Here is a 72,089-nt window from a genome sequence, read left to right as displayed (position 1 = left end):
AATTTTCAGTCAAATTACAGAAATGACAAGCTCTCAAGTCCTTTACTTAATGATGTCTAGTTTTGATAGATATTCAACTTCTTAACTAGATTTCTGGGTACCCATAAAAAACCTGTGTGGTACTTGGCTTTTACTAGGTTATAAAAATGTTATCCTGTGAATGTTACCTCTCAGGACTAGGGTAAAACAGCAGTTACAGAGCCATTTAAAAAACTTATTACTGAGATATACCGTGCATACAAGAAAGGTATAATGTGAATTAAGTATCTTGATCATAAATACGCAATTGAGTATTTTACATATGTACACCCCCATGTAATCACCATCCAGATTAAGATAGAGAACATTTGGGCACTTCAGAACATTCTCTGATGCCCCTTTCTAATAAATCACCTCTTCCACCCACCTGCAGAGGACAGGTATTTCGACTTCTATTACTATCGATTGTTTTGTCTATTGTTAAACTTCATATAATGGTGGGAAAAGCCCTTAGGTTCACTTCATTGTCACCACTTCTTTGACCGTCTGGTCAAAGCCCCTCTTCTTAGCCACTACAGACAGGGTCACCAGCTCAATTCCTGACATAAAATACATGTTGCCTGACTGCTGTATGCAACTTCACAATTTTACTTCAGTGAATTAAACGCCCTTCAAGAATATCCAACCTCTTTGATCAGGGGCCAAAAGAGTTAGGGAATAAATGGTGAATCCAGGGAAATCGATCTCATCGAAAACAGATGAACCAGATTCAGAGGAAAAGCCCCATAATTATGTAAAGGAATTAAGTGATTCCCAAAGATTTTTTTTTAAAAAGGTGTAATAGGAATCTACTCCCTTCTGAACAATAAACCAAGTAAATGCCTAATTCATTTCATTTACAGGACTACCCGGAAATGCAAACAACAACCTGCTATTCAGCATAACGTCACTAGATGGGACTCTTGAGTCAATCATCCTTTGCTCGCTTTCTTTATCTCAGGTTTTCTTTATTTGAATCAGTTTTACCACAGTCTGAATACACAAATAATGCAAGTTTAGAGTTTCGACATTTCACGTTTTTTTGCTGAACTTTTTGGGGATGGTAATTTGCAGTAACATGGATTTAGTTTTAAATGTGTTAGCTTAATTAATTTTTCATCCGGGGTCTCAGGGAGGTGGAAGCGCCCCTGACTTGCAGGCTGCGAGCTGTTAATCTGGAGTTTATTTCTGGCAGAAGCTACAGTGTTTATTCACGTTCCCCCACAGGGTGTGGCGGGTTGTGGAGACTGTCATTATACTTTACAACTGATTAAAAGGGGCGATCCTCACTGGACAATTCTCTGCGGTGGCCAACAAGTGAACCCAACTGTTTTATTTCCATAGAATAAGCAGTTTCAATCTCTTTATTTAAAAAACCGTAGCAGTGAAAGCTACTGCATTTTGTCCTTTATTATGAATGAAATTCCAGAGTGAGTTTTATATTTAAATACAATTTGACCTTATAGAGAAATCGAGAAATAGGAAGTAAAAACCTTTGCTTTATTTTATTTATTTATTTATTTTGTCGTCAGTCAATGCCATTCAGGAATAACATCCTCAGTTTGCTGAAAACAGTGACCGGAGCAGCTTGTCTTCGTGTGTAAGTTTTCAAGCCAACTCAGGAGCTGGGCAGTTTTGCCTGTGACGTGTTGTCTTTCTATTTAGGGACAATGTGACCATTTCGCTTTGGCTGCTACCTGAAATGAGTTTGAGTGTCTCGGCTCACTCAATAAGAAACACACAAAAGTCCATACAATAAAACATGCAATTTGGGATTTTTGCCAGTCTCTGCTCAGAAGGTGCCCAGAAATATATTTCTGAAAATTAAATTCCGGTTCCATGTAGAGACGCTCATACTTGCAGATGGGTTCAGTTGGAGGGGAAGGAAGGAAGAGAGAGAGGAAAACCGTAAACTGTGAGGAATCGTGACGGAGATGACGCTGGGACGGAGGCTGAATGAAGGTCCTGCATAGGAACTTGACCTCTTAGCGCCTTTACCTGTCCCTGCCACAGCTCCTACCCACAGAGCAGCCAGGGAGGCGAATGCCCCCGGCGTGTGGCAGTGCACTGACTCTGAGCAGTTTGTCCGTCTCTGCCATTTTCACCAGAGAAACAGGCTCCAGGGCTTGTGACTAAAAAAGGGCTTTGTCATTTGGGTCTAACTCTGAACCAATTTTCATAAGCATGGGATATTAACCAAGAAGTGTCTCAAATTTCAGACTCGAAACAGTCATTTCATCATGGAAGAATTTGTTTTGCTTGTGTTTTTTCTAACTTTTTCTTAAACAGAAGTAAACCATGTTTGTTAGAAAAATTCTAGTAAACATGGGTACTTCAAGAGAAAAAAATTAAAAACCATTTGTAATCATACCACCTAGTTATAAACTCTGTTAACACCTTTCTGTGTATCCTTCAATCAAAGGTCTGTGGGTATAAACATACATAATTTTTTTTTAACAAAAATAGGAGTCATTTTGTACATACTGTTTTATGACTTCTGTTTTCACAAAATTCTATATCATATATTTCCACGTTACTAAGCATTTATATATAAACTCACATTTAATGACTGCCATGTAGTCTATTAAAAGCAATCCCTTATTGTTGAAAAGTAGCTTTCCCCTCCCAATTTTAATGATAGTACAAATGAAACTATAATTAACATTCAAGGGTGATTTTTACTATATATTCTAATCTTCAAATATATCCAATTTGGAAGTACTTGAGTACTGAGGATTCCTTCCAGTATGAGAAACAATGCCTTTTGCAGGAACAGGAGCAATATAAATCAACATTTATAAGAATACAAATTTTTCTCCTCCTCGTGTTAAAACCGTTCCCATATATATTTACCTGAATTATGTGTATATATGTGTATATAAATATATATTTTACATATATTTTATATATATAATATATAAAATACTCTCAAGTGATACACCACTTTAAATGTAATGGAAAATAGTTACTTTAATCCTTGAAGTCGATTCTTACGTGGGTAAATGAAAAGAAAATATCCTGGGAATAAAAGATGCATGAAAAATGTTTTAAAGTCTTTATTGGGCTTGAAATGATGAGAGTTTACATACTTAATCATAAGGGGATGTTTTTAGTCACAGAAATGATCATTAGTACTGCACTAGAGTTAAGTAATCTTTATAGCAATATAAAAATGCCATTTCACCCTTAGATCTTACTGAGATTTTGTGTCTCTTTTATGCTCTTTGGCATTACAACACTCAGTAATTGAATGCTACTTAATAATGAGGATGGGTAATGAAACCATCTAAGCTAATGTGTCCATGAAAATTTCTGAAGCACAAACCCCAAATATCACCACAGTATACTGAGTTCGCCCAAAGCTAGGAAAAAGAGAAATTAAGTGCTATCATTGTGGTGTTTAAAAATTACCCCTACTTTTAAAATTAATAGCCTTTGTTCTTTTTCATCTTCTTCTTTTATTTTTTTTAATGATGTTTTAAGAGGCAAATTCTGTATTTCAGCCTTGGCTCACGTTTTCTTCGGTTGCTTTGGTAGGGGTAGTCATAAATTTTAACCATCCTTCCTAAATTATAAGAATGTCTGTGGTGAGTTTTTTGATAAACAGATGGCTCATATTTGATCTATTTTGACAAAGAGGCAATAATAAAGACAATTAACGATTTCTATTTGCTCACATGAGAATATAGGTCAACGGTTGTTAACGGCACAGCCTCTGGAATCAGGGACTTTGTTTCTGGGGGCTGCAGTTTACTGGCTGTATAACCTTGGGGTGATCTGTTCCCCCTTAGAGGGAGTTTCACTTGAAAAATGAGGATAAAAATGTTGTGAGGATTAAATGAGGAAATGCAAGGTGTGTACCACTGTGCCTATCACAGAAAAGAATTTCAATAAATTGTTAACTATCGTTTTAAAAATTGACTAACCACAGTTGTGTGTTTAGTGCCAGTGAAATGATACTTTATTTTGCCTCCCAAACAAAATGCCTATGGATTAAGTGTAGTGCAGATATTTCAGACTATTTCATCAGAATTAATTGTGTCATCGTCTAACTAAAAATCCCGTAAGAACTTAGTTCAGAGACATTTACATTTTTAGAAACAAAAGCATACAACTTTGGTCTAGATGTTTTGACTTTGATCAGTTCAGTAAAATGACCCTTCAATTGAGATACATGTCTTCTTATCACAAATGTCTTCTAATAATGGCTTTTAGCAAATGTAACTTATTGAACATAGAAAAAGCTGCCTAAAGTATCATTTAATGAAGCACCTTTAAATTTAAAAAAGCAAGACTATCTCTTGTGCCTTCAAAATGGAACTTAATTGGTTCCAAACATGAACTGTTGGATTTTGATCTCCTTCCACACATACAAAAACATCTTTGATTTTGACTAGAAGCCTCGGTTTAAAATTTAACTGAAGGTAATTGATTTGTAAAATTTCAAAAGCAACTCTTTAATCTTTTACTAAACTATTAATAAGTTAATAACCTTATTTCATTGAATTTGCTCTTTTATTATATAAGTCCAGTTCCTTGAGTAGGCCCTTGTTCATTCAAAAATATGCTCTTATTTTTTGAAATGTCGATCTTGCCGTGTAAGAAAAATGAATTTTTAGCATCTTTTCTTAGTCACGGTTTTCCACTAAAATTTACCTTTAAGTAAAAGTGAAATGGGGGGAGGGCAAGAAAGGGTAAGCATAAAAAGATTTCTTAACTTTATACCCATATAGGCGCAGAATTTTAGCAAATCTCGTTTTAAAGTAAGTAGATTCCAATTTTCTTTAATCTTTCCTAACAAGAGATACAGTTGAATAGAAGATCATCTGATTCCTTTGTCTACACATTTAAAAAACAGCATTCTTTTTATGACTATCACATAGAAAATAATATAAATCATATCTGCCCTATAATAAATAGACTTCTCTATTTGATTTTGTACAGGAGAGAGCTTATACAAACTTTTTCTGTGTCTACACTTTACTTATCAAAATTTCCTCAAAGTTGGTCATATATCATTTACCAAAAAATTGACACCATCTGTTTTAAGCTTGAGATGATTGTCTCTTTACTTTAAGAAATGAATATTTTGGAAATTTAGTTATGTCTGTTCAGTACCTCTCAATTGTTAGAAAACTGGTATATTTAAATGCTCTGATGATGGAAAAAATGTAAATTAATTGTCTTCCATTTGAGATCGATAAGCTAACTGATTTAAAAGGAAAAGCAAAAACAGATGAAGCCTTAATAATGTGTTTGATTCTCTCAAAGACGGTGCCTGTCTGAGTCTGACGCATAAATGAGAATAGCTAGGTTTTGTAATTCACAAGAACTGGCTCTTCTGTCAGCTTTTAAAGACAGATCTGTGTAGTGGCTATAGGTAGCTCTAGCCTCACAGGCCTGTTATAGGATGGTCAGCAAAGATTCCTTAGCACAAATATTAAAATTTGAACCTAGATTTTTTTAAAAAGTGTATTTTCTTTATAAAGCTCAAATCTTTGGATATCAAACCTTCCAAGCATTCATATTTTTTGATAGTTATTTGTGACCCAAGGACAGTTGAGAGGATGAGGTACATAGTGTCTTGTTCATTCGTGTCTGATCTAACTTCATGAGAATGTAAGGTATGTGACAGCAAGTCTTTATTTTATTCACTATTGTATCCTTATTACCTAGGGGATTTGGCACATAGTAGGACCTCAATAAATATTTGTGGAATGTTGATATCAATTGAAAAAAAAAAAGAATGTGATTAGAGAGGAAAAATGTACAGCAACGGAGAAGCAATGCCAATTTTGAACCATAGCAGGCAAGGGAATCCCAGTTTTTCCAGCCCTGAAAGCTTGGAGGTGGGAGTGAATGATGGCTCCACGTAGAGATCGTGCAGACAGTGTCAGCTGTCTAGTTCTCTCTCAAGTCGCTTCAAGGCCTGAAGTGTCTGCCTACTTCCCAGCTTCTCTGTTTCTCAGTTTCTCCTGGGGTTCTTTCGTCTCCCAGTTGCCCTCTGCTTGTGTTGACAGGAAGCCTGGGCTTTGTGGATAATGAGCAGAACAGTGAAGTGGTTGAAAAGTTGGGCATGGGCTTCAGACATCTCTGGGCAACAGTCTAGGATTCAGCACCTCGATATATCTGATCCTGAGCAAGCTACTTCACCTAACTGTCCTCATTTTCCTCATCTGTGTCTTCGGACTGATAATAATTATGCCTATCTTCTTGGGTTGCTGAAGGATTAATAAGAAGATGCCTGATGTGAGTATCACATGATAAGACATTGTGTGGATGGCTCACTGCTTTCAAGAAGTGTAACTGCATGCAGAGGGATCATGCATGTAAGCACTTAGCACAGGACTAGCTTGTGAGAAGCCTTTGACAGTATATAAGCTTCTATTTCCATGCGAGTTTTTTTTATTGTTATCAGTGTTGAGAAACAAATCATGAGAAGGGAACACAGGACATGGAAAGTGGAACGACTCTTACCCTAACAAAAGTGGGGTAGTTTTGTACACAGGCCTGCAATCTCCCCGGGTGGAGGTGAGTCAGGCATGTGTCACACTAACATCCAAGTGACCTGCATGCAAGGAACCCTTTCCAATCTGGGCAAAACAATTCTTTTGATATATTATCATAGTCATATTAGTTTTGCTGATGCAAAAGACATATCTTTCCAGAGTTTGTTTCTCCTCTGAAGTTGATTTTAAATGCCCAAATGGTGTTTGCCATCATGTAATAGTTTTGGGTCTTTTAGGCAACTGCTTAGTAGGCTGTTTATGTTTTCTATGTTATGAAAATATGCTTCTATAAGAGGCTGCGGTGTCTCATGTGTGGTCTTGTGATTCAAGTGGCCAGCTTCACCATGGGCGCAGTTAAGCAGTTAATCTTTCAAGAGAAAGAAAGGGAAACAATTTGACAGGCTTTTCCTACTTAACTATCAATAATCCATTTGAAGAAAAATAGAACTCTTCATTAAAATAACTAAGCATAAACATAGGCCAAGGCTACTAATTTTCCTGTATAGAATATGCAATTAGACCAAGATAATAAAGAAAACAAGCACCTAATTACAATTTGATGCCTTTATCATTAACCTTCAACTGTTATGAATGTTAATTCTTTCCCTTGCTTCCCTTTATAACTTTAAACAAAGATAGAAACATTTAGGCAATTCCTTTTCACACGTCTTCCTTGACAACCCCTTGGTCTCCCCAGGGAGTTAAAATATTCATATTTTCCTAAGAAGCTAATGCTCTCTCCTGCCTCTTTGCTCTCCCATCTTTGCATATACTGTTCCTTCAGTAAAGAAAGCTCTTCCTTATTAAGATTTGCTTAGAACAATATCTCTCCCGTGAGGTATTCTTCCAGGCAGGGAGCTCTTTAATAAAGAGTTTTTTTTTTTAAATCATGTTGTCATTCTAATTATGTGTTTACCCATGTGTCTCCCCACCCAGCAAGACTCAATTTTTTCAGGGACCAGGCCTTGGGGTTCTTTTTTTAAAATAATGTAATAGTTTTGAGATATAATTCACATACTACGCGAATCACTCATTAAAGTGTACAAATCAGTGTTTTAATAATATTCACAGAGTTGTACAACCAGCACTACCATTTTAGAAATTCTCATCACCCCAAGAAGAAACCCCGTATTCGTTAGCAGGTGCTTTTTTCTTTATCCCACCTCAGCCCTAGAGAACCACTAATCTACTTTCAGTCTCTATAGATTTGCCTATTCTGGACATTTTATGTAAACATTTGTTTTTAAACTACACTGCACATAATTAAAGCAAAGAAAATTTATCAAATGCCAGATTCAAAAATACATCTCTAAATATTTTGTCTTAACACAGAAGCCTACTGAAGTCATATTAACTATAGTAAAATGAAAATACTAAAACGTCATAGGTTAAGCTTAACAAAGAATACTTTACCTGCTGTGTTAGTGAATCACTACCAGCTACAATATACCAGGAGGCAAAGTTACTTGGCTCCTTTCATATATTTTAGGACACAGTTCTGTTCAATTTGAATAAAATTCTGGAAAAAAAAAAGCCGCCTCTTAGTATTATGTGCAAGCCACTTGCCTTTTCTTGTCATAACTGAATGCTGAAATAAATCTTTTTAATACAATGAACTATTAAAATTATTTCTTTCCTGAATGATGGCTGAAACAGATGTATTTTAATCTACAGGGCATAGAAAATGAAATTTACATGTCACTGAGGTCTTTCTGGTTAATAAATGTTTTAAATAGAAAGAAAGCACTAAGCTAAATAAATAGGAAACTACGCTGCTTTGCATAGGATTAAAAAAGTAAAATTAGAGGACTTATTCTCCACCAAAGAATTGATTTATTAGGTGAAGTTATTTTATACTATCAAATATCATTCTTTTAGAATGTCATGAAAATGCTGCCTTGCTGTTCTTAAAAAACGAAAAACTGCAACATGTAGTTCAAAATATTGCATCTAACTTGCTTGTTGCGCCTGGTATATAGGTATCAACCTGACGGTATTCACTAATATTGTCACATTTTTTTTCTTCTTTTTTTTGTGCTAGTGAGCTAAAACAAACGAGTGTCATTCGTAGCTTGGCTCTATATTTTACAAAACATTTTTTTATTCTAAATATCACAAGGTCTACCTAAATTTTGTTTATTATGGCCAAAAAATGTCCATAATTAAAAAAATGAAGAAATTATAACTGTTCTTTAAAAGGCTCGACATTTTTTTCCCCTTAAAAAAACAAAAGAAAACAAAAACACTTCCTAGGTGCTTTGAACTGTCGTCACACTAGGTAAAGGTAAAAATGGCTGAGTTTTCCTAAATTTCTTGCCTGCAAAACCTTCAGATGACTTTCGTGGACAGACGGTCTAAACGCGCGGCGCCTCTAACCCACCTCCCCACCCTGTTCATTTTCTCGCCTTTGATGAGAGGTTTCCTTGGTGGAATCGACCCTGGGAAAATAAAATTGCAGCTCGAATAACCTGAATTGTACCCCGAACACCACGATGCCTTGAAAACTACTCTTTTCATTGTAGTAAATAGGCTGAAAATACAGAAATTCTATTCCAAACTCACCTCTCCACAGTTAAAAATGGTGGTAAAAGTCTTTTTTTTGTTTGTTTTTGTTTTTGTTTTTGTTTTTTTAAAATGCTTATAGGAAAGGCTCAGGTGCTATCCTAGCCTGATTAAAATGGGTCACGAGTCCCCCTCCTCCTTTTGAATTGCAGCAAGACAGACTCTGATATGATGCACAGATTTTTTTTTTTTTTAACAACAAACAGTTTTAGAATTATAATTTAGAGTGTATTGGTTGTATCACCAAAAGACAGGGTGGTTGTGCAATTGTAAGGGAGTATTGTATTGTTGCTGGTCTGAGTAAATCTAAATCTTTTCAAGCTTTGGTTGAGTGGGTTAATTCCAGGACCTGAATTACAAGTGCAATTTGAATTACATTGCAAATGCCGAACTTCCTTCACTTTCGTGAAGTGCTTTCTTTTCCCCTTCTCAGACTTATGAATTCTAGCTATTTTGATGTTTTTCAAATGTTGAAATATTTCAGTTAGCTGTAAAAAATAGCGGTTCCAACTAGAAATGAAGAAAAAGATTTTTCTTTTTTGCCTCTTTGTTTATAATTCCTTTTTTTGTGTGTGTGTATGTGTGTGTGTGTGTGTGTGTGTGTGTGTGTGTGTGTGTGTGTGTGATTTGCCTCTATTTTGTGAAATCTCCACTTTTAACATCAATTTAAGCCTTTAAAAGTGTAGTAACTCCTGAACCATTCTGGGTGGTATAGCATTAACCTTTCAATAATACAATAAATATTTTGTAGAAAGACTGCTACAAACATTCAATACTGTCTGTGGCTTCGGGTTGAGTGTGTGTGTGTGGTGAAACAAATGAATAGGTTAGAAATTAATATATGATACAAACTGGGATTTATGATTTGGGGGTTTCCCAAGTATGAACAAATATTGATAAATATAGTCTCTCAGAAACCCTATGAGGTGAATTCATAAGATGACCCTGATGTTATGGTCGGAGGACAAAGATGTTAAGTGGATTGTTCAGAGCTTGAATTCCCGTCTCCCAGCCTGATTCTAACCACAGGTTCCCTATTCTGAGGATGTGAAAGTTCTGCAATGAGAAAACAACAGGCATGGGGTGGGATTCCAGGGGCTCCGCTGCTAGAAGAAAATGCTAGGCATTTCAATAGTTATAAGTGGTGGGACGCGAAATGCCTGGTAATTATTGAAGAACATACCAATTTATCTGTAGCATAAAGTCTAAGATCAAGCCACTCAGGCATGACACTATAGTTTTCAGACTGTGGAGGTATTTATCTCACAGTCTTCATAAAAGAAGTCTGATTGAATAATTGTTGTCAGACTACAAGAAATACAGGTTCATATTGAGAGTTCAAAAGCTTGACAGGTTTTTAAAGAGAACCTGCTAAATGGGGATGGATACTAACACTGTAGAAAACTGAAGTAATCAAGAGGTTTCAGCAAAGAAATAGAAATGAGTAATCAATCTCGAACATTGTACGCTGTGGTTGACAGTGTTTTGGGGGAGACTTTGTTCATTTGTGTTTGCACTTTCCCTCTGGTTTTAAAGTCTCCATCCATTAGAGCATCTTTCCTGCATGGGACCTGGGTAAAGTGGTGTCTCATTCATGGAGGCCCCAAAATGACACCAGGAGATCTTGGGTCTTGCACAAGACATAAGACCCCTACCTGTCCTCACTCAGGAGATTATCTACTCCTGCAGAATTTTATGCCTTGCACATTTATTACTCTTCTTTAATTTCTCTTGTTTTTACCACATCACAAATTAACTAAGGCAGATTTATCCAATCAAAACTTACACAACTAATGAAATGTTTTGTCGTACCACTGAACATTTATAGGAGATGCCAGCTAAATTTGAAAGTAAAGAATGAAATATATTATTTTCAGCTTTCAAAAAAATTTAAACAAAACATTACGCTTTCCTCCAAAAGTGGAAGAGAAAATGGCCCTGGAGAAAACTATACTAAAAATGTGGTTTCAGATTAGGAAAAAACATAATCATGGAATTTCAATTTTTAAAAATCATTTGATGTTTTCCCTCCTAAGTCTGTATTTTATTACAATTCTCCCTTTGTGGATGAAATTTTTAATCTATGAATAATTGACTTATTATACATAAGTAATAGCAACTATAATTTCACATATATTTATTATTATGCATTTCTATATGTCTATAACCAAGAATATCTCAATGTACCATCCAGTTAATCCAAGCAAAGTGAAAATTTTTTCAATTGAAAAAAAACTTCAGGAAATCTCCAAACATGTATTTGTCTCACCTATTAAGGAAAACATATTCTAAATTTGGAATCCTATATTGATTGATGGACAACACAATAACTTTTGTTCCTCTTCTGTTTTCTTTCTATTTTGAGAAAATAGCATTATGAGGATAAGAATGATGCAATATTCAGGCAGTAACTTTTAAAACAAAGTCAGGGGTTGTAAAATTTAACATTCTCATAACAGCATTAACTTACTTGGGTTGTACATATAGTACATTAAGGGATCACATTTTTCTGTCTTCTGTATAATTGGAAATATTCTATATGTACAATTTGAGTGAGTTAATGTTTCTAGGAGAACCTTAACTTTTGCATTTCTCGACTTTTTTATGTTTGAATTTGTAGCTTTAACATTTGCATTAACATAGTTATTTGCATTTCATTACAGCTGAAGTTAGCTTATTCCAGGACTGAAGGCATAAGTGAATGTTTACTTGAAGATCTGTTTAAATAAAAATATTCAACCTTTTCTTGGTTTACATACATATGGTTAGAAGATACACTAAATTTAAGATTGTGATTTTTTTTTTTTTTTTTTGGTTCTAACTTAACCCTAACAATTTTTGTGCATGGTGAGTGCCCAAGAATTGGGTAACAATCGAATAGGCGAGTAAATGAACAACTGCAACAAAAGTTTATTAGCAATATGGAAAAAAGAAAAAGTGGCATAAGATCAGCGGACTGTTTGGATTAAAAACAACTCCCAGGAAACTTGTCCCAGAAAGGGAAGAATGTCTCAGCCTTTTATAATATTCTGCTGTTGGGTTTTGCTGTTCTAAATGTTCCTATTGTATTGTTTTAAATATTTCTGAGATGAGAGGAAAAATAATTCTTCAATTTTGCATATATAGAAACCAATTTCCTAAAAGATTGTATGATTATCTCAGAAAAAAAGAGAGGAGGACATGCTATACTGCAAAAAATTGATTTTTGGAAACGTATGAAGATATGGATGTAAAATGATAGAGGTGAGGAAGAAAAAAAATCACTGTTTTATGTATGAAGAAAATTTAGCATAGAAATCCTTTTCTCAGACTATAGACTCCGTATGGGCAGGAACTGCCTTATTTTTATGTCTTAGTGTCTAACCCATACTAGAGACACGTTAAATCCTTTTCCAAATAACATAATTAATAGAGAAAATATCTATTTACATTACTCTATGTACTTCAGATAATATTAACCCAAAGTTATTATTTTCAGTGGCACGACTACTACTTAGAGACCAAATACTTTGTCTTGTCTTAGATTATGCTTCTTTATTTACAAAATGTTTTTAGGCATTTGTGAACATTATATATCAAAAATGTTTTTAAAGTGTTTAAATATCTGTAATATGGATTTTTCTCTTAACAGAAAATCGGTTTGTTAAAACCTCAGAAGGTACAAAACCTTTAACAAAAGATTGAGTTTAAGAAATCTTTATTAGAGATAAATATGGACACTAGGAAGATTAAAGTTTGATGGGGAAAAGGGAAGTGTAGAAGGAAAAAAGGAAGTGTGGAAAGAATCCAAGAGAATAAAAAGCAGTAAAGCACATTTATGTATTCATTCAATAAATATGCTTTGAGCACCTATTATGTGCCAGATGCCTGAATGCTGGGTATTCAGCAATGAAAGACAATAATGTCACACACACACACACACACACACACACACACAAGTCTCTGCTTTCATGGAATTAATATATCACCTGGTAGGAAAGACAGTTAAAAAAAAAGAAATACATAATTAAGATGATTTCACATAGTTAAATACTACAGGTAGAATAAAACAGAGCAGAAGGGAGCTATTTTAAATTAAGTACTCAGAGGAAGGATGGATATTTTTGATTTGATGATCAGGGAACCTCTCTCCAAGGAGGTGATACTTGAAGTATGACACCTGTGTCAAATGATAAACTAAAACAATTTAGTAACAAGTTTGAAAACAACCTAGGGATGGGGGGAGTACAGTGCCTCAGAAGCAGCGGGGTGCTTTTCGCTGAGGGATTTTGGATATGAGTGAGTTTATAGAACATTGGAAGAGGCAACTTGGACCAGGGCAGCGTTGGCCAGGAGCTGGGGGATTTTCTTATAAGGCCAGCAGGTCCTATTTGCCAGGTTAGGTAAGTTAGCTAAAGCTGAGTTGTAATTATTGTTTGGTTTCCTTGACAGTGAGCAGTTTCCTGTAAGTGCCCACTGATTTAGGCTTAGGTTGCATTGTGGGCTGGGCTACTGGGGCAGCCTCCATCTTCTAGGTCCCCATATACAAATTAACTTTATCACCAGACAGGTGGAAGAAGGCAGCCATGTGACATTTGGAAGAAGAGTTTTCTAGACCAAGTCAAGCCAGAATTGGTACGCTGGAGGACCGTAAATGGGGTCAGGGTGCCTGGACTTTAGTGAGAAGGAGAAAAACGCTGGTGGGAGCCTGATGATGCTCCCTCAGTGGTAGGAAGGAATTCAGATTTTACCTTAAGTGCCCTAGGGACCACTGGAATGAAAGACCTGGATCAGGTCTATTCATCTATCCATCTATTTATTCATGTATTCGTTTTCCTTTTTAAAATAGACTTCATTTTTTTAGCGCTCTTTAGGTTCACAGCAGGAATGAGTGGAAAGTCCTGAGAGTTCCTCCGTACCTCTGTCCCCGACTCTCCCACAGGGCTTCCCCCATTATCATCATCGCCCACCAGAGTGCTACATCTACTACAGTCGATGAACCTACACTGATGCATCATTATCACTCAAACTCCACAATTTACTTTAGAGTTCACTCTTGGTGTGGTACGTTCTATGAGTTCTGACATATGTATGATGACCTGTGTCTACCATCATAGTATCACACCGAGTAATTTCACTGCCTACAATCCTATGTGCTTTGCCTATTTATCCCTCCCTCTCCACTAATCTCGGGCAACAACTGATCTTTTTACTATCTTCCTAATTTTGTCTTTTCCAGAACGTCCTATAGTTGGAATCATACAGTACGTAGCCTTAGATTGGCTTTTTTTTTTTTTCTGTTAGTAATATGCATTTAAGTTTCCTCTATGTCTTTTCGTGGCTTGATAGCTCACTTCTTTTTATCACTCCATGATATCTCATTGTCTGGATGACCTACAGTTTACCCTATGATAATTTGTTTTTTCATTCAACCAAATACATGCCAACTAGTGTATTTGTCACTGAGAATGTTGTGATTAGCTAAAAGAATTTAGCTTGTAGAACTCAAGGTCTAGTGAGGAAGATAGATATTAAGTAAGTAATAAAAAAAGTGAATATAAAATTATAAGCAGATGGGGACAACTTTTGATATGTATGTGTAAAAAAGATGCCTTAAGGTCCAGGAAAGGCTTTTTTTACAAAATGATGCTGATGTGAAGTGAGGTCTGAAGAGTAAAGTGAAAAGAAAGGCAGTGAGAGAGAGAAGAGCATTCCAGACAGAGGAAGCCTGGCCCGCTGAAGGCGCAGAGAGAAGGTCAGTGCGGAGGCTGAGGAGTGGGCAGGGGCCCACCTGAGTGGGGCCCTGAGGGCCAGGGGAAGGTCAGTTTCATCTTAGGGGTGTTGAGAAGGCCCTGATAGTTTCAAAGCAAAATTGGATCGTGGGTGGTGGGCATGAGGGCAGAAGGCATTGGGCAGAGGAGGAGATCAGAGAGGAGATTTCTCAGTGGTCCTCGTAGCAGCGGTGACTCAAACAAGGTTGGCAGGAGTGGAGATAGAGAAAGAAGTAAACAGATTGGAGAGATTGACTGGGACAAGAGGGGAGGGAGCAGGAGGAATGAAAGAGGTCTCCTGGGTTTCTGGCTAGAACAACAAGATGGATCGAGACAGGGAGCCCTAGACGAGGACCAGAGTTGACTGTAAAATAATTTAGTCATCTTTTCCCATATTAAAAAAATATATATATATATCATTGGGCTGCCACTGGCTTATACTGATTTTAGAACTGCAGAGGAGACATCCTTGCTCAAACCGTAAAGAGGAAAACTGTCTACTGGGGATAGTGCTTAACAAGAACAGTAAATTACAGAATTAGATGCAGAATTCTTTTTCTTATTTGGGAACTCAGTAACTGAGCAAAAGTTAGGCTCATGTAAATACTGATAGAGTTTTACTTGTTTTAAGAATCAGCAAAACTTGTGAGAATAGTTTATCGAATTTTCCTATAACTTTTAAAATAGGCGATAGCTTATAATCAAATAAAAATTATACCTATGGAACAGTGTAACGTAATTTATTATTTGCATGAATTATTTTTTATAATACTAAAAATATCCTCATTAAAAAAATACTCTGTTATCTCCAGTGTGATGCTGGTAAATGTCTAATGTCTGGCTCTTGGGGGAAAGTGGGAAGCTGTGTTTGTGGCTTTTGTGTTTTCTTTTCTGTGGTGTAAATTTTCCCATCACAATCAATTCAGGTTACCAGGGTGATGTTACTAAATGTGAAGTTAAAAAGAGACATGCACAGTCCTCTCCTGCATCCATTTGAGCCAGCTCTGGCACACCACTGACTCTCTCTTTAATGAATAAGAAACGTAGGACCTGGAAAGTAAATAACTCACTCAAATTAACAGACAGTAAGTGGCAGAGTGAAAATTCACACTCTGGCAGAGACCTTGAAGCTTGGGTGTTTAAATACTATGCTGTATACCCCAAGAGCTGAATCATAATGTTGAAAGGTTGATGTGAACCTAGAGCTCATACAAATTCAACCTTTTTTAACAGGAGAAAACTGAGTCCAAAAAGTTTTTATTGACTTGTACATGGCTAAAAGGCTGTTGATTGACAAAGTTGGAGCTATAACCCAATTCTCTGGTTACTGCCCTATACTATGTTATAGCTACTTGGATTTTGCAAACCACCTCTACAGAATGTTTAAATAATCTAACTTTTATAGAGAAAAACTAGAGTGGAGGCTCTTTTCCCTTATACATATTTGGAGTGAAAAATCTCATCATCTGGCAATGTAATTCAACAACATCTCACTGCTTGGAAGCAGTTAATTCATCATGTACAGAATTTCTAAAGAATAGTCATAGCTGCTGTCATTTGTTTAGTACACGTTGTCTATTTCACACAACCTATTTCACATAAACTATAAAGACCTAAGTGTGCTTCCAGCATATGTACCCTAATGTGTGTGTGTGTCTGTGTGGGTAAGTGTAAAGCAACAAAACACTCATTGTGTAACTCATTGTGTAACTAGCTCCATAACTAGGAATTGAGCCAGGTTTGGCAACTACAAAAGCCCGCACTTGAAGAAGCTGATCCTCTGCAATTCCAGCTCATTTTAACACCAAGCAAATGACACAATTTACCTTTAATCTCAAATTTAGCAGTTAAAAAGAGAAGGAGATGATGACAATGAATTATGGATCGAATGTAAGCATGGCAATAAAAACTGCAGAACTAATAGTGAAATCTCAAAACGCAATTTAGCCAAGTTACCAGCCCTCTCCAGATAAATAAAAAAAAATGTTAGTCATCTCACAGAAGCATTGTTAAGGAAAATTAGTGAGGCATTGCTATGTACAACTGTTAATTCTAGAGAAATTCTGAATTTCAAGGAGACTCCAATTCTTAAAGCAATTGAAGATGAAGAATTTTATCATAAGAAGATATGGAGTGTGATAAGAATTATTTACCTAATTTTTTGACCAAAAGTTTTAAGATACAAAGCAAAACTATGCTGCATGTGGAGAAAGTATGCCCTATGTGGCGAAACATTTATTTCCTTGACAAATAATGAGGAAAAGCTTCCATATGTTGTTAAAATATTTTATTTCTTCATCTTGTTCTTTAAATGAAATCATAAGCTATTAGGAATGGAAAAAAATAAGAAATCAATCTAAGAGTTATATGTGAAAATTACTAAAAAAAAAGTGACTTTCATTAAGGTGAGTGGTTCATTACATATCTTGGATTTAGATTTGGCCTATCGATGTTTCTATAACACAGTAGGTAGACCTGTGGTCTTAGAGATGAAATAATAAATGTGTTATTATTCTCTGTTTTTAGAATGTGCTCAGATTGGGCCTATGGAAATATGGTATCCAAATTAACATGAGATTGAAGATAAAAACGAAGATCTTAAGTATGTGCTTGAATGTTGTGAATGTTACTAGGGAGAATCCTTGACCTTTTTTGGAGCTGGCACTTTAAGCCTGGGGAAAAAATTGTTGCATTTTTGACAGTCATGTGAAGATTGCATTGGGGACCATAGATGTGAGACCCTTTCTCTGTCAGAACTTAGAATTAAACCCACATCAAAAGCATTGCAAGAAGTGGAAGATCAGTGAGACACACTCAGTAAAAGACTCTTAATGAGCAGATAGACTGCTGCATAGCCTCTGTGATGTGTGTCAACTTAGTCTTGACACAACCAATTCCCAATTCTCTGTGCAAGATAGAGTAAGGGTAACAATGATAATTGAAACCCGCAGATAATCCGCGGGTTCCATTTTAACCCTCAATTGTAACTGACTGCCTTGCAAGCCTTTTTGCTGACCAGGAAGGAGTTGCACCTCCTGTTCGTGCTGCAAAAGTGTTGAAAGTGTTGGGGAACCATGAAACAGACAGACGAGAATGTATCATTCAAGGCCTCAGCAGGAAATAGCAGATACCCTCAGAAGGTAATTAAAAAGAGTTTAATGAAGGAACCATTTTCGAAGGTGTGGACAGGGTCATAGGAAGACAAATGGCTGAGGAAACATCTTGAGGTTAGCAAGGACCAGGAGCTGCTCCCACCCCTAAGGAAGAGGAGCAAAAGGACAGCGCTGTGAGTAGAACCAGGAAGACCTGAGGGCTGTGGTCCTCTGCTCAGGAAGGGGCCACTGGCAACCAGAGTTCTCTTTACCTTACTGGCAAAGGTGTTTTTCTAGGAGATTCCTAGAATTTGCATAAATATACAGGAGAACGAGTGCCTATCTTTTCCCATTCCTGTCCACTGTCCATGACAGGCTTTACCCTGTCCTGTCCTCAAGCCCGACCTTACCAACACTAGGAAAACGTTAACACTTTTGGCCCAATTCTTAAAGGCTAGAATAAGTTTTATGTACACTATCTGAATCTAAAATGCTTAAGTGAGCCCCTGAGTGTCCATGGCTTTCTTGACTCCAGAGGTAGGGTCTCTCTGCAGGTGACAAATCGGGTTGAGGACAGGTAGGTGTTCATGGCCCTACCCTGTTACTTTCCCTAGGCCTTGCCAGACTCTGTCTTCTGAGCCGGGTCTGGTCCATGACCCCACCAACTTTCCTGCTGCTTTTCTGGGCTTCAGCTGTTGTGCTCTGCCCACCATAGTGAGCCTCATATAAGCAACTTCTTTTTCTCCAGCTCCCTGCTCCCAATCTGCCATGTTGTTCCAGCCCATGGAACGTCTGGACTTCTGTCTCTAAGCAGAGAGCTTGGCTCCCTGCTGAGACGGATGTGCATGGAGAGACTAAACAGAAACATACTCACCTCTCCGTTGTAAGGGTTTCTGCCAGCTGGCCTCTTACATTCGTCCCTTAGTTGCTGGGTTAGATGTTTTATACTGCCACCTGCCTCCACGACGTCTGAGTTTGCTAAAACCCTACTAACTCTGCTGAGGTCAGTCCTATATCAGGGTCAGTGATGGTAGCTTCCTAGCCTATCTGATCCCAGTGTCCTTCCTACTGTCCCATGTTGCTAAAATCCCCACTCACGTAATGTATGTCAGATTGCCTCAGATAAATGAATTCTCTGTATTCCAATAATTGATTATATTCCAGAAAGATATGATGTTGAAATTTTAATCAAATAAGAGACACACTGGAGGGCTAGGACTTTATTATTTGCTCTGAAAATGTCATATAAGTTTAAGAAACTTTAAAGTCCTCTTTGGTTATTTCATTAGGAGAAAGTAATCTCATTTAACTGGCACTTTTACATCTACATTCATGCTTTTAAAACACTGAAGTGAGTGTTCTACAGCTATGTAAAGAAACACATTATCAAAGCATTAGGAAATGATTAAACTGACATTTTCTTAAGAAAACGAAAGGAGCAGGAAAAAGCTATTCTAAAAGGACTGAGTGCTACACACTCCAGATATTATCTTCAGTGCTTACTCAGGGATCTTTAAAGAAGCTTATTACCAAGTACCCTAAGAAGACAAGTGTGGATGTGTACAGATCAGAGGAATGCAAGTTAATGCACCTGCCAGATTTTACTATCGTACAAAGTATGTCAATCAGTACTCAGACCTTGCATTTAAAAATGTGTTCTTTCAGGTTTCCTCTGTGCTATATCATTCCTAACTCAATTCTCCAAGTCAGTAACCATTCTGTGTTGCCAAATGTCAGAAGTGGCACATATACCCTCTTCCCCTACTGCACACACACACACACACACACTCACACACACACACTCACACACACATACACACGGCTCTTGAGGTTATTAACAATCTTTGCTAGACATAGGAAATTTTTTGAAACAAGAAAAAGTGAGTCTTAACTATTGCAACTGTTGAAAGACACTTATTTGGCTAGCATTTATTAAGCATTTGCTGTATGCTGGACATCCCTTTTGTGATTTCATGCATGCTATCTCAGGCAATCAACATGCAAGTCCAAATTGGTGGGGATTCATAGTCTTCTATGGAAAAAGAAAAAAAAAATATGTATGCTAAACTGACTTTATTAGGAGAACATTTCCAGCAGTTAGGCTAGCCCTCAAAGTAAGGAACAAGATTAGGAGGTCAGGGATGGCGAATGGTGATCTTGCCAAGGATTTTGGAAAATAATGCCAGATACTTGCTTTTTTAATATACGTGGGAAGAAGAGTGATCAGGATTGGCAGGTATTCATTATATGTTGTCATGAGTACTTTTCAAGTTTGTTTACTGACTTCGCAACAACAGTTGACACAGGTGACCACACTCTTCTTCAAATGCTGTGTTTCCTTGGCTTCCCGACATCTTACAGATTTTCCCCTCCCTTTCTGGCTATTCTTCTCAAGGTCACTTGCAGTCTGCTATTCCTCTTCCCTTCCTTTGAATGTCGTTGTTCCTGAGGGTTCTGCCCATGGAACCCTTTTCATTTTTTTATACTCTCTCTGGAAGATCTTCTCTATCTCTTGGCCTGTACGACACCAAATCTTTTCCGGAGCTTCAGACTCATACAGTGCACATATATACTACCTTCTTCGGCTAAACATTCCAGACTCAACACATTCAAAACCCAGCTCATCCATCTCACTCCCTTATAGACAACCTGTTTTGGTATTTGCTGTTTCAGGAAAAACCATCTCTACCTATTTATGGGCCCTAGCCATGCTGGACCTCATTTTTACTTCTTTTCCATCCTTATTCTTCACATTCTCTAATCCAGTGTCAACCACCAAATCCAGTTACAGGTTAAACTATAGTACTTTTTACATTCAACTTCTTTTTTTCTTTCTTTCTTTCTTTCTTCTTTTCATTCGTCTGTCTGTCTGTTCTTTCTTTTCTTTTTCTTTTCTTTTTCTCTTTCTTTCTTCTTCTTTCTTTTCTTTCTTTTTCTTTCTTTCTTTCTTTCTTTCTTTCTTTTCTTTCTTTCTTTCATCTCCACTGCCATCACCCACACTCTGATAAATAAACAATAGGTTAGATAATGAGAAACTAGAAAATTTAAGCAAGCACTAGGCTGAGAATTTGGGCCCTAGATTCTCATTTCCCCATGGTTAATATCTAGCCAGAAGGATCAGAGTTGTGTTGTGCCTTATTCATCTCTTTTTTGTAGAGTCAGCACTAGTAGATGTTTCATAAATGCTTGTTGAATGAAGGACCAATATCACAGATAATTAATTAATGCAAAATTTTTATGACATTAAAAAAATTTTGTCTCTGGAAATAAAGACATAGTAGGTAAAGGTAGGATAAAATTATATAAGTCGATAATGCGGTGTACTGGAGTATATGGAATCTGCAGCCTCTTCTAAGATCTCTAAGGGGAGAAGTGTAATGTGATAATTAAGGCAGATCCAGGGGCTAAATCCAGGCTCTTTTTCTTTACAGCTATGGACTGTGTGCAGCATTAATATAATCATGCGGTAATTCTGCGTGAAGGGATCGGAGCCCATTTGTTTTCATTTTTACTTCCTACACTGATGCTAGTTTTGTGTCTTTGGTCTGGTTTCCCAGAAGCAAACTCTGAGATGAGGATTAATGTATAAGTGATTGATTAGGAAAATGCTCCTAGGAAACCTGCAGGCTGATAGAGGAGGTAGGACAGGGAAGGGAGCGGGGCCACATGAAGGTGTGAGTTTTTAGCTAAGTCCAGTAGGTTTCACTTGATGCCATGAAGACATTCTGGAGTAGAGATTTTGCTTTTAAATTGTCCCAATCTGATGAAAGGGATCTGGGCTTTCCTACTTTTGCACAAATTAGCCACTGCCTAAGGGGGGCTTGAGACCCATCCTCAGTGTTTGTGGATAAAACAGCTCTAATAGTCAAGGTGCTCCTCTGAAGAAACATGGCAAGTGTGGGCGCTCGTAAGTAGGAGCACTAAAGTCAGGGCAGAGCCCATGGGAATAGATAAAATATGGGAAGAAATCTGAATCCAGTAAGAGCACAGACAGGATTTCCTTCAGTCAGCCTTCTTTAGATACTACCGGCCCTTCTAGTATCGACTGTTTTGATTAAAATCGGAATTGCTACCTACTCTGAGTGAAGAAAACATGATTGCGATGGCTGGCAATTGCTGTCTTGAGAGTCCACACTTGTTTGTTTTATCTTGGGATGGTGTGTGATTAGGGGTGGTTCTTCTTTTTGGTTGGAATGGCCCCCATCCTCACGATAAGTAACTTGTGCTTCTGGAAGAAGGCCAGAGGAGACTGCTGAAGCCTTATTCATTTTTGAGGCAAAATATGTGTGTTTCAACAGTAATCTGCTGCAGACATTGTTTCACTTGAATTGCTTAACTCCAAACGGAATGTCCTTTTGCGATAGAGGAGAGGGGAGATTGTGCTTGGGTACTACATAATGTGTCCAAGGTCACACAGGGAGGTCCTTCTGATTCTTGCTGTGAGTAGGGACTTAGGACAGTGTTTGTGGCCTCAGTCATAAGAGCCTTGTCCAATATTCCATTCTGTGGGAAGCAACAATGAATGTTAATGCAAAAAGCAATGAGCCAAGAGTCTGGAGACTTGGATCTGCTCTGGTTCTTCTCACTCCTACCTGTGTGAACTCATCTTGGATACAGCCTCAGGTTTCTCTTCTGTACATGAAGATAATAATGCCTACTTGCCTACCTCACAGTGCTGCTGATGTCAGGAACAAAGATTATACATATCAAATCCCATCGAAATTAAGGGCAAATTAAATGAAGTGTGGAAGGACGTATCATGTTTGTTTCCCTGGCCCCACTACTTTCTACCTATGTCATCATGGCCAAGTTATGTAACCACTCTCTGCTTTGGTTTCCTCATCTGTATAAAGAGCATATAAAAAGTATATAACTCACAAGGTTATTATTATTATTATTTTAATTTATTTTTCAATTAAAGTTGAGGTTCAGTATTATTTTATGTTAGTTTCAAGTGTACAGCGTAGTGGTTAGACATTTATATAATTTATGAAGTGATCTCCCCAATTAATAGAGTAGCCACCTGGCCCTGTATGTGGTTATTACAACATTATTGACTATATTCCCTAGGCTGTACTTTACATCCCTGTGGCTGTTTTGTAACTACCAATTTGTACTTCTTAATCCCGTCACCTTTTTCATCCTGTCCCCCAACTTCCCTCCGATCTGGCAATCACCAGTTTGTTCTCTGTACCTATGAGTTTGTTTTAATTTTGTTTGTTCATTTATTTTGTTCTTTAGATTCCACATATAAGTGAGATCATATGGTATTTCTCTTTCTCTGATTGACTTATTTCACTTAGCATAATACCTCTAGGTTTATGCAAATGATAAGATTTCATTTTTTTATGGCCGAGTAATGTTCCATTGTGTATATGTACCACTTCTTTATCCAGTTATCTATAGATAGGCACTTAAATTGCTTCCATAATCTGGCTATTGTAAATAGCACTGCAGTGAACATAGGGGTACATATATCTTTTCCAATTAGTGTTTTGGAGTTTTTTTGGATAAATACCCAGAAGTGCAATTAGTGGATTATATGGTAGTTCTACTTTTAATCTTTTGAGGAAACTCCAAATTGGTTTTCATAGTGGCTGTACCAATTTGCAATCCCACCAACAACACACAAAGGTTCCCTTTTCTCCACGTATTCACCAATACTTGTTTGTTGATTTATTGATGATAACTATTCTAACAAGTGTGAGGTGATAGCTCATTGTGGTTTTCACTTGCATTTCTCTGATGATTAGCAATCTTTTCTTATGTCTATCAGAAGTCCGTTTGTCCTTTTTGGAGAAATGTCTATTCAAGTCCTGTGTCAATTTTTTAATTGGATTTTTTTCTTTTTAGTGTTGAGTTGTATGAGTTCTTTATAAATTTTAGATATTAACTCCTTATCAGATGTATCATAGGTAAATATCTTCTTTCATTCAGTAGGTTTTTGCTTTGTTGATGGTTTCCTTTGCTGTGCAAAAACTTTTTAGTTTGATGTAGTCTCATTTGTTTATTTTTTCATTTGTGTCCCTTGCCTGAGAAGATATATCAGAAAAAATATTATTAAGAGTGATGTCAGACAGTTCACTGCCTATGTTTTCTTCTAGGAGTTTTATGGTTTTGGGTCTTACATTTAATTCTTTAATCCATTTTGTGTTTATTCTTATATATGGTATAAGAAGGTGGCCCAGTTTCATTTTTGTGCATGTATCTGTCCAGTTTTCCCAACACCATTTATTGAATAGGCTTTTTTACCCCATTGTATATTGTCTCCTTTGTCATATAGGCTTGAATGACCATATAGGCTTGAATTTATTTCCGGGTTCTTTATTCTGCTCCACTGATCTGTGAGTGGTTTTTTTTTTGTTGTTGTTGTCAGTACTATGCTGCTTTGATTACTATAGCCTTGTAGTATAGTTTGATATCAGGTAGTGTGATATTTCACACTTTGTTCTTCTTTCTCAAGATTACCATGGCTATTTGGGGTCTTTTATGGTCCACATTTTTGGATTATTTTAGTTCTGTGAAAAATGCTGTCAGTATTGTGATAGGGATTGCATTGAATGTGTAGATTGTTTTGGGTAGTATGAACATTTTAACGATGTTAATTTTTCCTATTGATGAGCACAAATATATGCTTCCATTTATTTGTATCTTCTTCAGTTTTTTCTTCTATGACTTATGATTTTCTGAGTATATATCTTTTACATCCTTGGTTAAATTTGTTCCCAGGTATTTTATTGTTTTTGATGCAATTGAAAAAGGAATTATTCCCTTCTCTTTCTGATAGTTCATTATTGGTGTATAAAAATGCATACAATTTCTGAATATTAATTTTGTATTCTGCTCCTTTACTGAATTCTTTTAACAGTTTTAACAGTTTTTTGGTGGAATCTTTAGGGTTCTCTATATACAATATCATGTCATCTGCAAATAATGACAGTTTGATTTCTTCCTTTCCAATTTAGATGCCTTTTACTTCCTTTTCTTGTCTGACTCCTGTGGCTAGGACTTTCAACACTATGTTAATAAAAGTGGTGAAAGTGGACATTCTTGTCTTGTTCCTGATCTTAAGCAAAATGCTTTTAGCTTTTCCTCATTGAGTATGATGTTAGCTGTGGGTTTATTATGTTGAGGTATGTTCCCTCTATTTCCACTTTATGTTTCCTCTATTCCCACTTTACTGAGAGGTTTTATCATAAATTGGATGTTGAATTTTGTCAAATGGTTTTTCTGTGTCTATTAACATAATCATATGATTTTTTAAAAAACTGAACTTATCCAGGTGACATCGGTTAGTAAAATCACATAGGTTTCAAGGGTGCAATTCAATGTGTTAATGTGGTATATTACATTATTATTTGCAGATATTGAACCAAATTTCCATCCCCAAAATAAATCCCACTTGATCATGGTGTATGATCTTTTTAATGTATTACTGAATTCAGTTTGCTAATATTTTGTTGAGGATTTTTACATCTTTGTTCATCATAAATATTAGCCTATAATTTTCTTCTTCTTCTTTCTTTTCTTTTTTTTTTTTCTTTTTTGTAATGTCTTTGTCTGGTTTGGAAATCAGGGTAATCGTGGCATCGTAAAATGAGCTTGGGAGCCTTCCCTCCACTTAAATTTTTTGGTATAGTTTGAGAAGAATAGGTATTAATTCCTCTTTGAATGTTTGGTAAAATTCACCTGTGAGCCCATCCAGTCTGGAACTTTATTTTATTGGGAGTGTTTTATTACTGATTCAATTTCATTAATAGTAACCAGTTAGTTCAGATTTTCTGTTTCTTCTTGATTCAGTCTTGGGAGAGTGGATGTTTCTAGGAATGTATCCATTTCTTTCAGATTGTCCAATCTGGCATACAATTGCTCATAGTATTTTCTTATAATCCTTTGTATTTCTGTGGTGTCAGTTGTCACTTCTCTTTCATTTCTGATTTTATTTATTTTGATGCTCTATCTTTTTTTCTTGATGAGTCTGAAAGGTTTATCAATTTTGCTTATCTTTTCAAAGAATCAGCTCTTGGTTTCATTGATCTTTTGTATTCTTTTATAAGACTCTATTTTGTTAATTTTCACTTCAATCTTTATTATTTCCTTCCTTCTCCTCACTTTGGGCTTTGTTTGCTGTTCTTTTTCTAGTTCAAGTGTTGGGTTAGATTGTTTATTTGATATTTTTCTTGTTTCTTGAGGTAGGCCTGTATTGCTACAAATTTCCCTTTTAAGAATACTTTTGCCATATCCCCTACATTTTGAGTCATTATATTTTCATTTTTATTTGTCTCAAGGTATCTTTTAATTTCTTTGTTGTTCTCATTGTTAACCCGTTCATTGTTTAGAAGCATGTTATTCTAGTTTCATACTATTTGATTGGAGAAGATACTTGATATGATTTGAATTTTCCTAAATTTATTGAGACCCATTTTATGGCTTAATGTTGTCTATCTTGGACAATGTTCCATGTGCACTTGAGAAGAATGTATATTCTGCTGCTTTGGGGTGAAATGCTCTAAAACTATCAGTTAAATCCATCTGATATAGTATGACATTTAAGGTGGCTGTTTCCTTGTTGATTTTCCGTCTGGAAAATCTGTTTATTGTCGATGTAATGTTAAAGTCTCCTACAATGATTGTAGGAGAGTCTCTCCCTTTATGTTGGTCAATACTTGCTTTATATATATAAGTGCTCCTATGTTGGGTACCTAAATGTTTACTAGAGTTATATCCTCTTGCTGGATTGATCCCTTTATCATTATGTAATTTCCTTCTTTGTCTCTTATTATAATCTTTGTTTTAAAGCCAATTATTTTCTGTTATAAGTATTGCTACCCCAATTTTTAAATTTCTATTTGCATGAAATATATTTGTCCATCCCTTTACTTTTAGTATGTGTGTGTCTTTTGATCTGAAGTAGGTCTCTTTTAGACAGCATATGTATGGGTCTTGCTTTGTTATTCATTCAGCTACCTTATGCCTTTTGATTGGAGCATTTAATCCATTAACAATTAAAGTTATTATTGATAGGTACATAATTATTGCCATTTTATTATTTATATTTATGTTCTTCCTGCCCCCATCCCCCTTCTTCTTAAAGAAGTCCCTTCAAAATTTCTTTTAATACTGGCTTGGTGGTGGTGAATTTCTTTAGCTTTTTCCTGTCTGGGAAGCTCTTTATCTCACCTTTAATTTTAATCAATAGCTTTGCTGGATAGAGTAGTCTTGGTTGTAGGTTCCTGCTTTTCATCACTTTGAATATTTCATTCCAGTCACTTCTGGCCTGAAAAGTTTCTGTTGAGAAGTCAGCTGACAGTCTCATAGGAGCTCTCTTGTAGGTAACTAGCTGCTTCTCTTTTGCTAGTTTTAGGATTTTCTCTTTGTCTTTAAACTTTGGCATTTTAATTATGATGTGTATTGGTGTGGGCTTCTTTGGGTTCATCTTTTTGAGACTATGCTTCCTGGCTTTGTATATCTATTTCCTTCACCAGGTTAGGGAAGTTTTCCATCATTATTTCTCGAAATAGTTCTTGATCCTTTGCTCTCTATCTTTTCCTTTTGGTACCCCTATGATGCAAATATTGTTTTGCTTGTTGCTATTCCAGAGGTCCCTTAAACTTTTCTCTCTCTCTCTTTTTTTCTTAATTCTTTTTCTTGTTGCTGTTCTGATTGGGTGTTTTCTGCTACCTTCTCTTATAAACTGCTGATGCGATCCTCTGCTTTTCTAATCTACTGTTGATTCCAATGTATTCTTAATTTCAGTTATTGTATTCTTCATTACAGATTGGTTCTGTTTTTATGGTTTCTATGTTCTGGTATATGCTTACTATCTTTTTGTTGAAGTTCTGACTGAGATCATCTGTTCTTCCACTAAGTTCTTTGAGCATATTCATAAACAGTTTTTGAACTCTCTATCTGGTAGTTTGCTTACTTACATTTCATTTAGTTCTTTTTCTGGAGTTTTGTCCTGTTCTTTCATATGGGACATGTTTCTTTGTTTTCTCATTTTGGTTGCCGATCTGTGTTCTTTTCTATGTATTATGTAGATTTGCTACATCTCCCAGTCTTAGCTGGGTGGCCTTATGTAGTAGGTACCCTATGCGGCCCAGTCACACAATCTCTCTGGTCACCTGCTCCAGGAGTGTCCTTCAGGTGGGTTGTGTGTGCCTTGATTGTTGTTGGCATGTCAGTGGGTGGGATTAACTCTTAGGCTTACTGGCTCTGAGGATTGGCCAGGCCCACAGTGCATGTGTTGTTGTGTGGGGACTGACTCCACGAAGTACAATTCATCTCAGTGGGCTCATGTGGCTGTTGAGACCAACCTTTGGGTGTGCTGCTTGTGGGGCTAATCAGGTGATGCTCTGTTGTGGTCTTACATGGCCTCCAGGTGTGTTGGTTCTGGGCTCCTTGAGAGAGGCTCTTGTGTAGGCCAAGATCAGCCACTGCCTGTGATCTCCTGGAGCTACCTGGTAGGAGATCAAGATCACAGGGAGTGGCTGACCTTTGAGATCTCCTGGGGCTACAGAGGGATCCGTGGTTGGTCCTGCCTGTGCTGGACCTGGAGGCATGTGGGAGAGGCCACGCAGTAAACAAAGGCTTGATGCCCCCCGCACCAGGTCTGGAGCAGCTCAGAAAAATGTTCCAGACACCCCAAGGCCTGAGGCTGTCTGCCTGCTGCACGTAAGGCTCAGCAGCTAAAGGATTCTCGGGTGGTATACAAGTTGGGTGAGGTGAGGTCTCAGGAAGTTATCAGGGTAGGGCAAGTGGTGTTTCCTAGGTTAGTTCAGATTCAGATTTGGTGTCACTTGCAAAAGTCTCAATCACACCAAGGCTAGCTGCTGCCCACCTCCAGCCCGCAAACCCCTGAGACTTCTTCAAAAAATATTGCACCTTGGGCCAGGACTGGTTGCCTGCCACCTGAATTGTCTCTGGAGGTGCATGATCTTCTATAGATAGCTGCTAAAAGAGCCTCCTGCTGAGAGGATTGGGTGAAGCCAGTACCCACCCAAAAATATGCCTCTGGCAATTCGAGCGTTGGGTGGGGCTGGGTCCAGGATTCACTTCAGTAGAGTGAGTTGATTTCATCAGGCAGATTTAATTTTGGATGTGTTGGGAGAGGGCTCAACACAGGCAAGATGGTGCTTGCCTGCAGGCTGCATATGTGGAGGACTCAACACAGGGATAATGGCAGCTGTACCTCCAGCCCTCGCCCTGAAGTCACATAAGTCTGTCTTTCCTTGTATGTCTCTGGTGCCTACCCAGCTGCTGTCCCTCTGCTAGAGCCTAGGGTGAGTGCCTGCAAGTGAATGAATCTATGAGTGGGCCCTTTAATAGGATGGCTGGGTTTCCAGCAGCTTTCCATCTCACTCAGATAATCAGAATCCACATTGACTTTTACAGCCAGATTTTGTGGGGACTCCTCTTCTTGGTACTGGAACCCTGGGCTGGGGAGCCCTGGTGTAGAGTTAGGGCCCCTCACTCCTCCAGGGGAACCTCTTTGCCAGAGATATCCCTCCCCATGCCCAACTACCCATTTCACATTTCTGTCACTTCTATCAGTCTCAATGTGGCCTCTTCTTTATATCTTTAGTTATAGGAGTTCTGTTATGCTAGTCTTCAGATTGGTTCTACAGATTGATTGTTCTATAATTTAGTTATAGTATTAATGCAGTCATGAGAGGAGATAAACACAATATTACCTACCCAACAATCTCGGCCAGAACCTCACAACGTTATTTTAAGGTTAAATATAGATAATTCACATAAAATGCTTAGCATAGTCTAGCAAATAGAAATTGGCCTGTGAATATTCTCTATTTTTTATCTTCCATGACATGACAACCTTAAAGCATTTATTCTCAAGCTTATCACTTTACTTTTTATCATCATTGTATTTCATATGAATTACATGACTTTATTTTATAATATTCTAGGATGTAGTGGAGACATTGGTATTCTTGACTTATCAGACATGTCTCTTCTCAGCCATCATTTTTACAGATTCATACATTCTAATTTTTAAATATTTTTCCTATACCATGTATCCTATGATCTTTGAATTATCTCTAGTTGAATCTGAAAAATATAAGGAATATATAAATAAAGTAAAGTAAAGAAAAAAATGAGAAAATGCCTAGAAATATATATGGTATTTTAGACTTGGGTCTCTCATGTTTGCTCAAGGATTGTTTTGCATCTTTGCTCTCAATACTCTTAATGATGTTCTTTTAGCAAGGAATAGTTAATTAAACTTAGATCAAAGATAAGAAGACACAGGTATTATTCTTAGAGCTTCTATTGTCTCACTGTGTGTCTTCTGGTGAGTTACTTAATCTTGGAATCTCAAGCTTCCTTGTCTGTAATAGGTACTTTATAGGACTGTTGCAAAGATAAAATGAGATTTTATATATATGTATATATATATATAAACCACCATTTTTTTTTCAAGAATTTGGCATGTAGCTGCCACATAGTAGATCCTGGATGTGGTTGAGCAACAGTAGATTCTCAAAAATATTAGTTTTTTTCCTTTCTTCTTTCATATTTCCTTGACACCTAGCTTCCTAATGTATGGGATGTAGATTTTTATTCTTGTATTGTATCTCTATGGGATTCTTTTGAGGGAGAGTTGAGATGCAGCTTATGAAGGCACTCAAGTAATTGTATAGGTATAAAATATTATTCACAACAATGGTGGTTAATGATTCACTAATTTATTCAGAACATTACTGAGTGTCTATTATATTACAGGTACTGTGCTAAGTATTGGGAATATACTGCTGACTATCACAGACATAGTCTTTACTTTTAAGAAAATTTTAGAAGGAAAACGCATGCATACATAATCTTTCCTGGTACTTGTTTTAAGAAAAAAGACTATTGAAATCTATGTTGATAATCAAATCATGGTTATTGATCACAGTACAACCTCTCTTGTCATTGTTTTTTTTTTTGCATTTCATACAAATCCACTAAGATGTCATGAAACATAACTTGGGAAACACCACTGAAGCAAGCCAAATTTCCTCTTCCATGAGGCCTGGTATCCATTCCCTCATTGTGCTGTATTTGCATAAATCATATTATGTAGGTGGCTGCCTGCTTTGCCCATGGTCATGGCCAGCCCTAGACTGGGTATAACCCTGGTGTGAACAAAACAGGAGTCACTCCTGGACAGAGAACACAAACTTTGTCAGAAAATAAATTACTGGAAACATTTTTATTAAAGAAGAAGAGTAGTTTTGAGGGTGTGATAGCTTCTGTTAAGCTTATGCAGTTAATCATTCCTTGTTTGAGGTTTGGACTTTCTTCCCTTTGATGTAATTAGCCATTAGGCTTTCTGAAGTACATTTTTCATGTCAAGGAGACAACAGTTTCAAAGGAGAGATAGGGTGGGGCTGAAAGGAAGGCCAAGTTAATGCACGGAGTTAACAAAAGACACTGGAAAATATCAACACTTCTTGTACAAGCCATTTGCTAACGGTGCATTGGAACACAATGCTATTTTCACTTTAATATACAGCAATTTTTTGGACACTGCTTTGCTGCATTGTAAAGGTTTCCTGGAGCTTTTTTTCAGAATTATGAGAGGGATAGTGCGTGTGTTTGGGAGTGGTATAGAATCTCTTCTCCTGGTTCTTAAATATAAGTTCTCCTCTTATGCTTTATTTGTCTATGCTTCAAAGAAAGATACCATTTGAAAAAATAATGACTGCTAAAAACATTTAAAACCTCTGAAATAGATGATTCGACTGGATGAGACAGGATTGATTAGCCACCTGTTACCCATTCCTATCAAAATTGGCTTTGCTATAGCAGAATGAATTACTGAGTCAAATTATTCAAAGAAAGAGTAGTTTATCCAAACTCTATTCATTCCATAAATGTTTGTTGAAAGTATACTATGTGCAAGGTACAGTTTGGTTTTGTGTAAATGTATGAGGATATATGCATGTCTGGAAATGGGTGTTTGTATGTGTATGCATATACATGCATGTATACACACATGTGTATATGTGTGTACATGTGTGTATGAATGCATGTATGCATGTTTGTGAATTAGAAGAACTTCAAAACTGACATTGATATGAATCCTACCTTTAAAGAGCTTGGTCTAATACAAGAAGTAAGGCACATATACAAACAATTATAATCAAAAGCAGAAAGTAATACATACCATCTAGTAGATGAAGATTAGTTTATAGTCAAATTTAAATAAAAATGGCACCACCCAAGAGGATGTCTTCATCTTTATTTTTTGTCTTAGAAAAATATTTAAAAAACACAGAGTATACATGTTAATATTAAAAAAACAGATTTCTGCCACTGGACCGATTATTTTTAAACTATCATTTTGGTCATATTTGTGTGAGACTTTTTACGAAAAAACTAAGGCAAAGTCGAAGTTTTCTTTGATCCTTCAGGTTCATTCACCGAGGCCTGTGTCCAGCCTCCTCACATCACTCTCATGAATTTGATATGTGTCATTCCAACTTACGGTTAATATTTCTCCACACATATATTTATATCCATGTGTACTGATATTTCTGTTTTTCCAAATGTACATGTGTAGCATTAAACTTTTTAACTTTTTGCATTTTTTTATTCAATAGTGTATTCTTGAGATATATAGATGTTGAAATAAAAAGATATAGCACTAGTTCATTATTTTTATTACTGTTTTAGTATCACATGTTGGGACAATTTATTTCTTTCACTATCACTAGTGAAAGAAATAAATTGTCCCAACATGTGATACTAAATTTTTTATAATTACAAACAATGCTGCAATGAATCCCTTTGCATATGTGTCCTTACAGAAGGTTCTCTTGGGTAAGATCTCCTCTCAAGATTAAGAGAAACGAGGGGTTGCAGAGTGCACACTTGTACTAGATCTTGCCAAATTGCTCTCCAAATAGCTCTATCCATTTGTGCTTCCAACATCAATGTCTTGTTTCTCCACATCCAAGTCAATGCATAGTGTGGTTGAACTTTTAGATTTTTGCCAATTTGATGGATTTTTCATTTGCCATTCCTTGATAACTAGTTAGTTTGAACATTATTTTAAAGATTTAGTGACCATTTGGTTTCTTCTGTGAATTCTTTGTATCATTTCCTTACTTTCCTATTAGGTTGTACTTAGTATTTCTCTGTAACATATTTTACAAATGTATTCCTTTGGTAGGTTGTTACTTTTCTTCCAAATATGGTTATAATATCTTTTGACATAATGTTCAAAGTTTTCTCATGAAGGAAATTTAATTTTTATGGATGTGTAAATAGGAATCTAATTTAAATTTTTCTTCAAGATCATTGATATATTTTTTAAATTTACATTTGATTTTCTATTTTTCAATGAGAGTTGACATCCAATATTATTTTATATTAGTTTCAGGTATACAGCGTAATGGTTAGATATTTATGTAATTTATGAAGTAATTCCCCTGGTTAGTCTAGTACCCACCTGGCACTATACATAGTTATTATCAGCTATATTCCCCATCCAGTACTTTACATCCCCATGACTCTTTTGTAAGGATCATTGATATCCTTTAGGTGTCATTCAACTCAACACTTTGATTGGCAAGGGCAGCAGAGTAAGGTAATTAAGAACACGGTTTCTGCAGAAAGGTTGCTTAGATTCAACTCCCATATCTGCCTCTTACAAACTGTTTTGCCTTAGGCAAGTTATTTTCTGAACATCAGTTCTCTTATCTGTAAAATGGGAGTAATAATAATATTTTTAAAGTACTTTTCTCAGGGCTAAAGTAGACAATATATGTAAAGCATTTAGAACAGTCCTAAGATGTAGTGGTATTATATGTGTCTGCTATTATTATTAATTTTTCATGAGAATAAATACTATAACCTGGGTTTTAAAATACCTATATCTAAGCTAACTTTTATTTTAGATATGATAAATATGTTTGTATATGGCAAGATGAATCTGGGGCACAATAGCGTACATATTCAGAGCACTAAAATAACATACAGCTAACTCTTAATTATATTTATTTATGAGTCCCTGCAGGACGAAGACTATTACTATCTCTTTTCTCTTTTTATCCTTAGCATCTATCACAGTGCCTGGCATAAGTAAACTCTCATTTAGGATTTAATGAGTAAATGAATGAATGAATGAATGAATTAATGATTTTTTTACATTTATAGCTAGCTATACACCCAACTATTTCCTGTCAGTATTCTCTCAGAATGAAAACTGCTTTAATATCAGCACAAACAAACCAGAAGGATCAATCAGCTGCAAAATTATTATGCAAAGCATTCCTGAGCCAAATATAAATGACTTTTGGATTATCTGATGGTATGTATTTTCTGCATCGCTACCCCCTCCATCAGTGTGAATATTCAACAAATAGGTGTGCTAAGCAATCAAGTGCCTGTTTCATCATCAGGGAGTCCAAGAAAGTGAAAACATTCCAAACTGTTTTAGAATGGCCTCCTCTTTGTTAATGTTACTCACTCCACTTGTGCTCTTGCGTCGATCACAGTGTAGGGCACTCAGAGGTTTTTAAATTGAAATTATTGTGATGAAATTTCCTGGTCTCTGAATTTGGAAGAGCGGACATTGTGCTATGGTTCATATGTCATTACCGCTCATCTATCCACCCATCAGTGTATCCAACTATTCTACAGATATTTTAGGAGATTCTGCTGTATGCCTGTGTGCATTGGATGGTGCTGTGGAGAATGCAGAAGATAATGTGATTTATCTGCCTGTTCCAAGAGCCTTTAGGAAATCATGATGCCCAACCCTTGAAAAATGCACAGACTTGGTATAAGATTCTCGGTCTTCAGTTTAAAGCTTTCATATTTACTGTGATACTTGGAGCAAATATTTAAACTTCCTTATCAGTAAGGAAATGCATGTAAATTGTGTAGAAAATAGTAAATACTCTCTAAAGTTAAGTTTTCATTTCTACAGTCTTGGATATCAAATGGATAAATGAGAGTATTCACCTTAGATTCAAGCCATAATTCTGACAACATGGCAAATCTGACAAAGACATTTGTGAGTACTAGAAATTGAAGATGAGACTAACCTGACCGTGATTTAGCTTCATCCTTTGCAAAAGCATGCACACGCAGTCAGTGACAGCTAATATTTTTTAAGTGCTTACCATGGGATAGGCTCTCATGTAAGTGCTTTTACATCTATTAATTGTTTTAATACTTCCAGCAATAATATGCAGAGGGGGTATTATTATCTCAAATTTACAGATAAAGAAATTGAACCAGAGACAACTGGTCACATGATAGTAATTGGTAAAGTCAGATTCAAACTCCAAAGTCTGGCTCCAGAGCTTATGTGCTAGCTGCCTGTCCTTGCTTAAGATAATGGGTTGAAGACTTTTGCTCCTACTGGCAGCTCATGGGCCTAGGTTTTATCTCTTGGTTTCAGGTCTGTTTCTGGAAGCATAGGGGCCTGTGACATATAGAAGATATGAAAGCTGGTTTTATGCTTCCCTCAAACCAAAGAAGTACGCCTTGGTTAACCGGAAAAATTTGAGTCTAAAATACAGGTTTCTTGTATTTATACAATAAATATTTACTGAGCACATACATTTACCAGATGAGGTATTGTCAGGATATGATAGATAGCAAGATAGACATAATCTTGGCCTTGAATGAGAATATTGCATTTTACATTTCCACCAATTTATTAGAATTTTTATTAGAATTTATTAGAATTTTTGAGCATCAAAGGATTAATTGAAAATATTCAAAATCTAATATATATCATCAAATTTGTTACTATTAGAAATTTTGAGCATCAAAGGATTAATTGAAAATATTCAAAATCTAATATATATCATCAAATTTGTTACTATTATTTGTTACTAATTTGCATGTACTAGATCATGCGATATAAAAAGAAATTTGTTCCAAATTGATTGGCTGTAGCAAGGACTGTGTAGTGAGTTCATCAAGCCTTCTAAGCATATCACTGGACTACACTTTCCAGCCTCTTGCACTTTAGGTGTGACTATGTGTACCGGCTAGTGGGATGTGGGCAAAAGAAAGGTACACCATTTATAGGCCTGTCTCAAAACACCTCTCATGTGACTCTTCACTCTCTCTTTTCTCTCGTTGCTGGCTGGATGCTGACACTGAGTGACTTTGGAAACTATGTATGAAAATGACTGTGTCAGCTTGGAACTGTGAGGTTGGCATGGAGCCCACCCGGCACCACCACTATACCAAATTGGGCTTCATAAGAATAACACATAAAATTCTATAGTGTTAAACCACTGTGGTTTCAGAATTGATCCATAGCTATTGCTTTCTTATATAGGCTAGGTTTTGAACATTTTCGTGTGTGTGTATGCATTCTAATGACTTATAAATTCAAATTATCTTTTTCTTCCCAATGCCCAATTGATTCTTTACTTCCTATTACTTTTTTGGTTGTAGCTTCTACTTATAGGCTTGTCTAAGTCCAGGTCTTATTAAAAGGAAGATGAGCTGTTGTTGAAGAAGGGCCTATGACATAACCCAGCTGTATACCAAATGCATACAAAAGTATCTAAAGCAGGGGTCCCCAGCCAGTACCAGTCTGTGGCCTGTTAGGAACCGGGCTGCACAGCAGGAGATGAGCAGTGAGCAAGTAAAGCTTCATCTGTATTTGCAGCTGCTCCCCAGCGCTAGCATCGCTGCCTCAGCTCCACCTCAGATCATCAGGCATTAGATTCACCAGTCTCTGGTGCCAAAAATGTTGGGGACCACTGATCTAAAGAATATTTTAAGTAGGAGAGAGTTGAAGAGAAATGCGGACTGCTGTCTGAAGCAGTTTTTAGCAGAAACAAATACCCTCAAATTCCTATATTCATTTAGCAAGCACAGAGTCTTATATGGCATCAGAGAGCCACAGAATCTAGAACCTGCTCCCTGAGATTGAAGAAGGTATCTTCCAATCAAAGCAAATGCCTATGAGACACATGTTAATTCTTCCCAGGAGTGTAGTAGTTTTATTATTATTGAAATGCCACCATTTTTCAGTTTGTTGGGGTCCTGTGATCCAGCCATTTTCATTGTATTCCCTTTCTTGTGTCGGTTTCTGTTCTACAATGATAAAATATTGAAATTCTGGTATTGAATTTCATCCCCTCATGAGACTTTCCCGTTTAGAGACATGGCTCTTTAGCAGTGCCAAAGTTTTAGCTTCTAAAATTCAGATGCAGAGATTTAAAACCAGTGGCAATGTGGGCAGATGTCAGCGGGTGAGAGGTTTCCACAGCCAGCCCTCATAAAGCACATGTCCATACTGCATTGTGACTTCTAATCCACAAAAAAAGCACAGATCCTACCGTGATCATCGGCGAGACTCATGTCCAAAGGCAGATATTTTATTCAAATAATCTCACACTGCTCTGTGGGAAATACTATTTTCATTATGTTTGCACTCATGTTAGCATTCATTAAAATGTGCACTGCCTGCAAGAAAGATTCATGGTGAGCTTTTCCTGTTAAAGGACATATCTGTGAACAGCTCTCATGAGCCAGAAGTTTATAACATTGGTGGTTTGAAGTATGTAATATTTTACGTTGCTACTCTCATCTGAAAGTTTTTAGAGTGCAGGGGTCTGGAGTACTTTCCATCCTTCCAGCCATCTGACAGGGCCAGGCCTTTCATGATCTTTGAAGTCTGTTCATTTATATTTTTGTAGGTTTCTATATGAGCCACACTTGTCAACTTGTCAAAAAAGAACGAGATTTAAACGTGGGCTCCATGTGGGCTCCATGTTAAATTCTGGATTTGGGTGGATCCAGAAAAAAGGTTTGATCCTTCTCTATTGGACCCTGGGAATCAGCAGCACTTGTGTGTCTTCTCTGTGGAATTTGTGTCAGGGTTTAAAGATAATTCATGAAGTAAATGTTTTAGAACTACATGGACTTTAGGTTTTATACTGTTTTGTTTGTTTGTTTGTTTGTTTGTTTGTTTTATTTCATTCATGGTGTCCTTATATGTTGAACACTTTTAAAGGCTTTCCTTTGGTTTATTTATTATTGCTCTTGTGTCATTTTCTGTCATCTGTTTAGGTTTTCTTCTTAACAACTTCGTATCTTATTTTGTCTGTCGAGAACATGCTTTGTCCATTTCCTCCACTGTATATTTTTATTGCCTATCTAGTCATTGTTCTGCTTTACAATGGATGTGATACAAAAACCTCAAAAGCAAAAAGTGTTTGTAAGTTGAATGTAATTTGTATGTAGACTTACATTACATTTTCAAACATGTTTAGTGTTAGTCTGATGAAATACCAGCTACTTCCAGGGATGCAGTGAGAGCAGATTCTTCCCTAAGTGAATGGGCATTTATACAAAGGCAGAGATTCACAGAGTATGGATAAAAATTTAGTAAAGTTTAATTTTTAAAATGAATATAGTTCCATAGTTTTGCTTGCAATTGCATACACACAACACACACATACACACTCATGCACACGCACGTGCAAATACCTGTACTTCAGGGTAATAGTCAAATAAGTGAGTGATTGACATCTAATCATGTCAAAAATGACTCGTGTCTTAGAAGTGTGTTTGACCACTAAAGCCCTTAAAAAATTTGAGTCCAGATATATAAGGGTTAGCCATTACCCCACACCCATGAAAAATAAGTATTCTTAAACATTATGCTAAATGACAATATCTTTCATTTTAAATAAATCTTTGAAAACTAAAATCAAACTGCTATGTTGTCAAATTGTATTGACCATATTTGTACCTAAGGTTTATAGGCTATAACTACTTTAAGAGATAGTTAGTGACCAACAAGAAAATCTTGTTCTTGGGAGGTTCTTGCTCAGAAGAGGTTAAGCCTCTGGGAGAAAGAAGTGTCCAGGGATTCTCTACCAAGACTTGTTGTTTTTATTTTCATTCTAACGGCTCTTAAATTGACTGAAAATTATTTGCTTCTTTGTCAATGATCAATAAAATTGGTGCTCCTGAGCTGGGCAAGTTACTTAACTGTGACTTCTTCAGCTACAAAATGATCACAATTTCAATTTAATTGAGTTATTGGGAGGATTATGAGATGTGATCCTTGTAAAGGTCAGAACAAAATCTGATACATAATAGAACTCCATTTTGGTGGCTCTTTCTGGCACTCCTTTTGGCATCCACTTTCTGGCTGATATCCTGTTGTCTCCAGCTAGTCCTTTTTATCATCTCTTTGCTTTTACCTCCAGGAAATCTAAGGCCAGAGGTCATGCTGGAGCACTTTGCAAGGATTTGCTTTCCTCTTTATAACTTTAAGCTACTTCCTGGTCAGCTAGGGTCTGCTTATCACAATCATGGCCCTGACAACCTCCACAGTTCTTACCTGTTTTGTCAAACTTCGTCTATCCAACCTTGGGATAGGATACACTGGATCCATGTAAGTTCAGTTCAATAATATGTTTTATCTTACTATTTGAAGACTACTGTATCCTTTTCCAGAATGACAGGTAAAGGATCTGATAATCTAACCAAAACAATCATTCTAACCCAATTAATGATTAGTGACTTCTGGTGATGAGAGCCCTATAATTTTGACTTAATTTAGAAGAGGGTTCTAATAGCAGAACATTTTGAGATAGAAAAGTGAAAACAGACTGTAATATATGTAATAGAATTATAGTTGGAAAAGATATGAGAGATTCTCTGGCTTAATTTCTTATTATATAGAAAGAATTGAAGCCCTGAGAGGTTAAGAAAAATTTCCAAGGTCACTCAATGAATTATATTGGGTGCTGAGACTAGAATTTGAGTATTCTGATTTCTAGTGTTTGGGTTTTTTTTTTTTTTTTTGACACCTATGTTCTATTGTCTCTTGAAAACAGAAGCTTTCTTGCTGATTGGATCCACTGGATTCCTCAACTCACAGACTATGGGGAATTCTATGCTTCTATCCTCAATTTCCATACCCTGGCTTTTATCTCCCACATTTTCTGCCTTTTTCTGATAGTCAAAGACCTAAAAGCCCTATGTCAGCAGCGCTTTGCTCATTGAGAAATACTGTAGGAATGTTATACTTAATTAACAATAAAATTGTAGAAATGCTGGGTTCATCAGATATATATTGAGCAAGTGTCATACATTGTGCTAGTTGCTATGGATACAACAATGGACCATATACAGTTTCTGTCATGAGGAAGCTCACAATCTAGTGGGAAAATAGATAATAAACAAATAATTTTCATTCAAATAAATATTGCACTTTACAATGTAAACAAGACCCAGTTTTAGTAGTTTGAGTGAAATTGGGAAGGATGTGTGGGCACAGATTTTTGAGTATTACTTCCTTATATTGAGGTAAATGTATCGAGTTATTTATTAACCAATTCATTTTTTCCCTTCTCCCATCTCCCCACCATTGAACATAAATTGTGATAATAGAGATTAACTTTATATCTCAATATTTAAGTTATAGGATATTCAAGTGAGACACTCAGCTGGAAGAGGAAAGGACATTGCCCTAAAATGAATTAAGAGACATTTTTGTACCATTTTTTTGTTGAGAGAGTTTGTATGTTTTCAGCTGTATGAAGGATAGCTGCATCTTGTAAGGTCGAAGCACAATTTTGATATTTATTTATTTAGAAGTTAAATAGGTTAAAAGAGGTTTGTTTAACTTCTAAATAAATAAGAACTTATAAATAGAGAAGATTTAGACTGTGATGACTTTGTGCAGTGGCACATAAGCTACCCTGGAACTACAATTTCCAGAATTCCCTTCATTATGTGGTTCCTGCTTAGGAAAATTGTGCGATACATGGAAGGCAGAGTGAAGCGGCTCTGAAGTTCATGAGGGTGTTGGGTGCCACAGCAGCTCATGCATAGTGGGGGCTGAGCTTGAGACCCCTGTGGAACCCACTTCTCTTCCAGCCCCACGGATCAGTCTCCCTCAGTTTCACGTCGTTCTGGGCCAGGCGGAAGTGCAGCTCCATGGAGAAGGGCACCGACTTCCTTTGGCAGATTGCTTATGTCACTGAGTTGCAAGTGGTAAAGAAAAGGTGCAAATTACCCTTTGTCCTTATGGAGTTCCAGTTTGTCCTCTTATCACTCATAGTGGTTCTGTTTCTTTGAAGAAACCCTTTCTAATACAAATGAAGACCTTGGTATTTATAATGTTTAAATTTCATGGGTTTTTTTTTGTTTCTCTGTTTTTGTCTTTTTTTTTTTATTATTGTTGTTGTTTTTTGTTTTGTTTGTTTCAGTCCTTCGCTGTAGCCTGTGTAGTTCTCTTTAGCTGTTGAATATGGCACCAATATGTTCTTTTGAGGTTCATGTTCATGTTCATGTTCATGTTCTTTTGAGATTCATGTTCTCTGCAAATTTGGTGACTAGGTCATTTATATTTTCAACCACATCATGTATAAAAATATTGGTTTGTTTTACTTATTAACATACTTTTGGTAAGTTATATAACCATAATTATCACTTTATTTAAAGAATATTTTTATCTTTTCCACAAAGATTGATGAAAGAATTTGTCAAAAACTTGGGTCATACTCCAATATTTTCTATTTACTATACCTTTATGATTCCACAAGTTGCTAAATATATCTGTGATATGAAAAAGAAGTTACTCTTAACCCAATTAGAAAATGGGCAAGGACTTGAATAGACATTTCTCCAAAGAAGACGTACACATGGCCAAGAGGTACATGAAAAGGTGCTCAACATCACTAATCAGGGAAATGCAAATGAAAACCACACTTAGATATTACCTCATATTACTTCATACTTGTTTAAAGGGCTATTACAAAACTACACAAAATAAAACAAAACAAAACAGAACAGAACTCTAACCGAAAGATAACAAACATTGGTGAGAATATGGAAGGACATGGGAATATAAAATTGTGTAGCCGCTATGGAAAACAGTATGGAGGTGTCTCAGAAAATTAAAAATAGAACTACCATATGATTCAGCAAACCCACTTTTGGTTATTTACATCTAGAAGAATTGAAATCATAATCTCAAAGAGATATCTTTATTCCCATGTTCATTGCAGCATTCTTCACAATAGCCAAGATAAACGACTTAAACGTCTATAGATGGGTAAACGGATAAAGAAAATGCGATATATATTTATTACATTGTGTGTGTGTATGTGTTTACATATTCAACCTGAAAAAAAAAGAAGGAAATCTTGCCATATGCAACAACACAGATGATCCTGGAGGACATTATGTTAAATGAAATAAGTGAGTCACAGAAGGGACAATACTGCATGATTTCACTTATATAAAATATCTGAAGTAGTCAAACTTATCACAGTAGAATGGTAGTTACCAAGGGCTTGGGGGAGGGGGAAATGGAGAGTTGTTCAAGAGGTATAATGTTTAGTTATGCAAGCTGAAAAAGTTCTAGAGTACAACATTGAGACTATAGTTAACAATACTGTATTATATACGCTTAAAAATTTAAGAGGGTAGATTTCATGTTAGATGTTCGCAATAAAAAAAAGCTTCTTTTACTTAGAAATATTTCTTAGAAAACCAATTCTGGACCCTAGTAACCCATTTAATGATCTTTTAAAAAATCTATCCCTTTATGATTTGTAGTTGAAGCTTGATCAGGAATAAACATCCAACTCACTGGTTTATGTTTTGTATAATTCATTATTATGTTTCTCACTCCTGTATTTGAAAGTTAAAATGGTATTTATAGATCTTAAATATTTTAGAGTCTTTCTCAGAAACAAAGATCACCACAAGTATGTGTTTTCCTTTCTCTCTCTGGGAAGTATTTTGTTTAAAACAAGTGACTAACTTATTTAGAATATCAGGACATCTCTTTATGATATTTTTTCACACTTTTTGGCTTATTGATATTAATTGTATCTTTTCAGTCTGAATATCATCCTTTTAAAGAGAAGAAAGAAGTAAATTCAGAATTGAGAAAATTACTTTTCTCTAAAGACCAAGAACTTCTTTGATAAGTTTAGTTTTCTAGCATTGAGTTGAAATTTTAGTATAATATTTGCTCAATGTTTATTTGAAAATTCTATGAGCTTCAGGAAAGATATTATTATCTACACTGATTTTTTTCTTTTCTTAATAGCAAATATGTTCTTTTAAAATTTCAATTCATCTACAGGATTTATGGTCTGTGCTATTCTGGTATCATAACATTTATATTTCCAAAGCAACATGGATAAAAAATAAAAATTAAAAGTTTAAAGAAAATTGGGAAAGTTATTATTTTGAATACAGAAATGCCTAGCATTACCCAAGTGATCTTGTTCTATAATAGATCAAGAAATAAATATAAATATGTTTTATTAATTATCTTCTTAAATTTAATACCTCAAGAATGAGATAAAATTTGGACATTACTGCATCTCTCCTCCGCGTCTGCACTCATCTACTCCAGCATTCCAGGGAGGGAGTGTTGTAGTGTTTCCAAAAATTGCCAATGCTAGTCACTCGAGTTGCTAGTTAAACATCACAGATTTCCAGGACCCTTCCTTGGAAATTCTGGTTCTTTAGATTTAGGGTCAGCTTAGAATTCTCTATGTTTAACAAGCACTCTAGGTGATTGTATTATCGGATAAGCTTGGGAAACGATGAAAAGAGCCCATGACTTTAAAATCAACCTGACCTGGGTATGAATTCAGGATCTAAGGCTTAACAGCTTTCTGAGCTGTTATTTAACCTGTCACATTATTTAGCTGTTATTTAGCTGTTATTTAACAGTCACATTATTTAACCTCTTTGAAAATCAGTTTCCTCATCAGTAAAGAGAAAATGTTAACTTCCAAAAAGGAATTTTGTGTGGATTCAATTATATAAGATGCAAAATGTGTAGCTATACCTACTGCTATTAGTATTGAAAATTGAAAATTATGTTGGAATCTCTTTTTTCCTAATCTTCTAATTTTTACTCTTGCTGGAAGAGAAAATATAAAAATTCGGAAGGAAAACAAATGCAAACAGTCAAGTCTTCTTTCTCAGTGTGAAAAATAGTAGAATCATTTTACCCTATAATATACTTGAGGCATAAATATACATTTAGAAGACTGGTAAGCCAATTAGTGATATTATCTTGCACAATTATTATATTTACATTTTATTAAAAGCAAGATAACATCACTCTTGGTATTTATTTTCCCCTATGCACACTTAAAAGAAAGCCTATAGGAAATTCTAATGCTCATCAATTCTTTACCATGGTGATTCTTAAAATGTGGCCCCTGGCACAGTAGCACCACCATCAGCTGAGAACTTTCTAGAAAAGAACATTCTCAGACCCTGCTCCCGACGACGAAATCAGAAACTTCCGGGGTAAGACACTGCCATCTGTGTTTTAGCAAGACCTCTGGGTGATTCTGATGCAAGCTCTAATTTGGAAACTACTGCTATAACTCCGGTTTAGGATTGCCTCCCTCCTTCCAACCTGTTCATTTGATGTCTTCCTGATCCCAGTTTGTGGAAACACTGTGCTTCCAGATCCTCAGGTCAAAAATGCTGGTGTCATCCTTAATTTCTCATTTTCTGTCTAGCTCATATTATATCGGAAAACCCTGTTGTCATACCTTCAATTATCACAATATCACCATTTAACTGTCCCTCTCCTGTTAATATCCTGGTCCAAGTCTCTGTTTTCTCCTGTGTGGATTATTACAACATTCTTCTAAATAATCTCCCTGCTTCCACTCTTTTATTTCTTCAGACTGATCTGAATGCTAAAAGCCAGATTGATGTTTTTAAAATAAGAGTCTGATAATCTTATAGTACTGAATTGTCTATTGGTACATTGGCATCATTCTTCCTTTTTATACCCTTTCCTGTATCCTGGAAGCTGGGAGCCTAGAAACTACATTTCCCACAATTCCTGCCACTAGAGTTCTAGATAAATGTCCAACACACTTGGAGAAAATTACAAGAGATTTGGAAGGTGGAATAGAAGCAGAAACCATAGCATTATTTCTCTAGCATGGCAGAGATACATGTGAGATTTTGTAGGGGCCTCAGGATTTTTCTTTGAATTATCTGCTTCTATGCTGGTATTTTTCCAACTGTTTCTTCAATTCCTATAATTTCCTGACTCTGAAAATTAGTAATGAATCTAAAAACTAGTTGGACTTCTCTAATTTTCATTACTCCAGCCCTGCCAATGATTTTTTAATGTGATATTCCTATATTAATCTTTTCTTTTTCCTGAAATATAAAGTGGTTTCTATTTTTCTGACACAACGCTGTCCTCATGAAAATGCTTCATTAGCTTCCCACCTGATTCAGAATAAAATTCTTTAGATATCTAACAGGCCCTACACAATGCAGCCCCATTTCCTTCTCTGATCTCACTCCCTCGTATGCTCTCTTGCACTAACTCTGCTCTTTCTCAACTGCTTTTCTTTCTGTTCCTTAAACTAGCCAGGCCTTCTACCTCAGTGCCTTTGCTGTTTCTATTCCTTCTGCTTACATTGCCTCTCTTCCATATAGCTCCCAGCTTACTCTCTTGTCTCCTTCAGTTCTTTGCTTAAATGCCATCTTTTCAAATTGGGCTTTGCTCTGACCACTGTTAAATAAAATTTAACTGAGTAAATTTGAAGATCTAATTGGCTTTATCAAGTGATCCATGAATCAGGCAGTATCTCACATAGCAAGCAGAGAGATATTCCAAAGGCTCATACAAGATGGAAAGCTTTTATAAAGGAGTGTGGGAAAAAGAAGTCATCAGCAAGAAAAAATAAAAGTTCATTGGAGGAAAGTAAGAGTTCCAATGATGACGGCTTCTGATTGGCTGAGCTGCACGAATTTCCATCGGTGAGGCTTATTGCTGGTCAAGAGGAAAATCTTTATTTCTCCCGCTGGAGTAGGAAAGTAATAAAGTAGCTGCACTTCCTGCTTGGGAATGCAAGCTATCTCTCTTCCTGTTGTGGTCTGCAACTGAATTAACTGTTGCTGTAATTGACACGTTTTCCGGTTTGGTGTAATTGATATCATCCTGTTTGAGGTAATTGACCATTGGTGGTGGAGTGAGTGGCAGGGCATGAGACCTCCCTCTACAGGCCTTCCTGACTTCAATTTTAGTTGAGGTTTCCTTTATTAATTTTCCCACCAACCAATTTAAAAGTCACTTCTACCCCAAACATAGGTTATGTAGGCAGATGAAGGAATTATCTCCATTTAAAATATGAAAAAATATACAATCGGGAAAAGCAACTCGCCAAAGTCTCATGGCTTTTAAATGTTAAACCTAATATTTATTCCATTCGAAGAGCTGAGAAAAGAAACTTAAAAAGAGTGGATGGTTAATAAACATTAATGTTGATGTTGCAGTGTTAGAGTAGAGAGTGATTTCAACTTTTGTCAAGGAAGGACCATTAGATCTGACTCATAATACGGAAGACCACTGTAGATGGAGCAACTTCTAGTGATAGATTTCACAGTTTATTATGTTCTCTGGAAGGTTACACTAGATCAGATTTTTTTTTTTTCTTGCAAAAGCAGGTCAGAATAAAAAAATTCCAATTTTTTGAATAAATGAAACTTCTAGTCTAAATACTGCCCTAAAGGACAATTCAGGACAAAATATATGTATTTTCTAATATCATCATTTTATAATGATTTTACCTTAGGTAAATTCACTTAACTCCTTTATTTTTAGTTCCTAGTATGAAGTATTAAGGAATTTATTTACTCTTAGAAAATTGTGGGTAAAAAGAAATTATAGAGTTTGTTAAAAACAAGTAATGAAATGGAATTACTATGGAAGAAATGCTCTTCTTAACCTTTTTTTTTTTTTAGGGTATATTGATTATTTTTTCTGAATGTCTGGTTAGAGGGGAATGGTAAGAAGAACAATTCTATGTAGAAAAACTTTCAGGTTCTTAGCTTCAAGAGAATAAAAATAAATCAGCTGCAGCCAAAGTAATACTGGAAAGATTTGTCAAGGATGACTAGAAAAATGAAATGGATCTAGTCATCTCTGTGACCTGGGCTATTTAGCCACAAGACTGTGCTCTGCCTTTAAAGAAAACAATGAACTCTTAAAGAACAAAAATAAGATAACTCTCTTAAAGAAAAATGGGTAGAACATTTCAGGAATAAATGCAGTTGGAAATGGCAAAAGAGAACACAGAAGATAAAACTGCCCTTTATCCAATTTAAGGAATGAAAAACAACTAAAAGTTTGCTGGAATTCATTGCTAGAAAAAATCTGAAGAGACAAAATTGAAGGTTGAAGTTCTGGTCAGTTCTCCTGGAAATGGGCTTTATATAATATCTGGGCATAGACAGACAAAAAGCATTCATAGCTAGCTTTTTTGTTGTTCCCTGTAAACCCCAAATAATAGGTTTGTTATATTTCCTCTCTAAGTTTCCACAATGGCATCCCCAGACTTGTCTATTTCTAAGTTATGGATTACGAAAACAACTGCTAACTTCATCTTTCTGTCTCGTTTTGCCCCCACTAACTTGTTCTTACAAAGTTCAGTGTAATCTTTGTAAATGCAAATCTGATGATGTTTCTTCCCTAGTAAAAAACATTTAATAACTCCCTATCGACCACAGCAGCAATTCCCCAAGTTTTTTTTCCAATAACCACTATAAACCAGTAGTGGATGTTAAAGAAAAGTTGTGAAAAATTCTAAATTGAGATTAAGCATTTTTTTTTTTACAGTAGGTCTAAATGCTGATGTTCACTGTGAATCTCCCAAAGGGGGAGGGATATAACGTGCACGGTTCCCAAACTTAACTAATGATGTAACTCATTTCTTTCCCATGGAGTATCTCGCAGGACTAGTTTGGTGTGGAACACATCTTTGGAAATACTGCTCAAATTTATGAGCAGAGCAAGGAATGATTGGAATGATCTGGAACCCACCTACCTTAGTTTGCATTTCCCTGATTCACTATGTTTTCTTTCTCCTCCATGTTGCACATGCTGGAGATCCCTTAAAATTCCCCTTAACCTCAATCCTTTCCAGTCCATTCGAATAATGACTACTAATCATTTTGGATTTACCATAATTTCTATAGCCTTGACTTTGTGTTTATTCTCTTCAGCTTGCAGAATTGTTTAACTTATTTACATAAGTATATGGAAATAACTGTATGCATAGCTAATTTATATAAATTATCCCTCTGACTTAAGATCTAAGAAGAAAAGGAAAGGAGCTGGAAACAGTCTATTAACTCAGTTTATAGAAAAATAACTGATCCAATTGCCGTCTTCTTAATTTTGGAGAATTAAAAGGAAAGGGGACGCAGGAGACTATTCTATAAAATAAAAGATGGACAGTAATTCTCAAGGTAGACAGGAAGAACTTACTTTTAAAAATAATTTATTAAAACAGACAAGTAAATTTTATACTATATGTAGTCATTTATGAATAAGATAAAAATTTAATCTTGAAAAGAGGATGCTATACGCAATAAAGCAAATTTTTAAGAAAACTAAAATGCAATAACAGAACTAGCATATTAACTAAAAATTAGAAATAAAATCTATTGTGCATAAAGTCACAATTATTTTGGATAAAAATATGAAGAAATTCCCTATAAGATAGAAGACACTCAAATAAGTAGTAATAATTAAAGAAATTTTAGCTATGGAAGAATCAAAATTTAGGCTACAGATAATTTATGTTTCTAAAGATGAGTCCAGAATAAATGAAACAAGCAAAACCCATAAATAGAATAAAAGAAGCAAAAGAAATATCTCAGAATATATGTAGAATGAAAACACTGTGTTTCTAACAAAATTAAGGAGATTGCTATCTAACCACATCCTTTAGAAGATTTAAAATCAAAGTAAAAGAATCTTACAAGATTCCAGGGGGAAAAAAAAGTTACTTACAGAAGTGGAGAATTCAGGCTCACCATGGTCTTCTCCTTACATTAAATACTTGGACGTAATGGCATAGTGTTTATGTAATTTTGAGGGGAAAGTTTGTGGCTCAAGAAATTTATATTTAGCTATATTGTTTTTCAGATATGAAGGTAATAGATAGACATCAGATTTACATTACAAGTCTTTTCTGAAGGGTTATTCAAAATATGTTCTACTAAATGAGAAATGAATCAAAATAAAAAACTCAAGAATTAGAAAATTATATATGTATGAGATAACTTTCAGACAGCATTGAAACCACATCAATATAGACTTAAGTACCATATTTATAAAAATGGCTAAGATACATAACTCAAATATTAAAGCTATCAAAAATAAGGAGTAATTGTTAAAAACAGTATTAGAAGTCTTAAATGCATCTTTATTTCATAGGTCAAATAGGGAAAATAATTTCATATTAAAGAATTTAATTAGTATGTATAAAATTGATTTAATATGTACATATGTTTAATTTTGTGCACTAAATATGGAGAATAGTCCACATTGTTTTCAAGGCAGCTCATGAAACATTTATAAAATTGATCACACATTAGGGCACATAAAAGTCTCATTACATTCCCCAAAACGATTTAAGTAGATCAATTTCTTCAAACCACATTGAAATAAAATTAATTTTTTTCTAAATTTGCAAACACATATAATTTGAGTAGTTCTTGACTAAATTAGAAATTAAAACTGTAGTTAATGGAAGATTTAGAAAATGCTAGTAATAAGAATGTAGTATTTAATCTGAGATTTTTCCAGAGTCAGACTCTGAGAAAAGGATCAGATTTTAAAAAATGTTGTCATTACTAAACAGAAAAAAATAAAGTGATTAAAAGTTATGGAGATTATAGCTTTTGTTTTATATTTCCAAATTCCGGCCTCCCACCCCCTCATGCAAAAAGTTTTACTCATGTACATTATCAACAGTAAGTACAAGAATATCTGTTTTATAGCATCCACTCAAATTTAACTATTATTTTAAATAGTTACCAATTGATATACTTTTAAAAATATAGTGTTTGAATACTCATGAGGTTAAACAATTTTTATACTGCTTATAGATATTTATATTTCTACTTTAGTGACTTGACTTTTATGAGAAAGGATTGTAAAGTTTATCAGAACAGGCAAGATAATTTTGAGAAAGAATTATAATGAAGAGGATCGATGGTACTAGATTAATCACTGCAGAACTGGCATAAATGTATGGATCAATGGAAAAGATAACAAGCCCTGTAATAGACTGTGACATGGACTGTGGTGGCTTTTAAATATACACTTCCTCTTCTTCCTAGGCATAAAGAGATACTATATTTTCCATTCTTTCCTGCAGTTAGATGTGACCACATTTTTGAGTTCTAGTCAATGGACTTTACTACTTCTCCATAAAAACTCCCTACAGTGGCAGGGGATTTTCCATGCTTATTTTTCTTCCATTATCTTGATAGAAATCAGCACAGATGCCTCGTGAGCATGTGTCGAAGTGCAGTCCAAGCATAGAAAACCCTGGGTCTCTGAATCTCTGCTTAGAGGAGATCTACCTGGCAATTTGTTAAATTTTAACATGAATAAGAAGTAAACTTCTATTGTATTCACACCAATGTTTTGGCATGTTTGTCACAGCAGCTAGCCTTACTCAAATTAATAAACAGACTTTCACATATATGTATATAGATAAATTTATTCCATTAAAATATGGGAATATAATGGTTATTAGTATATGGTTGCTGTGAAGCTGTGCTTTGTGAAGTACTTATCATACATTACATGGTTAATCTGATGCTGATGATAATGATGATGATGATGATGTTGATGATGGACCTAGCATTTCAGATATTTCATATCAATTATACAAAGTTTAATGATTCAAAAGGTGGTGCTAAATTACATGGTTAAAAATATGAAAAAAATGAAGTTAGATCTCTAACTCAATCACTTCATATTATGTTATAAAACAAAGAAAGTGTGTACTATATTGGTTAAAAACAAATACCTGTTGTCAGCCTGCTCGAGTTCACATTCCAGCTCTGCCTTATCTCTGTGTGTGATAGTCAAGATATAAGAGAGAATTTTAAAAAAATGATCATGAAAATAATGATGATGTATAAATTGGTTGCATTCACTCCTGATCAAACTTTAAATTGGTAAAACTGGAGAGTTGGCATATGTATCAAACACCTTAAAATTTTCATAATTTTATTGTACCAATTTAGCTTTTAGGAGTATACCTTAAAGAAATAATCACAAACGTATAAAATACAGCAATGCTTATATACAACAATGCTTATAGTAGCATTATTTTTAGCAGGGATAATTTGAAAACAAACCAAATGTATAACTAGGGGTTGATTAAATAAATGTTGACACATTTGTCAGATATATTGCATGGTAATTAAGGGCATGGTTTTTAGTGTCATATTGACTGGAGTTTGATTTCTACTTCAGCCATTTCTTAGCTGTAATGAGTTTGAATAAGCTACTTAACCTCTAATTCTGTCTTCCTATTTATAAAGTAGACCTAATAATAGCATATGTATATTTTATAGTTTTATAAATGAATATTAATTAATTGAGATAATTTATATAGAACACCTGATAGTAAGTGATGCCGATTATTATCAATATTTAAGGTATTAGGACATTTAGAAAGGTTATAATAGGGTATATGTGAGAAGGATATCAAGATGGATGTATGCCACCTGTCAATAGGAGTTACCTGGGGATTGATTCTTCCTTTTCCTTTTCTTCACCAGATCTGATCTTGCAGCAATCTCTACCATTTTACTAATACATCCGGCTTCTATCTGCTCATCATTTCCATTGCCACCACCTTAGTCTGAGCCATCATTTCTCGCCTGGAAAACTGTGATGGCTCCTGAATAGCCTCTGCTTTCTCTCTTGTCCTCATACAGCTCATCATCTATACAGGGCCAGGGTGAACTTTTAAACATGTAAAACAGACTACAGTCGTTCCCTGCTTAAAACCCTCTAAGGGCTTCCTGTCACAACCAGAATGTAATCTAAACTCCCATATGGCTCTCTTTGATCTGGCCCATCCCTAATTTTCAACTTTTTCTTTCTCCCTTATCTCTCTAATTCACCACCTTTCAGAAACACCGGTCTTTTTTCTCGCTTTCAAATATGAATGTTTCTTCCGCTTGGAATGTTCTTTCCTGCGAGCTAAGTCTAAACTCGCGTCATCTCTTTCCAGAGGCTTTCAAATCACACTTACAGTAATACCTTCCAGAAGCACTTCCTACTTCTGTATCTTCTTCATAACACATATCTTCTTAATTTGCTTGCTTACTTTTTTTCTAGGCAGTGGAACATGAGTTTATTTAGGAGAGTGGTTCTATTTCTCACGTGCAACACCGTGTCCCAAGCACCCGGAGTAGTTCTGGATGCACAGGGCCTCACTCGGAGGTATTTGTTGAATGACACTTTTTGACTGTGTGGGTATGTTTTGGAAGAGTAGAAGAAAGGGACTTCAACATTTACGTAATATATGACATTGTTGTAATTGTTTATAGCAAACAATAAAGTGATAATGAGAGTTATTTGTGAATATAAAATTAAGGGTACTTTAAATCTTTTTATTTATAATTCCCACATTTTATATATTTTCTCCAATGAATTTATTCTTTTTAGAATCAGAATAATATGATAAAGAATACTTTAAAACCTTGATCAGTCAAAAATTTTGATTATATATCTTCATTTATATCTAGATGGCAATTATATTAATTTATACTTAGCCAAGTTTAAGCAATGAATAATGATAATTATAAGAAAAGTTTTTAATTTTCTTTTTTTATTTTTTTGTTGTTCTTTGCCTGTCTCTCATGAAAATAAATGCAGTGTTTTCTGTCTACAGGTGACAGTATCTTTACTCTGAAATTTCTAGTGTGGCCCTTAAATGTACCTGGAAATAGATATAATGCTCTGGGGTAAAAACAAGCCTGTAATCTGGAGATGAAAGAAGAGAATGACACTTAATTCAGAAAAAAAGTATTTTAAAAGTGAAATTGAAAAAGAGACAGTTATTTCACAAAAAGAGCCTAGGACTTAATTTTGCTTGTGAAAGGTTCTGCGGGATCCCAACAAGCCTCCTAATGTTTAATAGAGTTTTTTTTTTTTAAAAAAATTCTACTTCTAGCTTTCCTATTTATCTATCTTTTCACTCATAAAACTTTTTTTTTTTTGTCTTACACTATGCTAAGATGTTGGAAAGGAATGATGACAAAGATAGACACAATTATATTTCAGAGAAAATGTGGAAGTTAGGGCTTATGAAATAAGGTCCTAAGTCATTGAGAGGGACCAGAGTAGCCTCATGAAGTAGAAGGTTAATTTAAATTTATATTTGACGCTGGTAAAATTTCTATTTTTGAAGAGGCATACATTGTGGTAATTCATCTATTTTCTTACTTTCTTTTAGTTCTTGGCCTGTTTTTAATGTTTGACCCCTTTATTTCTTATTTTCAGTGTGGGTGTAGAGTGTAAGATGATTTTCCTGGGAGCAATTGCCCTAGGCTGGTAAATAGTGTTAACGATTCATAACAGTGCAGTCTTTCCCCCCTTTAAAAATTTAGCTTTGCTGTTATTTCTTTGACCTGCCTCCACTCTGTTTCAGATTTGTATACTCGTGTTTCATGTATCAGTGATGATTCCAATTACACGCTAGGTAACAAGAGTTTAATAAAATGTGGCAATAAATTGTGGAAAGACATCATGCATGTGAAAAAAATGTATTAAGAAATGTGTTCCAGGTAGAGCTTCCAGTATTAAATGACTAATCACTTCCACACACATATACAAAGTGAAGGTTTTATTTAGTGGAACTTGGCCTTTCAAAACTAGAATGCCAAGCAGTGCCTTCCAACTGGTTTCCTAGCCTGTCTGAAGTATATGGCTATTGTTTCATTTTACAGAGAACTTTTTTAGATGGTCTTCGGTAGCCCTTCAGCCGAAAGAAGGTAGAATATCTTGTCCAAAGCTCACATTATTTTGATTTAAATGGCAAATGGTAATAAAAAGAATGTGCAATAATTTGTACTTAGGACAGCCAAGGAGACAGGTGACTGGAATTAAATCTAAGTTCTTCTTTTTAGTAGATATGTGACAAAATACAAGTTTCTTACATGCTACAGTTCTTTATTGGTGAATCTGGAATAATAATATCTTACTGAGATATTATGAGAGATCGATGATTTAAAAAATGAATGTAAAATATTTAGTTCTGTGTGGGATGCAACGTAAGCACTTAATATAAATATTATTATAAAGAGAGTGTCAAATTGAAAGATTTGAACAGGTTTAACAGTTCTAGAACAAAACAAAGCAGGTTACGTGGGGTCCGAGATGTTGTTTTGGCTTTTTATTTCATTGTCACATAAGCTTTATGAAATGTTCTCCATCAGGTAGCATCATTTGGGTTTATTTCTGTTCATCTCATCTTTCTTAAGAACTGCCATAAGGAGTCCTAAGTTTCAGCAAATGGTTCCTGAGATAGGAATCATAAGTGTAACTAATTTCCACCTATTGCATTTTAAAAGCAAACATTCAGAAGACATAGGAGCGAAGGAACCTGTTTGCTGTTTGTAACATTAATCTTATTGCCCATGTCTCAGGAATATTCCGAGAACCCATGAAGGAACCAGCCAGAGTGTCTGTGCCCTGTCTGTGGGGAGTGTGTTAGAGCGGAGGCCGTTCGAGCCACAGGCTCAGAGCTCCCATCGCTTTTTCACTGTGCGACACTGAGAAAGTTGTTTAACTTTTCTGGACCTCTTTGTTCTCCTGTGTAAAGTGGCAGTAATGATACCTTATGGTGCAGTAGTAAGGATTAGAGAGCATTTGCTTCAAAATGCCCAGAACAGAGGTTGGCACATAATAGTCATTCAATAAAGGCTAGTTGTTGGTATATTACTGATGATTTGCAAGAATCAAATGAATAAATGTCAAGTAGATGGGAATATTAGAACTGAAGTATTGTATATTTGTAAACAAATTAACCTTTATCCTTAGGGAAACAATGCATAAGAAAGTTACTCACGACTGTAGTTTTGAATGCAGGAAAATTATGATGAAGAACAGAGATATCGGAGGCTGGGTTTTCCTTATAAATGTATGAATGGGAAGTAGACGATGTAGTGAAATTATAACTGAATGTGTAGTAATAATTATTGGATCCTGTTTCACTGATAATTTTACTCTGAAAACAACGTTACGTTTAAAAAAGTTTCATTCAGGAATTTGAGGACCACGCTCTTTATATCTGTTAATGAATAATAGTTATAAAAATAATAAACATTCATTGAATGATTAGCATGCACTTGGTGTGTTTCTGAGTGTGTTCCATGTGCATGAATTAACTTATTTAATTCTTACATCAATCCTATAAGGTAGATACTGCTGCTCTTACAATATTACATGAAAATAATGATTTTTCACTGTATGTTCGTAAGAAGGGTGAGGGTCTCATTTTTCTCATGGTGCAAGAGATTTGAGAAACCAAAGCTTGTTTTGTGTGGAAAGAAAAAGAGTACTACAAAATCTATAAGAGAGAAGAAAGTCATATCTTAGATATTCTCTTATGGTTCCAGTACTACTCATTATGATGATGATGATGTTGATGATGATGATGATGATGATAATAACCACATTACTATTATTACTATGAACAACATTTATTTCATAATGACATTGCAAAGAATGAATGGTATTGGAATATACATTTTTAAATTAATAGTTATTATAGTTTACTAAAGTATTCATAGAACAAGGCAGCACATATATTGTCTATCAGATTAGATATATAATTTTTTCTGGCTTTATTGAAATATAATAGACAATTAGTTGCTTGTATTTACATTGTACAATTCAACGAGGATTTTTTTTTTCAATTATAGTTGGCATACAATGATATACCAGTTTCAGTTGCATAGCATAGTAATCAGAAATCCACATCACTTGCAAAGTGATCACCCCACTAAATCTAGTACCCCTCTTCCTCCTTACATATTTATTACAACATTATTAACCATCTTCCCCATGCTACACTCTACATCTCCATGTCTATTCTGCAACTATCCATTTGTATTTTTTTTCCTTTGCCTTTTTTTAGCCACCCCCAATCCACCTTCCATCTAGTAGCCCTGAAAATATTCTGTGTCTATGAGTTTATTTCCGCTTTTGTTGTTGTTGTTTATTTTGTTCTTTAGATTCCACATGTATGTGAAATTATGTGGTATTTGTCTTTCTCTATCTCACCCATTTCATTCAGCGCAATACCCTCTAGGTTCATCAAGGCAATATCCTTTTCTATCCCCTTACTTTTAGTCTGTGTGTGTCTTTTAATCCAAAGTGAATCTCTTGTAGGCAGCCTATGTAGGGGTCTTGTTTTCTTATCCTTTCAGCCATTTTATTTTTTGGTTGGAGCACTTAATTCTTTTCCATTTGAGGTACCTGTTGCTAGGAATATAGTTATTACCATTCTTTATTCCTGTTTTTGATATATGTTTTTTCTTCTTAAAGAAGTCCCTCCAACATTTCCTATAATACTGGCTTAGTGGTGACAAATTCCTTTAGCTTATTTTTGTGTGGGAAGCTCTTTATCTGTCCTTCAACTCTAAATGATAGCTTTGCTGGATAAAGTATTCTTGATTGTAGATCTTGGGTTTTCATCACTTTGAATATTTCATGCCAAGCCCTTCTGTCCTGCATAGTTTCTTTTGAGAAATCAGCTTCCAGTCTTATGGTTGAACCCTTGTAGGTAACTAACTGCTTCTCTCTTACTGCTTTTAAGATTCTCTCTTTGTATTTAAACTTTGGCATTTTAAGTATAATGTGTCTTGGTGTGGGCCTTTTTGGGTTCCTCTTTCTTGGGATTCTCTGAGCTTCCTGGAATTGTATGTCTATTTCCTACATCAGGTGAGGGAAGTTTTCCATCATTATTTCTTCAAATAGCTCTTCAAAGTCTTCTTTTCCTTCAGGTACCCCTATGACATGGATATTTTTATATTTAATAGTGTCCGATAGGCTCCTTAAATTATTATTATAGTCTTGGCTTCTTTTTTTTTGGCTATTCTGATTGAGTGTCCTTGGCTTCCCCATCCTCCATATAGGTCATTCGATCCTTTTTATTCACTCTGTTTGTTCCATTTAATACACTTTTCATCTAGATAATGTGTTCTTTTCTGACTGGTTACTTTTTATAATTTCCATTTCCATTTTTATGTTTTATATCTCTTTGTTAAAGTTCTCACTGAATTCATCTACACTTCCCTGAAGTCCATTGGGCATCTTTAGAATTAGTGTTTTGAACTTTGCATCTGTTAGATTGCTTGACTCCATTATTCCTGGATCTCTGTTCTGTTCTCTCATATGGTTTCTGTTTCTTTGTCTTCCCATTCTATGTAGTAAACAAAGCCCCTAGTCTCCCACTCTTATTAGCATGGCTTTGTGTAGTAGGTGTCCACTGACACAGTCCTGAGAGGGGGGTCAGCTGCAGGCCAAATTTAGCCTTAGCCTGTGCCCCTTTAGGGCCACCTATTAATATTTAGGAAGCAATTCACAGATGCTGTGCTTATAGTTGCCTCAAGAAGCCACGCCAGAAACTGCCACCAGTGTGAGTCCTGGATTGGCTCAGCAAGGAGCACCTGGCTCCCCAGATTCATCTGGATGTGGGTTGGGTGGGACTGCAAGTTGGGGGAGGCAGAGTTTCAAGGAATCCTCTGGGCGGAGCGACCTCTGTTATCCAGTTTGATGACGTCTCACTATGGCGCCGCTGCGTCTGTGCACTGGGAGTGGGGAGGACTCAATAGAGGAACAATAGATACCCCTGGCACTTCTGTACACAGTGAGTCTTGCCTCTGGCCCTCACTCTGACAACTCAAAGTCCCCAGATAAGTCCCTGGTGCCCCCTGCTCAGCCTACCTGGTGCTGGTGCTCAGAGGAAGCAGCTTTGTCACTGCAAAGTCTGCTCGTAGACATGGCCCCTTTAAGAGGAATCTGCAGCTCCCGCTGCTGTGGCTTCTATTCCACTCAGGTACTCTGACTGGGCAGCCTTGCATCCTCACCCCGTCCCACATCCTCTTGTTTCAGGGTGATTTCTTATTTCTCTCTCTAGTTGTACGGCTTGTTCATCTAGATCCCAGACAATTTTCCTTGCTGTTTGCTCCTTGTTTGTCACAACTTTGGTTTGGTCACCAGAGGGATGAACAGAGCTTCTATCATCTATGCTATTTTTTCTCTCTCTGGATATCTGACATTTTGCATTATAATATCTGTTAAGTTATAGCAAATGTGTAAAACCTACATGAGGCAAAGAATAATCAAAGAGAATGATTTCTGATTGTTTTGGCTCAGAGTCAGTTAACGCTCTGAGAGTGCTAACACTCTCTTTCTTGTCTTGGGTAGTCCTAGCAGTAACATCAACATTAAAGGGTTTCAGTTTCTTATTTTTAGGAAGAGATGGCAGCTTAATATTTTTGGGTTAGTGTCAATGCTGTTTGGACTTAAGCTATAATACATATTTAAATCAAATATTTTATAATAAATATTTTTACAAAAATATGAAAATCATACCTTAGTCATCTAAAATGATTGCACTTTATTTTTTAGAGTGAAATATTATATTATAAATATTTAATTCAGGTTGATATTGTTTAACTAAGTTGAGTGTTTTGAAAATCTTTTAAAAATAAATTATGGGAATTTGCTTTGTCAAAATGATTTTTTACTTATAAAAGGATTTATGATAGGAGTCTTTTGAACAGCAGATTTTTAATAATATCTAAAATATGTGTTGTAAATGTAACAAAATTTAACTTATACATGTATTGCTTACAATAAGAGATCGCATTTTATGCTGAAAGTCACACAGATTTGCCCCTGGTTTTCACCTTACTTCTACATTGCTTCCTTGTATGATTTGGGTGTTGGACTGAACTTTTTTTTAGTTCTGTGTTTTGCTAAAATTCTAAGATTCTGAAAAGTCTTCTTGTCTAACAAGTCCTCACTTTATTTGAGAGACGGTCAAGTTGACAGACTGTATAATCAGAACAGCTAGATTTCAATCCTTGTTCCGAGATCTATTAGCTGTGTGACCTTGGGCCAGTTATTTAACCTCTGAGCTTCAGTTATTCATCAGTGAAATGGATTGTGTACTTATCTGATAGAAATTTGGTGAAGATTTTTAAGACACTTAGAAGAGTGGCTGGCACATTAAACAATATATTAAATGTATTTAATTAATTAATTATTCAATGGAAAATTCCAACCTTGCCTTACCCAGACTTAAATATTACTGAAACACCTATGATTAGTTAATCTTTAATTAAAGAATTTAAGAATTTGTGAGGAAAAAAACAGAATTGGGGAACTGACCTATGTAGACTGTTATTTTTTAAAAAGTAAAAAAAAAGAAAAAAGAATACATTTATATTGAGTGAAATAAGGCAATAATAATGGGACACTGAAAAGATAGAATGGTATGCTAAATTAACTACCAACCATATTTTCCACATTTTAAAATTAGCAATAATGGTTTCTCTGAAGTTAATTTTCATATATCCACCCACCAACTTCTAACTAGAAATACTTCAAATTCTTCTTCTCTGACTTTTACAACAAAAACTTTGTGATTTCATTTATTTTATTTTATTTTATTTTTATTTATTTATTTAATTTTTAAATTTTTGGTTAATACAATTATATAATTTTCAGGTGTACATTATACTTTGATATCTGTATATTCTATTGTGTGTTTACCACCCAAAGTCCAGTTTCCTTCAGCTACCATATATTTGATCTCCTTTACCCACTTCACCCTCCCCCTACCCTTCTATATTTGACCTCCTTTACCCTGTCTACCTCTCCCCTCCTCTTCTACCCCCTACCCTATGGTAACCACTAGTCTATAGTCCATGTCCGTGAGTCTCTGTTTGTCCTGTTCATTTGTCGCTTTTAGGTTTATATCCCACATATAAGTGACGTCATGTGATTTTCAACTTTTTCTGTCTGGCTTCTCTTAGTATGATTACCTCGAGGTCCATTCATGTTGTTGCAAATGGCAGTATTTCATCTCTTCTTATGGCTGAGTAATATTCCATTGTATATATGTACCACAGCTTGTGATTTTGTTTTTTTGCCATGTTATTAAGGAGAACTTTTTTTTTTTTTTTTGCCACGATTAGTCCTGGGAACACCATGAAGAGGGCTGGAACTAGTGCTTCTAGCTACTTGTGGGAAAGCACAAGGATATTTGTTTAAATGGGAGTGGATCAAATTATTTCTTTTACAGATGAGTCGACTGAGATTACTTAAATAACTTGTTTAAGATTATAAAATTAGTGACAGAGCTAGAATGAAAATATTGACAGGCTGCTGCCAAAGCCTATGTTTTTTCCATACGAAGAGGGATGAGAAAGTATCAGGACCTGTGTGAAACTGCGGAGAGCACATGTAGTTAGTGTCTCTGAAGGGAAAGGGAGAGTTGGGAGGGGCCAGGTTGTTATCTAGCATGTACTATGTGCTAGGCATTGTTTATAAGTTTAAATAACTTATTTCTTTGATTATAGAAACAGTACATGATCAACAGAAAAAACTTGGGAAATGCAGAAAAACATTCAAAGAAGAAGACAGTACAACAACTCAGAACTCAGAGATAACCATGGCTGACATTTTTCTCCTCAGTCTTTTCTTTTTTACTATTAACAGATTGATATCTGGAATGACACATCAGGAGTCATACAGTACAAGCTGTTTTGAATACTGCTTTTCCTTAATATTACGTCTTAAGCATTGCTCAAGCTGGAACTTGAATAACTACTTGAAATTTTTAGAAATTATAATTTGGCCTGTGCTATTCTTTTATTGAGAAAAGGATTGACTTAACTAAAGGTACATGAAAATGCCAAATTAGATTTTTACAGAAAAGTATTACAGAAAGGAGCCAGGTACAAGATAGCTTGGAATTTACCAAAAATACCATTCAAATATAGCATGCCCACTGTATGTGGCACTTTTCTTGTAGGAGTCTTCCTACGGACACAACAAGGAGCATGATATAGGGGAAAGATTCAAACTCTGTAGACTCCTGACATCTGACCAGTTTTCTGGAAGGGAGTCCCACATGGACCCTAGCAGACTCCCCATCAGAGGTCAGTCTAGGGTCTGGATTTGTCCTGGAATGACCTGGGGCTTTTTCCCTGTCCTCTGGTATCACCTGCTCGACACAGTGCTCACTTAGCTTCCTCTCTGGGCCAAGCACTCTGCTAGGCACAGTGATGAGGCCAACATTGCTCTACTTTCATCCAATTTATAATCCCATATGGGAGAAAAGCTGTAAACTGCTATTTGCCAGCTTAACTATTTAACGAAGTACAATGGGGGGAAGTGCTATCTATGGAAGAAAAGCAGAAGGCGCCATGAGTCTTGGGGCAGGAGTTGGTGGAGAGTGGGTGGTAAGGGAAGCTTTCCTGAGGAAGAAGGATGAGTCAGACCTGTCCAGCAGTAGTGCAGCTACGGAGAGAATTTGAGGTAGAGGGAGGAGGACATATGATTTCCCCCTTAGGGTTTGGGAAAACAGAGAAGCCAGGGTTTCTCTAAAACCTGGAATACAATGATCAAGTGATTTGAGGTGAGTCTAGTCAAATACAATAGCCTATGTTAGTTTGTACCATTTAATTTATACCACAATAGCATGTAATAAATGTTCATCAAGCATTAAAACAGCCAAGTTACACTGGCAATTGAAATTTAAGTGGGCCTAGAAAAGGAACAATTTTAATTGTGAGGGAAGGCAATACAAATAGATAAAAATGTCTGGAAATATAAATTCAAGAAAAAGATTGAAAAAGAAACATATATAAACTCAAAGTAAATTCCAAAGGCAGTTTCCTTTATTTCAATTTTCAGTGTTTATTCAGAGGATTGTAGGAAAACATTTATAAGTGTAATGCTCTCTCCTTAAAAAGAAAAACATTTTAAACACCAGTTTTTTTATTCCAAGAACAGAAAAAGCTAATGCTCACATTTTTATTCTGAATGAATTGCCAACATTTTGTTCATCAGTTTCACAATAGAGCTGGAAACTCACTGAGGTTTCTGAATTAAATTAGCTTTCAGAACCATTTAAAATTCTTCCATTCTATTAATTCAGCAGACAATCAAGTTGTTCACTTGTTGACTTTTATCCACATGCACTCAATCAAATCAACTATCAAAGAGAGATACCTAATAGTTGTTAATTTCATATGTTAGATAGGAATGCTAGAACTCCTGTTTATATCTATTTGATAACCTTCTAATCTTTGCCACAGTCTCACTAACAGCAGCTTTAACTAGTCTGCCATCTATCTTGATTAACAACACTGGGACTCAGAAAGATGCACAACATCTGATAAGCTGAACAGTCTAAACTTCTAACAATGCCCGTAGAGTGGAAAATGGGCTTCTACCACCATTTTTATAAACCCTTAAAGTTGTCTTTAGATCACAGTGTGCAAATTATTGTTTTAAGCAAATAAGAAGAGTTTTTTTTTTTTTGTAGGAGATCTTATGAATAATTGGTATGACAATATTTTGCAACATTTTTACCTTCTATTTTGTTTCTTCTGGGTTTAGGTTTTTAGAAATTGGTTTTGCCTTATATTGAATTACAAGTGTGGTGTTATCTTTGGATTAGATAAATTCAACAAATATTTATTAATCTTTGTGTCACTAGCACTTCCTACATACATAAAAGATATAGAAAGCACAGCTCCACATACTGTAAAGTTTTATATTTGGTATCGCAGCAACTGGATTCTCTAATAAGTGAAATTATATTGGCTTTTATGAGAGAGGGAGAGAGAGATAAATAATTTTTGTTTCACACGGTAATTTTCAGCTTATTTTTCATGTACTTCTTTCAAGGCGTGTTTATACCATTCTTTCTGCAGTCTCATTGCTGAAATGTTAAGGACACTTCACACAACATCCATGTTGATTTTAGCAACTGGCTCACAGCCTTTGTCTCCACACTATTCTCAGGAAGTCAATAAGAGGTTGCAGCAGAAGAATATAAGATGACTGATTCCTGCTGTGAGATAGCCCTAGATACATCTGGAATAAAGTATGCAAAGTTGAGAGAGAATATTTGAATTCTTATATTATCTCATGGAAATTTTGTACTAGCACATTTTAGATAATAACATGATAAAATTTGATTTAGATAAAATCAAATTAATATGATGAGTCATAAAGACATCTATATTTCTTTTTAAATGCCCATATCTGTGCAAATTACTCCCTATTTATTTCTGGAGCCAATCACTCCCCTGGCGTACCAACCCTGAGTTGGTAAGCCAGGGGAGTGATTGGCTCCAGAAATATTATCTAACTTTATTCATCTTCGCCTGGCATATCCCTATTTGTATTTATCATCAGTCCTCTTATACGAGCACCATCTGGGAATTTCATTATCTATTAATGATACCACCACTGTCTAAGTCATCCAGGTTCCCAATTTTGCTCCTCCACTTCCAATCCATGACCAACTCCTAACTCTTGGCAGTTCTTTTCCTTGAAATTTCTCCTAAGTAAGTCTTATTTTTTTTTTTCTATTCTCAAATCCACTTCTCCAATTCAGCTCCTCATTATATCTCATTCTGAGAAATGCAATACACTTTTATCTAGTTTCCCCAGACTCTCACTCTTCTAATACATCCTACCCACAATCATAGATTACTTTCATAAAGCTGCCTTGTATAGTTATTCCTGCTCAACAGTTTTCAGTGGTTCACCTTCACAGTGAAGTTCAGATAGTTTAATCTGGTATTCTGGTCATTTACAATTTGCCTAAACTTTCCTTTAAATTTTCTTTTCCTCTCACACATGTTCTCCCATGTAGCTTTCTCTATTCATTCCCTTGAGTTTTACATTTTATGCCTTTGCTCATGAAGTTTTTCTGCCACTAATTTCTTTCTTCTGTAAATCTATTGGTTGCCAAAATGATTTTCAAAAATCTATTCATGTCCTTCCTTCCTTCCTTCCTTCCTTCCTTCCTTCCTTCCTTCCTTCCTTCCTTCCTTCCTTCCTTCCTTCCTTCCTTCCTTCCTTCCATGGTTCATTACCGTTCCTAATAGTTTCCTTCTTCTTCCTTCCTTCCTTCCTTCCTTCCTTCCTTCCTTCCTTCTTCCTTCCTTCCTTCCTTCCTTCCCTCATATGTATAGGTACATTTAAAGGTCTCTGTTATGCTCTAAAAGGTCATGCAATCTGGCCATGAAGTATCTCATAGTCCAGGGGAGATGACCAGCATATCAATAGGTACAAGCAGATATAAGAGCAGAGAGGAGAATATAATTTAGTCTTATTGGTGGGGTGGTGGGGGGCAGGGAGGGGTTGGAGAGTGAATCACAGGAGAATTTTTGTAGGAAGTGGCAAGTATGCTGAATCTTAAAGTATGACAAAGAATTATCCAGAAGAATAAGTGTAGTCAAAAATGAAGGTCTTCCCAAATTTCGGAGTTGGCATGAGCACAGGTTAGCTTAAAAAGGTGTTTGGTGAAACCTGGAGGTTAGTGTTACTTGAGCTTGAAGGATGGGGTAAGAGAGCAGTAGAAGATGAGATAAGAGAGGTACATAGGGTTTGGGGAGGAACTGCTGTACCATGTTTAAAACTTTAGAATTTGTCTTATAGATGATGGGAACCATGAGTGGATTTAAACAGGGGAATAAAATGGCTAGGTTTTTAATTTAGACCAAGTGGGAAGCTGTGTTAAGAATGAATTTGAGGAAGAAAAGTCCATAGCCAATGAGAGTAGATGGAAGATATTAATATAATCTATGGGCAAGAAAGAATTAAAAGGAAAGGAATAAAAATGCTTAGTAGTCAATATTGGTATTATTTTATTAATTGATGAAGAGAGAGCCAACAAATCTTCAAAGTTTCTAGTTTGCATAATTGGTTGGTTAGTGATGCTACAAAATGAAAATTAAAAAATAATAGTGCATGAGGAGCAGGCTGGTGGAAGAAGTGAGAGAGAAAAATTAAAGATAAATTTGAATGGCCTCATTATCAGCAGGCGAAGATGAATAAAGTTAGATAATATACAGTGGTCGCCAACCTTTTTGGCACCAGGGACTGGTGCTCCTATGAGAATCTAATGATCTGAAGTGGAGCTGAGATGGTGATGCTGGCGCTGGGGAGCGGCTGCAAATACAGATGAAACTTCACTCCCTTGTCCGCTGCTCACCTCCTGCTGTGTGGCCCGGCTCCCTAACAGGCCACGGACAGGTATTGGTTCCCGGCCTGGAGTTTGGGGACCCCTGATATACAAGACACATGGCATATTACCTGAAACTCAAGAGGCAGGTGTGAATGGAGCTTTCGAGCTGAGATTAGCATCTAGGTGGTATTTTCTATTTGGATTGCGTCTGTAGCAGTGCAATGTACCTTGGACGTAAACCTTAAGTAATAGATTGGGGAATAGGAGATGAGGAAGTAGACAGGGAAGAAATAATTGAAGAGAAAAAAAATCGGAAACATATGTTTCTCTTGATTTCAATGTTTTTTTTTTCTTTGAGTTACCAGTGCATTTGATGCTTTTTTGGCGGGGGAGTTAGGGGATTACTTCTATCTCCCTTATTCTTTAAAATATCCCAGTCTGGCCAGATTAAGGTAAATTTATTGGACCATGTTTACTAGTAGATGGATTTACTATTGCAAACTGATGTACTCTTGTGCCAAGATCACTTTCTTCTTCCCACCGACTTTAAGAAATGTAATTGGTAAGCTTTACCAAGGCTTTCTTGAAAGTCTTGCTTGCTCTTCTTTTCTTAGAAACTCCTAAACTCTCATTACTTTTAGTGACTAGTTGGGGAATTAAGAATGGGACATGGTAGTCTTGTATGCGCTTTAGACATCAGATACATTCTCCAAACCATCTTTACTAGAGAACTCTGCATTGGAGTATTGGGCCCTAGCCCAGCTAATTCTGAAGTGATAATGTACCCATCCATCTATGTCCCTTGTATATATTGCTTCCTCAGTCTTAGGAGACAAAAGAAATTGTCAGGTAAAGGTAGAATTCAGGCATTTATATCTTTCTTTCTCCTCCTCAACACTCCTTTGTGGCACTGTTACTTTCTGTCATATATTTTTATATATTTATATTTTAAATGTAACTATATTGTATGATTATATTTTATATTTTGGTTATTTCTGTCTATTTGCTATTTCCTTTGTTGTATCCTAGGCTTTTTGAAATTTCATTCTGACAGTGACTAAAGGAATTTTTATTTTTAACAAAATACTAGATCCTTAAATAGTTTAAAAGATTATTCCAACTTGCATCACTTTAAATTTAAGGTGACAAAAATGACATATTGGTAACATAGATTGACAGCATTTTGTATAAGGATCACAATTGTGACTTGAAGTAAGGATTATAGACAAAACCAAGATTTGTGATAATATTATATATACTTTATCCTAATAATTCAGAGTTTCATTCAATGCTTTATAATCATATTATTAGAATATCTTTTCCTCCCCAACAATGTATGTGGGCTTTTCTATGGTCATTTCAGTAAATGCTAAAAATATTATAGTATTTGGGGAACTCATATTTCAATATGAAGAGGAAGAGATATCATGCTTTTGATATTGATTTGATGAATAATGATGAGAAAGCTAAAGTGCATGTGGGAAATATGCAATGTACTTCTTTTCAAATGTGTACTGAGCACCTGCCATGAAGAAATGCTTCTGTACTTCATTCCTTTTTAATGTTGTCTTGTTAACGCTTAAGATTCCTGTTAGTTTTCTCTGAGCATCCTAGTTCCTTGGCTTGTTGGTGCATGGGTGACATTTTAGTATTTGCTCAGAGGGCCCTTCCTAATGGTAAGGGTGTCACCTAGATCTCTGTGTGTATATGTGTGTTTTATGCAATCAATTACATTTTGAACACATACATGATCTGTGCATGTGTGTGTCATGCAATCAACTAACATTTTGAACATGAACAGGTACAAATGATTTAAATTTGCTTCAAAGTGAATTTCAATTTCTGGTGCTATGAGCCTAAAACTGAATATTAATTCTCTTAACTCCAGAATGAACATAGCTGACTACCTGATTTCAATTCTTTTGGTTATATACCTAGAAGTGATATTGCTGGGTCATATGATAGTTCTATTTTTAATTTTTTTGAGGAGCATCTATACTATTTTCCATACAGGCTGCACCCTTTTGCATTTCTACCAACAGTATAAAAGGGTTCCAATTTCTCCATATCCTCACCAACACTTGCCATTGCTGTTTTATAGTAGACATCCTACAGCACTATTCATAATAGCCAAGATATGGAAACAGCCTAAGTTTGGATAAAGAAATGTGGCATATACATACAATAAAATAATATTCAGCCTTAAAAAGGAAGGAAATTGTGCAATATGTGACAACATCGATGAACCTTAAAGGTATTATGTTAATGGGATAAACCTATCTCAGAAAGACAAATACTGTTTGACTCCACTTATATGAGGTCTCTAAAATATAGAATTGATAGAATCAAAGAATAAAATGGCGGTTGTTGGAGGTGGGAGGAGGAAGAAACAGAGTTACTTATCAGCTGGCATAAAGTTCCAGTTAAACAAGATAAGTTCTAAAGATCTGTGTTACAGCATTGTATGTATAGTCAACAAAAATGTTTTGCACACTTAAAACTTAAGATGATAGGTCTCACGTTAAGTGTTCTTAACACAGAAAAGGGCAGCAATTCAAACTTTATGATGAAGTTTAAATTTATCTTAATAAAATATTCTCTTGACCTCTTATAATTCTCCAAATGTCCCCTGTTAAATGCCTGGGAAGTGGAGCCATTGCAAGCACTCAGTCCGTTTTGTAAGGCGTGGATAATAACTTTAGAAAATTTAAGAGAGAAGAAGAGCTTTATCAATGAAGTTGGGTGAAATGTATTATATCATATCACGACCATCAGAGTTCTATTTTTCCAGACTCACTCAGGTGTGGCCACAGAGCCAAGGCTTGGATATTGCTGTCTTGTTTTCAGCTCAAATGCTAGAAATTGTGGAAGGCAAAAAAATAATTATTATTTTTCTGATGTTTACCTGATCTGAAAACTGAATCTAGAAATGACCTGGAAGTTTCCACCCCTCTGATGACCGCCTTTTATCACATCTCATTTTTCCAGATTTCTTGGCAAAAACATTTTTCCTTGGTTGAATCCTAACATTTTAGTCTCTCCATATCCTCTCTATTGAACTGTTGTTTACTTCCCTTCTTCACTCAGTGAGAATGGCAATGTAGTAACTGCAGTCTTCAGCTCTGTGGGGGGCCACCTTTCTTTCTACCAGGTCCCTTTCAGAAAATATTAAGCAGATCTTTCTTTTTTCTTTTGCTTTAGTTATTTAATTTGGCAAGTAATTTTTAATCTATTCTCCTCCTGTGTTCAGAAGACAGGAAAATTGAAAGCAATTACAGAAACTTTGTTTTATACTTTTAATAGTTTCCCCTCCACTCATGTGAGTCTTCTAATTTATAGTAAATATTCAGCTGAGTCACATAAGTCTGGACATTCGATTTCCAGTGGAAAGACTGGGTGTAATGGGTGTTTCCTCATAAACTAGATTAATATTTTCTATATCTGTGTTATCTCCACTAAGACCCCTGCCATTCTTTTTTGTTTTAAAATATATTTGCTCTTTGTTTTGTTGTATTTTTGTAGTGCTCAAAAAAGAAAATAAAATCAGACTTTTATCTGCCTCTACATATGGTATTTTGATAAATTAAAATCATGATAACCTTACTATTAGAAGTCTCATTTTTTACATTCATCCCATCCAATAATAATGAGCACATCTTAGTTACAATAATTGCTTTAAATGTTTAACATTACAAAGCACTGAGAGAGCATTAAAGCTGATTCTCTTGATCTGATAGCCACAGAAGGATCCTCTCAAACAGGGCTTACTCTAAGGAGGAAATATTTTCATTGCTAAGAGGAGATTTGAAAGATAGAAGATACACATTTGTTGATCATGTAAGATGTAACAGGCACTGTGATTAGTATTTTTTCTGTTATTTTTATAATAACTTCATGAAATAGAAATTAGTATACCCATCTTATAAACATAGCTCAGAGGTAAAGTACCTCAGCCAAAGACACATGAATAGAAGGTGGACATGCTAGGGTTCCATCCCCAGCCTACCTGACTATGGTGCCCATGTACTTTCCTCAATGTATTTTGATGCCATTTAGCATCATAACAGTATGAAAAGCACTGGATAAGGAGAAATTACCTAGGTCTAAACCCATATTACAGCTGTGGATGCACAGAAAACTTTGGCTTCTGGGCCATTGTATTTCAATTTTTCAAGTGAGAACATAACACCTCCCAAGTTGTTTTTCACAATGAAATAAAATCGTATAAGTGGAAATAATTGAAAATAATTGTGGCCAATACGTATTCACTTGTATGGTAGACATTCTATGAAATACTTTTAAACATCTATTAATTTAATCATTGTAAAAACTCTGCTTATTTTTGTACTTTTATTTTACATGAGGAAACTGAGGCACAAAATAGGTTAAGTAATTTGCACAAGGTTACACAGTTAACCAAGAGGTAAAATCAGGATTTGAACCCATGAAATTGTTTTTCAGAATGCAAATTATTAACCACCATTGTATATTGGACTATAAAATGCAGGAATTAGTATGATAATTTCAGACTTCAAAGTAATGCAAGATTTTTGGCAAGATCGGTGTCATCTGACAGTTTTGAAGAAGTGGAGTTCAACATCCTAGCATCAAAAATGTGCCATAGGATTTGTTTTAAAAAAGGTCAATCTAGCCTGTACCACATCAGGATGAAATCAGGATGGAATTGTGGTTCTACTTTGGGTCACTAACAATGTTTAGACTACCTGCTGTAATCCACTCTTCCCACGGAGACTCAGGTGTCTCAGCGACATGACCACTGAAGAAAGACTTGAAGGATCCTAACAGGACAACATTGTCTGAGAGATATGAGCATTATATAATGCTCATAACATAAGCATACAAAGAGGAAACTCTTCTTGGACATCCATGTTAACAAGGCCCAGAATTTAGGGTATACTTTTATGGCTTGTATGCCTCCTCTCCCATTCCTGACCTCATAACCATGACAAACATTAGTACTCTACAAACACTCTTTTCTTCTGGGCCTTGATGTGGCTTTAGAATACTTCTAAAAACTATTCTGGAATATTACTAATAATTCTTGTTCTAGTCTTTGTTAGTTTCTTTCTTCTGCTAGCTTTAGGTTTTGTTTGCTCTTCTTTTTTCAAAGCGCCTTAATGTGAAGGATTATGTTATTAATTTGAGACCTTTCTTCCTTTTTAATATAGGCATATACAGGTATAAGTTTCCCTGTAAACACTGTTTTAGCTGCATCCCATGAGGTCTGGTATGTCGTGTTTTCAATTTTATTCACCTCAAAGTATTTTCTAATTTCCATTTGATTTCTTCATTAATTCACTAGTTCAAAGTGTGTTGTTTAATTTCCACATATTTGAGTTTTGCAAATTTCATTCTGTTAATTTCTAATTGCATTAAACTATGGTCAGAGAATGTATTTTGTGTTATTTCTACCTTTTTAAATTGATCAGAGTTTGTTAGTCTAGCATATGGTCTGTGCTAGAAGATGTTCTATGCACGTTTGAGAAGAATCTGTATTCTGCTGTTGTTAGGTAAAGTATTCTATAAATACATCTTAGGTTGGCTTAAGTGTTGCTCAAGTCTTCTATTCTTTACTGATCTTCTGCTTAGTTGTTCTATCCATTCTTGAAGGCAGGGTATAAAAATTTTTAACTATTGTTGTTGAATTGTCTATTTCTCCCAACATTTATGTCAGTTTTGGATTTATGTAGTTTGGAGCTCTGTTGTTCAGCAATCGTTTACTGAGTGCTTATTATATTTCAGTCATTGTGCAAGGCAGTGAAAACACAGTAGCAATCAAAATGGGTAGAATATTATCTTTAAGGCTTATGGTGAGATAAACAGGCACTGAATAAGTTAACTTACAAGTGGAAATATAATTTATAAATTTCAATAAATGCTACTTCTCCAACAAGTTTTTAATTCATTTATGACACTCATCAAAACTTGAAATTATTGTATTAATTTTTTTTGTGTATGTTTCTGTCTCTTCTGATAGCTTGCAAGCTATATATGTTGACCATAAATGCTGGCTTTCAATCCTTTGCCTGGTATTTGGCATGTGCTCAATAAATCTTTATTGGAAAAGAAAAGAATGAAATAAAGAGAGAAAGAATAAAAGAGAGATAAGAGCAGGATACCTAGGGAGAGAAAACAAGAGACCCTTAATTTAGTCTTCCAGGAACAAGGAAGACCTTTTTGCTGAGTTATTTGAAGCCTTGACCTAAAATATGAATAGTGGTCAGAGGAAAGAGGGCTGGGCAAGTAGGTAGGGAGTGGGAATTAAAAGCTAAGGGAATTTGAGTATATGAAGGCCATAGAGCAGAAAAAAAGTTCAAAGCCAGCAAAACAAGGGGATAGTGCCAAATGAAGTTGGTAGGAAGCAGATATGAGAGGCTTTAAACTGGGATAACTGTGTGCATCAGAGGGAAGCCTAGGTTGCTGTACCAAAGAGATCCTAAATTTAGTGTCTCAAATGACATGGAAATGTCTTTTTCTTGCACAGTCTGAGAAAGCTAGAGCATTTCTCCTTGGAAAATTTATCCAGAGGCCCAAGTTAAAAGAAGTGTTCTGCCATTCTCAACATTTCTCTTTCAAGACTGTTCCAATAGTTGCTACCTTTTGGCTGATGGGAAGATAAGAGAACATGCGGCGTGTGGACATCCCGTGTTCTAAGGCCTGGGTGTGGAAATGGCACACATCACTCTCATTTATATTGGAATTATCACTGGAACCTAATCATATCTTTATACATAGTCGTAAAGAAACTGCAAATATCAGTTGTTGTCCAGACATCCATGTGCCCAGATGCGACCAGAGGAGGGGAAATGGATTTTAGTGGACAATTAGCAGTTTCTGCCTTAGTAAGTATTTGGGCTTGATGTTGAGAGCAAAGAGTAGTTATTGCAGGGTTTTAAGCAAAAAGAGATATGATCAGATTAACATTTTATAATGGCTCCTATGAGAAAAGTTGATTATAATGGTTTAAGAATGGAGGTGGGAAGATTGGATTGAATTACTACAATAGTTCAGGCAAAAAATGGTGGTAGTTGAAGCTACAGTGGTACAAAAGGAATGGAGAGAAGCAGATAGTAGAGG

Source organism: Pteropus medius, unplaced genomic scaffold (assembly GCF_902729225.1).
Source record: "Pteropus medius unplaced genomic scaffold, Ma_sr-lr_union100, whole genome shotgun sequence".
Taxonomy (NCBI): domain Eukaryota; kingdom Metazoa; phylum Chordata; class Mammalia; order Chiroptera; family Pteropodidae; genus Pteropus; species Pteropus medius.
The sequence above is the reverse complement of the archived record's forward strand: the minus strand, read 5'-3'. Positions refer to the sequence as shown.